Consider the following 72,089-nt stretch of genomic DNA (forward strand, 5'->3'; position numbering starts at 1 on the left):
TTTAATCTACGTCTTATGAGTATGAAAAGATAGGTGCTTGATATGAATGCCCTGGCAATTGTCCAATTTCAAATTAAAAAAAAAAAAAGAGCTGGCTAGGTGGAAAACCCAAAAGGGCCGCTTAGGCAAAAGTTAGAGCAAGCCCGCTGAGATGAAAACCCAAAAGGGCATTTCAGGCAAAAGTTAGGGCATAAAGAATTGAGTTCATGGAAAAGAAAGGAGTCAAGGCAGAACAAGATTTTGAAATGGCGTTAGAATAATGAACCATGGGGGGAGAGAAGAAAAAAGAAAAATCAGAGAGAAATTGTATTGTGACCTTAAGGAAGTCTTTTTTTTGGTGAACAGTTCTTCTAAAAACTTTGAGGCTATAAGAAAGTTTTTACAAAAAGAGGTCCCCTAGAGGACAAAGTTTTTTTAGAATCTCTAGTAAAATCAGCATGCCCATGATAGGAAGTAGCATACAGGAAGTATAAAAATCAGAGAGAATTTTGAGACCCAGTCATCCTAATTTTTTTTTTCAAATCATGAATTAGATATTTTTTGGTAAGTCCTTAGACGTTGTTTAGGGCATATGGCATAGTTGTGTAAGGCGTAGAAGAACATGCATCAACATGTCACCTGTAGGTGTGTAAGGCGTAGGAGAACATGCATCACTACAGTTTCAAGTGTCGAACTACGAGGGGGTCTGATTCTTCCTCAGGATAGCGAGGGGGATACGTAGGTAGTTTAGGATCGCAGTCCTAAATACGAACCCACAACATTTCATAACAGATAGTTTTTGATAAGTCCTTAGACGTTATTTAAGGCATATGGCATTGTTATGTAAGGTGTAGAAGAACATGCATCAACATGTCACCTGTAGGTGTGTAAGGCGTAGAAGAACATGCATGACCATAGTTTCAAGTGTCAAACTACGAGTGGGTCTGATTATTCCTCAGGATAACGAGGGGGATACATAGGTAGTTTAAGACTGCGGTCCTAAATACGAATCCACAACATTTCAAATCACGAAGTTGCCATTGTCATGAGACTGTAGCTAGTCTCATGACACATAGTGTTTCGACAGAGTAAGATGCACTCAATTTTCACATGACACAATTATCACTGTTATGAGACCATAGCTAGTCTCATGACGTAGAGTGTACTGAAAGAGCAAGATGCACTCAATTTTCACATGACATAGTTATCACTGTTATGAGACCATAGCTAGTCTCATGACGCAGAGTGTATTGACAGAGCAAGATGCACTCAATTTTCACATGACACAGTTATCACTGTTGTGAGACCGTAGCTAGTTTCATGACGCAGAGTGTATCGACAGAGCAAGATACACTCATTTTTCACATGACATAGTTAATACTGTTATGAGGCCGTAGCTAGTCTCATAACATAGAGTATATCGACCGAGCAAGATATACTTAATCCTCTTAGCCAATGTTTCATAATTATTAGAAATTTGAGTTTCACTTTGACGAAACTTGAGCAATGCTTTCGCATTGATTTCAACTTTCGCCAAAGTGGAGGGCAAACTGTAGACCCTTATTTTGTGATTAGTATGTGCATTAAGGCTGTGGAAAACCCGATGATGAAAAATTATATGACTGTAAGATGTAATTGGAGGCATGGAGCTGAATTATTAATTCCGTGGCATGATCTTGAAAAATAATAATAATAATAATAATAATAATAATAATAATAATAATAATAATAATAATAATAATAATAATAATAATAATAATAATAATAATAATAAAGTTTTGGAGAAATTAATTTAATTAAATTTAAATAAAATTTTATTTTGTTTAAATTTAATATGGGTAGTTATTAAATGGATCTAATTAAGTTTAATCGGGCCCCATGGGCCTAAGAAAGATTAGTTAGGAATTTTAAATGGGACCCATTTAATTATTTTCTGAAAATTAAAATAACAAAATATTTCTCTCCTCCTTGGCCCCACTCTCTTCCTCATTCTCTATTGGTGTCACCCCTTTTCCCTCTCTTTCTATTGGTTGGAACACTTCACTCATATTCCAGTCTCATCCAAATTCATCAATCCTAGTCATTTAAGTTATTTAATTTTTATCACACCAGGACTCCAAACCCTACCATACCTCTTTCTCACTCCCTATTGGTGCCTTTCATTTTTTCCTTTCTTCCTATTGGTTGAAACACCTCACCCATATCCCAGTCTTATTCGAATTCTGTAATCGTAGTTGTTTAAGTCATCTAAACTTTATCATCCTAAGACTCCAAAACCTATCACACCTCTATCCCAAAACCCTATAAATACCCTACTAGAGAAGGAAAGAAGGGGGGATGGGAGGAAAGAGGAAGAGAAAATTCAAAGCTATAGGAAATTTAGAGATATTCAAGACTCTTTGAGTTCTTCCTTATTTTTTCTTTTCTTCAAGAAGATTTTCATACAAAATTTCTGGAAGGTTAGTTTTTATTGTTTTCTTTTCAAGATCTATGCCACATAATATTTTAATTCTATGCTCTTTGTCTTTAATTTATTTTATATGTTCATATAGATCATGTAATCATGTTTAATTTGAGGGGATACACAACTCTGCACATGTTTAGTTTCTATCTCTCATATTTTTATTATTTTTCTTTATTTTCTGAATCTGGAAAAAATTTGTAAAAATTATATTCATATTTTACACGAAATTCCATTATTTTAAGCTTAAGAATCACTAAAAAAGCTTTAATATTTTGTAAGTTATGGCTGTTTGAAGTTAGGGTTTCTGTAAAATCTGATTTGCAGGATATCTGACTTGTGGAGCCCATATCTCCCTTGTTCCTTAATATTTTTGTGTAAATCTAGTGTCTAAAATTAACTTAAGAATCTTATAAATCTTTTCCAATTGGTTTTGCATTCATATCTGCTGTGATTAATGAGTTATGAATTTTACAAAAAAGTAGTGCGATTTTGTCACTTAGAAAAGTTACGATTTATGTAGACCATTCGGCTAGGGTTTTGTTTGATTTATAAATTTTATGATCTTGTATGATATGTAGGCTATCTTCTGTAATTTTTTTTTTTATGATTTTTAGGCATGTCTAACTATTTTTAAAAAATCAGATTTCTTGCTACTATTAATCTGCCAGAATTTAGAAATTGTATATTTATGCATCTTGTATTTTCTTAGGTTTTAATTGATATTTGATCTATTTTTCTGTGTTCTTTTAATTCAAGAAGTGTTATGAAGTGTTTGGATCATATTAGAAGACTTAGACCATTAGTTAGTTGTAACTAATTAGGAATCTTAACCCTTTAGAAGACTAGAGTTAGAATCCAATGTAAATTGTTATTAATATTTTCTTTATTTCTTTTATTTTCTTTAGTTTCTTTATTTTTTTATTACAAACAAAATAGGTAAGTAGTCGTAAGGTAAGTACCAAAGAGAGCATTTGCGTGGAGCTTATATGGAGCTAAACGGGAGTAAGCCAGGGATATCATTGCCATACTAGAAGAGAAGACCCTTTTTTAAGGGTAGCTTGCCCCAATGGTAAATGTATTTACCAACAGGTAAGTAACTCTAGACTTCTCGAATAAGCATTGGCATGAATTTGTAGTAATAATAGAACTTTTATTTGATAAATTAAAATTAACTTTTTTTTTTAATTTAACTGACTTTTTGCATGTAATTAATTTAAATAAATATTTTGTAAATTAAAATTAATATTGTTTGTAAATTAAACTAACATTGGCATGTAAAATAAATTTAATTTAATACTTGGTAATTGTAAAATAAATTTGCATGTTAGAAATTTTTATTAGGTTGTGATTGTTTGGGCCTTATGTGATATTAGAATAAATTACACATGTACATAATTAACTTAGTTCAATTGTCTTTAGGGTAACTTGGTGAAAATTAATTAATTAGGTTAAATAGAAACGTAGGGTTATTTGAAATTGAATTTGTTTGTAAATTAAATTCTTAATAATAAATTAATTTTAGTCATATGGTAAATATCATTTAAATAATTAGCAACCTCATAGATAGGAATTACTTGTGCATGAAAATTTTGTGTAAACAACAATTCTTTTGTGAATTACTTGCGTGTGTAGGATTAGAATTGTATTTTTTAGGATAAAGTTTAATAAAGGAATAATAAACAAAACTTCTAGAAACATTAGTAGAGGAATGGCACTCGAATCAACGAGGTTAGACCAGGCGTAAGGGGTGCCTAACACCTTCCCCTTACATACCCACTATCCCGAACCTAAACATTGGGCTATGGTAATGACAGTTGTGGAAACTCTGCAAGGAGTAAGTTGCCATCCATGACCCTCGAAAGAAACACTGAATATGTCCCGGTTATTACCCGGGTGGCGACTCCTGTCTATCTATGCCTTCGTAGCATAAATCCTTAGTACCGTGGTAGTGTTATGGGAAGACGGTACTTACCAGTGGTTTGATTCTATTAGGATTGTATGAAGTGCATGTCTAGGAAATGCTGTCTAAGGAGGTGGTACTTAAGTGAGACCATTGTGACTCCACCATCTTTCTGAGCATTACCTGGTGTATTTTATATAATTCTAATGGATGATATTTCGCCTCACACTCCCCTCCCCACAGCAGGATCTCAAGTAGGACCCTAAGCAAATCTTGGCAAGTTTGTCGATGAAAACTTAAATGTGTTGGATGTAAGCTATGCTTGACTTGTGGCTTGCTTCAGGCTTAAAGTTAAGTAATATGACATACCCTGAGCAACATCATAAGCAAAATCTCAAGCAAATTTTTGCCACTTAATCTTTCAAGGCTTGTTTTCTTCAACTTTCCTCCATGCTTAAGGGACTCTAAATTTCTTCAGATTACTTCCTAATGCACTCATTGACCTTCAGTTTGCTATAAAAACCTATTAAAAATGACAAAATTATAAAAAATAAAATATAAAGTAATTAAAATTAACAAATAAGCTAAAATATAGTTAAAAAATATAAAATATACTAAAATATAAGGGCAAAATAGATGCAAAGCTACCCTTAAATGCCTATATGAAATGAGTATAACAAATTCCCCCAAACTCAAACTTTTGCTTGTCTTCAAGCAAATTGAAAACAATTAATGCAATTGGGGTACCTTCCCTTAAATTCATGAAAGCTACTTATCCAAGCTCTCAAGCTTACCTTTAGCCACCAACAAACCATATACCCACTTTTAAGGTACAAAGAATTGAATCATTATGAAAATTATCACCGCTTAGCCTTGGGCCAATTATCCATATCATCAAGCCAAACCAATCAATTACAAAGAATAATCATACCTAAATAGAATCTAGAGCAATCCATAAACTAAAGTGTCTCAAATAATATTGATGGAAATAAACGAATGGATGAATGATATCCCAATCCCATAGGCAATTCTTCTATTCCAATCTCCACTAATGTAGCAAAATACTATCAAAAGATCAAAAGGACTTTCAAGGGTTGTAATGAGGCTAAGGGGGTGATAATGTGGCTCGCAAAGGAAGGATAAAGGTAACAAAGTATGAAAATAATCAAATTATTAAAAGATCAAGACACACAATTTTTTTCTCTCTCTCTTTTTTTTTTTTTTTTTAAAGAATCAAATGGGAGAAGGAACTTTACAACTATTCACCAATGCTAGCATATAACTTTGAAGCTTTTGGAGGGATTACATAAATAACATTGACTTTGAGTTACAATTGTCCCTTTTAATTCACCCCCAAACTCATTTCTTGGTGTACTTGGGTGGTGAATTACTTTACATACGATAATTGAATTAGCTAGCCTTTTTACTTTAGTCACTTCTCCCAATTAATTATTATATATTTTTTTCTTTTTTTTCTATATTTTTTTCTTTTTTTTTCTTTCTTTTTTTATTTTTTTATTTTATTATTTTTTTATACAATGTATCTATCACTTAAAGAATTATTCTCATGAAGAGTAGGTAAGTGTTTGGGTTTATGGCTAAGTAGTAATGTGGGTACCAAAGAAATGAAAGGGATAAATGTAGGCCCAAATTGGTTCCAAAGGAAAATTTTAAAGTGAGGTTAGCTAAGGCTAAAATGTGGGTTTAATATCCAAAGAATGCCTAGATCATTTCTTTCTCAAGTGCATGCTATGATTTCCCCTTGAAAGGTTTAGAAGGATTATTCTAGGATTGGTGAGACATCAATTAGCTACCTCTTGCCACAGAGTTTTCTCTAGGTACTCAAACTCAATGCAATTGATTGGGTAGCTCTTGGCTAAGAAGATATAAACTAAGGCAAGAATCTAATAACCTTGCAGTTATCCAAAACTTTCAATCCATCAAACGTTTCTAAAAGGAAGCTCAATTACTCTTCAAAGAAACTCTCAATCCTCTAAGGACAAAGTAAAAATTTATTTTTATAATATGTATGATCCTTAAATGAATGCATAAATCAAATTAAAACTAAGTGTAATCTATATAAAAACTATATGCAAGTGTATGTGTATGAGTATAGACATATGTGTGGTATAAATATAAGTGTATGGATTAACTATATATGAATGAATGAAATGCAATAAATGAATGAATGAAAATGCTAAAAAAATTTTAAAAATTTTGCAAACTCAAATGAGACATTGTCCTCAATGTCTAAAATGAATGCAAAGATGAGCAAAATTATGTACACTAATCAATTAATGAAATATATACAATTGGGAATTAGATTAATATAAGCTCAAGAATTCCAAAATTAAGTTCAAAATGATAACAATGAAGCTTTAGAGAGAAAAAATGTGAAAAAAGTATCCCAAATGTATGAATTTACACTGCTTAAGAAATTGTTTAAGAAGTTGCTTAACCTGTTACTTAGGGTTAAGTAAGATTTGCATATGGTACAGCTTAGGGTAAGCAATACCTTCAGCAAATTTTGGCTGGTCTATTTAAAAACTGAGATTTTGCTCACTAAAAACATTCCAAATGCTACCAAAGGGCTATCCTAATCTCTAGCATATACCCAATGCACACTTACACTAAAAAACTAATAACTCAACCCAAAAACTTCCAAAAAATAGTAAAACATATTCTGAAAATGCAAATTTAAGAGTTAAGCAGCTTTATTCAAGCACATTCTGCAAGAAAATTATGCAGACATGAAATCCAAAATAAATTAAAACTGAAATTTAACAGTTATATATGCAATATCAATAGCTAAAATTCACATCAAGTACCAAAATTTGCATTAACAACAATATCAGTAATAAGAATTATATTAGTAACAAGGACAACAACTTTTTCAACAAAAACTCTGTATGCACCAAAATATCCAAATTGCAACAGACATAATTTGGCACACTAATAAAGTTAAAATCAATCCAAAATATTAAAATCAATCCTCAATCAAGTTTAATTCAACAAAATACACAATAAAATGCATATGAACATGTTTCATTAATCAAATTTCCAATATCAACAATCTGACACAAATTGGTATAAAATTACTGTTCACAGAGACTGAAAAAATGCAGAATTTCTCCCCTTATCAGCTGCTTTGCAATTCTTTCCCTTTTGTAACAAATTTCAATTTGGCCAATCTTCATAAATAACCTACAATAGATAAACAAATGTCACTTTTGAGTTGAATGGGGTAAAACTCAAAACGCAAAAAGAAAACAAACAAACTACTAAAAATAAACTTGGGTTGCCTCCCAATAAGCGCTTGTTTAAGGTCATTAGCTTAACCCTTTTTTTCAATGCTCATGGTGGTTGGAATTGGAAAATGTTGCCTCCTTTCACAACAAGTGCTGAAATGAATTTATACTTTAAGTTTTTCCCATTGCATGTGAAATACCTATTGTTTTGTTTAGAATCCCAACAATATCTTGAAGAATATTCTTACAAACTTTAGATGAATCTCCTCTTTTGTGTGATTTAGATTGAGGCTTGAGCTTAACTTTTGAGCTTCATTTTTAATCAAATGAGATGGTGAAGCTAACTTTTTCTTTTGCACTTTATGCTGATTACATTACATTGGAATAGCTTGATTTTCCTCTAGTTTAGTAACTTCAGTTTTAGCATCATGCTTTATAACATTTACTCCGTAATAAGAATTCATCACAACTGGTTCCTTGGGATGTTGGAATAAATCAAACTCTATTTCCTCTTCCCCCACCGTCAACTTCAATTTCTCATTCTTTACATCTATATTAGCTCCTGCAGTGGCTAAAAATGGCCTTTCAAGCATGATGGGCATTCTTACATACTCCTCCATCTTTAGTACAACAAAATCCACTGGAATAAAAAACTTTCTAACTTTTAATGGCACATTCTCCAAAATCCCAACTGGATACTTTATAGATTTATTAGTTAACTGCAAAGAAATAGTAGTGGGATTTAGATCTCCAACCTTAACTTCTCACATATGGAAAGTGGCATCAAGCTGACACTAGCCTCCAAATCACATAATGCTCTCTCATTACTTATTTCTCCAATGTGACATGGAATGGAAAAGCTTCCAAGATCTTTTAGCTTAGGTGGGAGCTTGTTTTGCAAAATAACACTGCACTCCTCAGTAAGTGCAATGGTTTCATAATCTTCCAACCTTCTTTTATTTAATAGAATCTCCTTAAAAAACTTAGCATAAGAAGGCATTTGAGAAATGACATCTATGAATGGAATGTTGATATACAACTTCTTTAAAACTTCAAGGAATTTCCCAAACTGCCTATCTAATTTTGCTTTCTGAAACCTCTGAGGAAAGGGCAATGGTGGCTTCTACAGTGCAAGAGGCACATATTTCTCTTCTATTTCCTTTTTAGCCTCTTTCTCTTCATTTACTTCCTTACTAGCTTTAGCTTTAGTTGAAGTGGATTCACTCTCACACTCATCTTTCTTTTCTATTAACTTTACTTTAATTTCCTATTCTTCCCCCATTACCTTTCCACTTCTTAAAGTAACCGCATTGCATTGATCCCTTAGATTCTTAGGTTGGCTAGGAAGCTTCCCAAAAGCTTTACTATTTGAAGAGCTAGCTTGTTGAGCTATTTATTTCTCTAACATCTTGTTATGTGTTGCCATTTGATCCACTTTAAATGTTAATTGAGAAATCATTTCTTATTGACTTTGATGGCTTACTAGTAACTCAATTATGGCTTCCAATCTAGCTGTCTTGTTTGGTTGTGCTTGTTATGGTGGAGTAGGTGCATTTTGAGGTTTAGGAATTCTAGGAGGAGGACCACTATTCTGCTGAAAATTTTGATGTTGTTGATACCCAAATGGCTGCTAAAAATTCTAGTGTTGTCCTTGTCTACCTCCCAAGAGAAATTGGGGTGGTTTCTCCATGCTGGATCATAAGTTGCAAAAAATGGGTTACCACCTGGTCTTTGATTGTAGTTCCCCATATAATTCACTTGTTCATTTGAAAAGTCTTGATCAAATGCAGGAAAATTAGTTGCATAGTTGACATTTGCAGCTCCAACATCTGCTGAATTACTTGAACCTCCAACTGAAGAATCTACTTTCATGTTTAGCTTGTCCATCTTCCTTGTTAAAGCATCAAACTTAGCATTAATCATATTCATGGCATTAAGCTTAAACATACCAGCTGGTTTCTTGATCTCATTCCTCTCACAACTCCACTGATAGTTATTATAAGCAATTTTGTCTAAAGCAGAAAAAGCTTCATCAGATTTCTCTATAAGATCACCTCCAGAAGATGTATCAATTGTACTTCTAATAGCTGGTGAAACTCCATTATAAAAGTGTTGAACAGGCATCCACTTAGGAATCCCATGGTGTGGACATCTCCTTTGCAAATCCTTGTATCTCTCCCATGCTTCATATAAGCTCTCATCATCTCTAGGTTTGAAAGAAGTCAGCTCATTTCTTAGCTTAGCTATCTTACTTGGTGGAAAATATTGAGCTAAAAATGCTTAAGAAAGTTCATCCCATGTTGTGATAGAACTCGGTGGCAAAGAATGTAACCACTTTCTAGCTCGATCCTTCAAAGAGAAAGGGAATAATCTGAGTCGAATTGCGTCATCAGGAGCTCCATTTATCTTCAACATATCACTGATCTCAAGAAAGTGTGCTAGATGCACATGTGGACTTTCACTTGGACTTCCCCCAAATTGTGATTGTTGTACCATCTGACAGAGTGTAGGCTTCAATTCAAAATTATTAGCTTCTACTCTTGATCTTGTGATACTTGGCATGAAATCGCCAATTTTAGGATAGGCATGATCTTTCACAGAACGATTGTTATTATTATTATTAGCCATTTCTTCTTGTGGTTGCTCTTGCTTTTGTGCTCTTTCTTGTTGTTGTTAAGCTCTAAATTCAGCTTTTCTCCTCTTAGCTTCTGCTCTTAAAGCTCTTGCTGTCTTTTCTATTTCTAGATCAAAGAACAAATTGATTTCTTCACTTTTTGTCCTTCTCATAAAATAAAAGTACTCGAAAACCAAAATAAATAAATTCTCAAAGCAAATTGGTAAAATAAATTAAAAATAAAATACCCAAATTAACCAAACAGACAATCGTTCAATATTAAATAAAAATTAAATCATTGGCAAAGGTGCCAAAAACTTGATTTATGAATCCACAAGTATACAGCTTGTATCAATTAATAAAGTGATAAGTCAAGTATCGTTCCCACAAGGATTTGCTGTTTGAGTATCAAATTATGAATGAAGTGATTATTTTGGCTAATGATCAATGAAAGTAAAATGTAAACATAAATGAACTAGGTAAAATTGACAAATCTAAACAAAATAGATAAAGAGCAAGCAAATAAATTCTAAATCTAGATGCAATTGAACTAAATTAATAATGAGCAATTGAAATTAAATGCTAATTAATAGTAAAATGATTCCAGAGTTGGGGGTTCATGCATAAATTAATTGGGATTTGTCTTGGTTATTCTAATTTTGAGGAAAAATAGAGTTTGAAGGTGATTGATCCTTGATTCATTTGATATCTTTTTCAAGTAAATCAAAGTGTATTTTAAGAAAACCAAACCTACTTTCATATGATATTTGATTAACTTAAAACCCATTAAGTTTTGTAACTAATTAATAATTCCTCTTAAAACCCTAGTTTATTTCTAAATCTAGGTGATTTTAAGTTTCAATCCTTGATTATCTATCAATGATCTTCACCTTTTGGTCCTTCAATCAAAGATTAACACAATACCTAATGGGTACCAACATTAGGCAAGTAAATTAAGTACACAAGGAAAGAATCAAAACTTATATTTATATAAAATATGGAAATAACCAGTCCAAATCCATAAATTAATCTAAAACATATTTTTCAACTCTAAAATCTAAAGATTCTGCTCACTCATATTGGTATTTACAAGAGAAATTGATGGAAAAGTAAAGAAAAACATGATAAAGGACTAAAAATAAAAAAATCCAGGTAGAAGAATCCAAAATTCTGAGTCCTGGAGCTTTCAAAAATGGCTGCAGCAGCTCCTTTTTTTTCAGAATCGATGGCATCCACATCCCTTCTATTTTTATGATATTATCTCCTTTTTTTCTTGTTGTTACCTCTTGTGGCAAAGACTAAAAAATGATGCTTTTATATAGTCCCAAAAGTTGCCCTAAAATTGGATAAGAGCCAAGGAGTGGATAGAAAATGAGGTATAAAAATATCCAGGTCAGTAAAGCTGTTCATGTTCTGGGCAGTCTGCTTAGGGTACTGCTTACCCTAAGTAACATCTTCAATAATTTTCAGCCTCTGCATGCATTGTCTGCTTAAGGTTAAGTAAACCCTCAGCAAATCTTGATAGGTTGGGGATAAAATGAGTTTTTCTGCTCATGTTTGACTTCCAGTTTGACCTGAGTTGCACCTTAAACACTGCTGCTTACCCTAAGCAGCATCTCAAGTAGGACCCAAAGCAAATCTCGACAAGTTTGTGGATGAAAACTTGAATGTGTTGGATTTAAGCTGTGCTTGACTTGTGGCTTGCCCTATGCTTAAAGTTAATCAATATGACATACCCTGAGCAATATCATAAGCAAAATCTCAAGCAAATTTCGGCTACTTAATCTTTCAAGGCTTGATTTCTTCAACTTTTCTCCATGCTTAAGGGGCTCCAAATTTCTTCAAATCACTTCCTAATGTACTCATTGACCTTTAATTTGCCACAAAAATTTATTAAAAATAATAAAATTATAAAAATCAAATATAAAGTAACTAAAGTTAACAAATAAGCGAAAATTAAGTGAAAAAACATAAAATATACTAAAATATAAGGGCAAAATAGATGCAAAGCTACCCTAAAATGCCTATATGAAATTAGTGCAATAATAATCAAACATAACATAGAACCTAACATGCACATATCATTCATCACATAACATAGAGGGACTCAACCCTATTGGACATGTATTTTCCTAACTGTGCTGGTTAACATACTTCCTTTCACCTCTATTCTATACTTTTACTAGCATCTAGGTCCACTCATCTAATCTAAAGCCCTAATACCAACTTTGTAATTATGCAAATTGGGAGCCGTTACCAATGCTAGGAATCGAGTCAGCTTAAGGCTGCTAAAACCAGTAATAAGCTTAAAACCTGAAAAAAAAAAACATACATACATTCTTGCATCTCACCATTTAAGCATATTTCAAACTATTACACCTTAGTCTTTTCATCCATACATAAACATACTTAACATAAAAATGGTTCATAATTTAGACCTTAATATACATAAGATTCAAAGTGTAATGGTTCAATATGCATACCCTCAAAAGGGATAACATAATATATACATCATAATACTTAAAAAATTTTTACATATTTTCAACTTCCTTTAATCACCAGCACAGTACTATCTGTTCATAAATTACATGTCCTTCTACCCATATACCATACATAAAGGAAGGGCTAAGGCTATCCTTGATGCTCTCTTTTCAAAGAACTCTTCTAGTTTTGTAACCTTGCACTTGGGGGGTTAAGGGAATGGGGTAAGCTTACGCAAGCTCAATGAGTAAACTAACCATCAATAATTATATCATTCATTCACACATGTGTAATGCATCATTCATGTGGGTTTTCACATCACAAACATTTCATGTAAAATAGATATTATCACTAGTAACTCCCTAAACTTTTCTCTTAAACATGACCTATGTCATGCACCCTGAGGCAACTTATAGACCTCCCTTGAAGGGCAACTTAAAGATCTCCCATTGGGATTTACTTATGGATCCATAACATACGTAACGTTACATAGTCATAACATGGGGGGAGATAGTGGGTCATCCAATATCCATCAATGCACCAATAACAAATTATGCAATATTTTCATGTTTTAGATGCATACATCCTAACTAAATATGACATTGTTAGAAGAAAGAATAAAAGTAATGAGGGAAAGGATTGTGTATTTATCTGTGTCTTATTTACAGAGATATTACATCTATTTATACATGAGAATATGAGCTAATTTAGACAAGAATAATAATTGTTGTAATTATGCTACACAAATCTCCTATAATCATACTAATTGTTGTAATTATGCTACACAAATCTCCTATAATCATGCTAATTGTTGTAATTATGCTAACACTCCCCTCAAACTCAAAGTGGTAGCATAGGTGCCAACTTGAGTTTGCTTAAGAGATCCTGAAAGTGAGTGGGAGGATGCATTTTGGTGAATATATCAGCGGTTTGGCTGACAGAGGAGACAGGAATCAAACATATGGTGCAATGAGCAACATGATGATGTACAAAATGACAATCAATTTCGATGTGTTTGGTACGCTCATGAAATACATCATTATGAGAAATCTGTATGTCACTTCTATTATCATAATGAAGCATTGTGGCAGAAGAATGAGTGACACCCAAATCAGTTAATAACCACCATAACCAAAGTAATTCAGATGTAGCATCAGCAAGAGCATGATATTCAGATTCTGTGCTAGAACGTGCAATAACAGTTTGCTTTTTGCTACGCTAAGAGATAAGAGAATTACCCAAGAAGAAACAATAACCAGTTGTAGAGCGACGATCTGTCAGATCACCAGCCCAATCAGCATCAGAGTAGCCAGATAATACTAGGGAGGAGGTAGCGAAAAAGTGCAAACCATGAAAAAGAGTGCCTTTGATATAACGAAGGATTCGAAGTACTACAGCGAAATGAGTTGAGCGAGGAGCGGACATAAACTAGCTGACCAGATGAACAGTATAGGAAATATCATGTCAAGTAACTGTGAGATAAACAAGACTCCTAACAAGCTGTCGATATAAAGTAGGATCATTAAGAGGAGTGCCATCAAGAGCTGTAAGTTTGCAATTGAGCTCCAATGGGGTTGATACTGTTTTGCTATCAGTGATGCTTGCTCGAGAAAGTAAGTCGGATGCATACTTGGCTTGAGATAGATAATAGCCATCAGAATTTTGAGAAACTTCAAGACCCAAAAAATAGTTGAGAGAACCCAGGTCTTTCATTTCAAAATGCTGAATGAGATAATGTTGTAACTTTAAAATACCAGATGAATCATCTCCTGTTATTATCATATCATCAATATAAAGCAACAGAAGAACAATACCATTGTCAGTTCGGTGAGTGAATAATGCAGAATCATGTGGACTAGAGAAAAAATCAAGTTGAGCAAGAGTGGAACTAAATTTGGCAAACCAGGTACTGGGAGCTTGTTTTAATCCATATAAGGCTCGCCAAAGTTTGCAAACCTTATGAGGAGAATGATAACCAGGAGGAGGATGCATATAAACCTCTTCTGTTAAATCACCATGAAGAAAAGCATTTTTGACATCCATCTGGAAAAGTTTCCATTTACGAACTGCAGCAATAGCTAAGAAACTGCGAATAGATGTTAATCGGGCCATTGGAGCAAAAGTTTCTTCATAGTCGAAACCATACTCTTGAGTGTACAATTTGCCTACTAAGCGAGCTTTGTAGCGTTCAATAGTTCCATCAGAACGGGTCTTGATTTTGTAAATCCATTTGCAACCAATAGGGTTCTTGTTTGGTGGAAGATCAACTAAATCTCAAGTATGAGTTTTCTCTAAAGCCTGAAGTTCATCAGTCATAGCTTGCTGCCAAAGAGGGTCAGTACTTGCCTCACAATAAGAACAAGGCTCATGAAGGGTTGCAATAGTAGAGTAACAGTGAAAATCAGAAAGATAATGAGGAGTTTCTCTTACACGGGTAGAACGACGAAGAGTAGTGCTAGGAGAAGATGCAGGCGCAGGTACTGGATCAACAACTGGTGCAGATTCAAAAGTGGCAGGTGTGGTTGGGCTAATATTGAGCACATCATAATCACTTGGATCAGGACTTGGAAACAGCTCTTTGGAGGAGTCAGTGAAAAATAAAGAGTCAGTATTGATAGAGTGATGAAATTTGGAAAGAGAAGAGAACATAGTATTGTCCTAAAAGGTAACATGACGAGAGATGCGTAACTTATTAGAAACAGGATCCCAACAACGATACCCTTTGTGTTCAATGCCATAACCAAGAAAATAACATAGATGAGCATGGGGTTCTAATTTGGTATGTTCATGAGGTTGTAAAAGAACAAAGAAACACATCCAAAAGGTTTAAGGATGGAATAGTCAGGAGGTTGTCCAAACAACTTTTCAAAAGGAGATAAATTATGAAGAACCAAAGTAGGAAGATGGTTAATAATATAAACAGCATGAAGAGCTGCTTCTCCCCAAAATTTTTCTAGACATGAGGCAGAAAGAAGAAGAGTACGTACAGAATCAAGAATATGGCGATGCTTGCGTTCGGCTCACCCATTATGTTGAGAGGTGTGAGGACAAGAACGTTGAAAAACAATGCCTTGTTGACTAAGAAACTGAAGCAAAGAAGAATCCCGATATTCCATGGCATTGTCTGTTCGGAGAATTTTAATGTCACAAGAGAACTGAGGTTTAATCATTTTTGCAAATGTGATGTAAATTTGTGATAACTCAGATCGATGTTTCAAAAAATATATCCAAGTAAACCGAGAATAATCATCAATAACTATCATAAAATAACGAAAACCATTTATTGAAGAAATAGGAGAAGGACCCCAAATGTCAGAATGAATTAAACCAAAAGGAGTGTCTGAAGTAGTATTATTATGAGAAAAAGATAATACAGGTTATTTTGCAAGCTGACAATTTAAACAATTAAATGACTCAAACTTAGTAGATCCTAATAATCCACGAGAAATTAAAGGTTGAATTTTACTGGCAGAAGCATGACCAAGACGAAGATGCCATTGGTGAATGGAGGAATTAGGGATTGTAGCTGCAGACACAAATCTCTAAGGCAGATGTAAAGATGTAAGCTCAAATAATCGACCCACTCTGCGACCCTCCCCAAGAATCTGTCCCGTTTGTGGATCTTGTACTTGGACACCATGGGGAGAAAAAATAACATTTAGTGCCTTTTCACACAACTGACCAACAGAAATAAGATTGAGTGCCAAATTAGGGATATAATAGGTGTCAGGGAGATGAAGATTTGAGGTAGACACATGACTAGTATGTGTGATATTCATGTTAGTACCATTTGTAGTATGGATTGGTGGTAAGGAAGATACAGGTTTTGCAAAAGACAAGAATTTAAGATTAGTGGTCATATGATTACAACATGGAGAGTCAAAAAGCCAATAAGAATTACCCAGAGTGGCAGACATAGTAATAGGAGAATCAGAAGAGATAACCTATTTGAATAGTGCCTCAAGATCACTCATGGTGATGGCAGTAGAACCCTCAGTAGCAGCAATAGCAGTGACATAGGTTTTGAAATATCAGATTTCTCCATTGATAACAAGATGAGGAGAAAAAAATATGGTATAGTAACAGGAATGAAAGAATGAACCAGAACAGATTGTAGAGAGAGAAGAGAGACCCCAGAAACTAAAAATAAAAGCTTTACGACTCTGATACAATGTTAGAAGAAAGAATACAAGTAATGAAGGAAAGGATTGTGTATTTATCTGTGTCTTATTTACAGAGATATTACATCTATTTATACATGAGAATATGAGCTAATTTAGACAAGAATAATAATTGCTGTAATTATGCTACACAAATCTCCTATAATCATGCTAATTGCTGTAATTATGCTAATAGACATGATGCATGAGGATGCTCATTAATTATCTATAAATAGTTTTCATTTTATTAAGGTTAGAGTTACCTTTTGTAGCCTATCAATTACCTTACTCGAATGGGGGCTATCTTCGGATCCACACCCTTCCGAGTCCTTCAAGCTTAATCCTAGAAAATCGAACCCTAAAGTGTTATATAAGGTTTTAGAAATCTATACATATCATAAACATCCTATTCTAGGCCATTAGGAACCTTGAAACCATGTTTTGGAGCTTTAGAAAAAAAGGGAGAAAAAGTGAGACAGAACCTTCTTCGGCTACCGAAGTCCTGAAGGGCTGCCAAAGTCTTAGGCTTTGGATAATATTTTTATCCAATGCCGACTTCAACTGCCGAACCTGAATTTTTTTTTTTCCAGATTTTTTGAGAAACTGCATGCTTCGGCTACTGAACCTCTGGCTTTTAACAGCCGAACCTGGAAATTTTTAGAATTTCCAAGTTGAAAACCTATAGATTCCTACTTCCATCAACACTTAAACTCATTTCATAGTTCCAAAATACAACCCCATCTCATATACTCATCTTTGGGGCCTAAAACAACTTGAAATCATGCTTAATACCTACATACTTTAATAAAAAACTCAAGTCTTAGGTTTTCCCCAAACCCAACATAGCATATGCATGGATTTCTTTAAATCCATCATGGGAAATTAGCTATTTAAGGCACAGAACACTTAAACATAATTATTCTAACTATAAAACATACAATTTCAACTGAAGATCATAAAACCCTAACCCTAACATGCATAAATTTACCCAAAAACTTAACTTAAAATAAATTTTCATGAAATTAAAGTTATAAAAATATAATCCCTCATCAATTTTCTTAGATATGTCCATTAGATCAAGAAGAAAAGAAGGTTACCTCTTTTCTTGAAACTTGGAGGTGGGAGAACCAAAACTTCAAAACTTAAATATACTCTTTCACACTTTTAAATAGAAGAATTCCTCTCTAGATCCTTAAAAATCTAAGGAAATCTCTTTAAAGAGCTCCTTGCATGCCCCGGTATATGACACCCCTTACCCGTCTACAGTGTAGCCGAGCAAGTTATGCCACTCAGTGTGCCGGAGCACCAATTCTTATTTTAATTACAATTTATCCCTTTTAATTCATTTATTTACAATTTTTGATAAATCTGAATTTTTCTGCAATTTTTATAGAAAATCAGGCAGAGTGCCGGCTATAAATTGGAAAAACAGTTCTTCTGAACCTATTTAAAAACACTTCCAATATAATTTTCAAATCCAAACTCCATTATACACACTTATCTCAACTCAATCTCAAAATCTCAATACTATTTTCAAAAATTTTTCTTTTCTGTTCACATCATCACTGGAAGCACATTCATAAATATTTCTCAACATAATATACAAAAAATTTCAATAACATGAAATTTCATATATTTACATTATCAAATAATTTCAAAAGTTTATGGTTACAATCCAAAACTAATACAAAATTCAAAATACAAAATGCTACCCCAAAGTCCTAATGTCCTACCATGTGCACTGCAGATGTGAGGTGACTCTGGACTCCAGATGCAGATTTGAAGGCTCACCCGATCTGATGTCTGCTGGGCTCCCCAGCTAGGTCTCCAGTACCTGCGCGTGGCAAAAGCGACGCGTTAAATAATTCTGCTTAGTGGTGACAATATAAAATAAAATAAAAATGAGTATGTAGAATGTATGTTTACATTTTTTGTAGACTTAATTTCTGATATTTATTGCAGTATTATTTGATTAAAATTTGATAAAATTTATTATCATTGCTCGAGTAAGCCATACTAGTCAACTGGACTGGATAAACGGGTAAACTGGCATTGGGTACTAAGTACCTCGAACCATCACACCATCGGTCACGTTGTGTCTCCCGGTGTGCAACAGAACAGCTAATAAGCTGTAATAATCATCAGGGATAAAACCCGAGTGTAACAACTCAAATAACATAGCCAAAGGCTATTATGTCACAGAATGGCATGGGAAGCCATGAAACACAGAATGGCATGGGAAGCCATGAAACACAGAATGGCATGAAGCCATATGCAGTACTGCTAACAGAACCCTATTGGCATGCCAACCTATCCAAACCAATCTTGCTAGGTATACTAGGGCATGTTACACTTTTAAGTTTCACAATTCTTGAAAATCAAGTTTTAATGTTACTATTCATTTCATTAGTCAACTAAAATGTTGACTTTTGCATAGACAATAGGTACATTGGTTCTAATACTCCCAACATACCACATTTTGCATCCTAATTTTGTTTGTATTGGTTGCCAATACCATTTCTAAGCTTAATGTTAATTGCACAAAATTTTCAGTTTTCAAGCTTTATGTTTATTATTCCATTAGTCATTGTTGCAGTGGGAATTTAGCAAAATGATCAACATGGAAGTTATTTCTTATTTTGTCTAGTTATATTTCCTTTTTTGAATCACTCCATTTGGAGTTTTGTAGCTCAAGTTATGGTCCAAAAACCACAACTGGCCAGATTGAAATTTTTCCAGAATTTCTGGACTGACTAAATCTACAATACTTGGAGCAGTGGCTGCAACTCACTTTTTGAATATGTTGTGGTTATAATTTGGGTTAGGTTTCTTCATGAAAGTTTTTGGTTTATATCTCAGATTATTGCTGGTAAAATTTCAGGTCAATTGGACCTTTCTACACTGAGTTATGACCAAATAACTAAACACTGTTCATTAAGTCATTTTGCCCAGGCTGAATGCAGGTCACCCAGATTAGGGCAATCTTTTGGTCAACTTAGTTTGGTTTTCTGGGTATAGTTTCTTCACCAAAGTTGTGCCATTATGTGTCTTGTTTCATGTCTAATTGGCCTTGCACCAATTGAACCTCTACAATTTCAGTTATTGCTGCCCAAACCTGCTGGACTCATGCCCAGTCCTGCAGGTCACCAAGGGCAACCACACCAAACTCCAATCCCACTACACAATTCACTTCATTTTTTATTTAAATAGAACCAAATGGTCACTAATTGACCATTAAAACTTACTTTCATCATCACATAATCAAAGTCTCATTTTTCACTCCAAACCCTAACTCAAACATTACAAATCATGCATTATCATTGCATTTCATCAATCCACTTAAGAGATACATATTGAGGGCAGCCATACTACCATTTTAACTCCATAAAACTCATCACAATCATATCCCAACCAAGGCTGCTGAAATTTAGGGATGGCATACAAATTGTATTTCATCAATTTCTTTGTCATTTGCACTCATTTATAGTCCTTAAACATGAATTTGAAGTGAAAACCAAGGTTAGGTCACAAACCTCTAATGGAGTGAGATTACCCACTTACTAGGGTTCCTCTTTTCCTTTTCTTTTTGCTCCCAAAAGACTCTCCAAGGTGTAAGAATACTTTTTTGTGTTGGGAGTATAGGGTTTAGTGGGACAAAAGCTAGGAAAATCAAGCTTTGAAAAGCTTGTTTATGGTTAGCTATGGAGGAGGGGTGACGGCAAGAAGAAGATAGGTAGAAGGAGTTCTGATTTTTTTCATTTTTCAGCCATTTAGTCTCTTTTAAATAAACTTATGCCATGTGTCAACATTGGATTGGTTGGGGGAATTTTAATGACATCATTATGATGTCATAATGCCATTTTTTTTCATTTTCTATCCTTTTCTTGTCTATTTAATTTCAATTAAATTTTTAGCAACATTTATTCACATTTTATGTCATATAAATTATTTATTTAATTGGAAAAGTTGGCAAAAAATCATCTCTGAAGACAAAATGATCAAAATGCCCTCCGTTTGGGTTAACGAGCCAAAATTGTGTGTACCGATAGAAAAATTTTTCTAAGTATTTTCTTGGCATTCTAATGCCATAAGAACCTCAATGACCCTTCTCTGGAGTCCTAAAAATTATTTTATAATTTTTTCCTCCGGTCTAGGGTTGCTAACGGCCTTCACCGTCACTTCCCCTACGGGTTACTCATCCCTGGGGTTTCGGCTCGTTTAACCTTAGTGTATTTGGTTTCTAAAATTTTTTCTTGATTGTTATGAGCTTTATTTAATTTTTTTATAACTCCTCACTCTAGTTTATTTATAATTTCAAACATTCTAGCTGTCCGGACCGACATTGGTCACTGGAAGAGTAGACTGTACGGACTAGCTAAAGTGTGGATGTTACACGGTAGTTAAGAGAGAGAGAAAAGAAGGAAAACCCTATTGTTTTGGGCAAAAAACGAGTTGTGATCTCTTTTATACCCTTGATAGTCAGGGGACTTTCGACCGTCGAAATCCATACTTTTTGCTGCTAGAGTCTGTTCTGCCCAAATGGGCATCTGAATCATAACAAGGACTTTGGCTACCGAAGTTCCTTATGCTAAAAATAACTACTTTTAGGAAATAAAACTTTTAGAATATATTTTTTTTTATTTTTAAATATATTTGAACACATCATGCATATATAAGCATATTTTCACATCTTACTGCCACTCCTTTATTAGTGAAGTTTTACTTTTCACCCAAATATCTCGTCAAGGACATCATTTGTCTGTGAAACCTTAAGTTTTACGAGAATTTCTCATCTACAACAGGAATTTCGACGTTGAAAAGTAGTAGATGTTACACTACTAAAACTAAGCGAGCATTAAATCACAAGAAATTGAATGAAACATAAAACTTATAATATTGAATAAACAACAATGCAAATCCATTGATTAAATCATAGCATTACAAGGGCTAACAAAAAAATAGAGTTCTACAAACCTAACTTTGAAATCAAAGCATTTACTAACTCATGTTCATGAATACGAAGAAAACTAAGAAATAAAATGAAATAAACATCAAAAGGAGAAGGAATATAAGAACCCAGTAAGATTTATAGTCTTGAAGGTGTAGAAATCTCACGTTGAACCTCCTTGGTGCGTAGAAAATAAAGCAATACCCTGCTGTCTCTTCTCTCCTTCTCTACAATCTAAAAAATAATAATAATAAATAAAAATACTAGTTACTATTTATTTCTACTTCTATTTTTACTTGTGGCTAAACCTAAGAATATGATGTATGTATATAGTACCAAAAAGAAAACCTTAATAGGCTAAAAAAATACAAAAGTTTTGAGAGAAGAATCCAAAACATGTAGGTTGAGTCAAATGGAGAAAGAAAAATACATGACCCTATGTAATTTTAAAGGAGAATTACATAAGCTCATGTAATTTGTTTGGATTAGCACAACTTCAAATCTGGAGAATTCAAAAGGTATATTAAAATAGCACAAGGCTGTGTAATTTTCATATGATGGAAGAGCACGAACAGAAACAATAGTCATGTTTTTTTTAGTGTAACTTTTTGTTTCTTTTTCAATTATGCACTTGAAAATTGCATTGGCTTATGTAACGATAAACTTCACTTGCGAACTTCTTAAAATGACGTTACACAGCCAGAAACACAAAGCGTACTCTAGTTAGTGCAAATTTTTGTTTCTCTTAAAATTTGTTCTTTTTCCACTTTTCTTCTATAGCTACTTAGGCTTCCAAATCAACACAATTATCATTCCAAAGACCCATAATGCTTGAAATTAACCTATAAAAGAAAGAAAATAACCATTAATTGTAAAATTATTAAAATTATGCAAATGTAAGAAAAACATAAATAAAAGCATATAAAAATAGCTATTAAAGGGCAAAATGGATGCAAAACAAGTCCTATATACCTATATAAAATGAATGCATCAAATACCCCTAAAAAGAGAAAATGACTTAAACACCCTTAAATAATCATCCCTCTTCCTTACCCCTCTTCTCTCTCTCTCTCTCTCTCTCTCTCTCTCTCTCTCTCTCTCTCTCTATATATATATATATATATATATATATATTTCATCTTAACACATAAACACACACACTCACTCTCTCTCTCTCTCGGTAGTTTTCTTGGCCTCTCTCCCTCTCACTCTCTCTATAGTTTTGTTTCAATCTCTCTCTAGCAAGAATATATTATAGGTAAAAAAATCTAAATTCAATAAAAAAAATACAGATAATTAATAAGAAAAATATAAAATCATACAACATCTAATTAAATCCAATTCTACAATCTCTAAACTCATATATAATTTCATAACCAAATCCAAGTACAAATAAAAAAAAAATCAATTTACACAAATTTCACCTATAATCAAATTTAACAAATAAAAAAAAATAAAACTGAAATTGATTCAACAAACCCATAATCAAAATTAAAATTGATTCAACAAAGCCAAAATCAAAACTAAAATTGATTTAACAAACCCAAAATAAAAATTGAAAGTGATTCAACAAAACAGAATCAAAATGGAAATTGATTCAACAAAACCCAGAATCAAATTTAAAAATTCAATAAATAGAGAATCAAAACTCTCTAATGCAAGTAAAATTGACAGCAAAAGTTATTTATCTTTAAAACCCATGATCTAAAATTTGCCTCTAGGTAAAGCAACAAAATTGATCACTGGTCCATCCATATTACGGTGCATTATGGATTATAAACTTCAGTTAGCAGAGATTATAAAATAGAAAACTTGATAAAATCTCAATTTACCCTATTTCTATACACACAAAGGTGACTCATTTGCTATTGGCTAAGATCTCATCCCAATAATGGAGGAGGACCACAGTCCGTACCAATAAGAGCTAGCCATTGGATATTGGCTTATTGCATGCATTTACATTGGTATTGCCCTTTCTTGCTTTCAGTAACTAGGAACTATTTAAATTATTTTAGTTCTTGTAAAATTATTATAAAATAGAGGAAAATAAATAAAAGGAACTAAAATATTTTTAAAACACAATCAAACGAAATCAACAAAGATATTATAATGCACTTCATTATTAAAGTGAAATGTCACTCGTCATAAAATGTGAAAGAGAATGTATATTAGTTTTACCCAGTCTTTAACTTAAGCCCCTCGAGGTTCATAGCCAATCATTTGAGAGTATGGACCATTGTAATGAAAGATACATGAATTAAAAAGATTACTCAGGGTTTGTTTATTTTATAAAAAATAATTTATGTTCATGAATATTTAATATTTTCTATGAAAATATTTTTCATTATTTAGGTGTAATATTTAATAAATGATATATGTTTATCTCATGCATATAAAAAGGTTTCAAATTTTAATAAAATTATCAAAATTTAAAAGATGACTTTTTTTTAGAAAGTTATTTTTCTTAAAAATAGCTTAATTTTTCTTCTAATTATGGTTGATCTATTTTTCTAAGTGTTCCAAATACTAAAAAATAAAGAAGATATTTTTCACAAAATAAACGTAGCCTTAATTTTGATTATATAACCCACATAAAACATAAATATATTATGAGTCATTCTTTGAATAATAATAATAATAATAATAATAATAATAATAATAATAATAATAATAATAATAATAATAATAATAATAATAATAATAATAATAATAATAATAATAATAATAATCATAATAATATTGTGATCCATGAAAATTACTTGTGGGTATGAATTTGCAAAATATAAAATAAGTAGGTCAGTAGTCCATCAAATATGGACCCGGTGAGAACCCTTCGACGCTCAAGTTAGAGCTAGTATGAGAGAATAGTATATTTGATTGATTAAGGAGAAAGAACATACCTTTACAGGTGATCTGATTTATTTATATAGGATATAGACAAAGGTTGGTTATGGTAAGTCAACTATGTAATTATATAAATATTATTAGCTTGTATAATTATAGGATTACATTTCTATTTATAGTGCATAATTATAGGCATTGCTATATTTGACAATCCTATCAAGATTGCATATCTTTAATCAAGATTCTTTTCTTTTATTGAGCGTGGTCTTAGAGTAGTCGAGCCAATTGAATGAACTTCGTGGTTGAATTATTAAATATTATTAGGTTCATAGGCTATCCAAAAACCCAAGTTACTAGATTAATTATATATATTTTGAGGAGCTATATCATTAGTCCTCCCCCCCCCCCTCCCCCTCGAGTACGAATCTTTAGGTTCGTTTACATGCTAAAACTTTGATCATCGCCCTAATTTTTTTTATTATTTTTTTTAGTGCGGACTATCATCTTGATAAACATGATAATGGTAGAATTTTCGCCTTAGGTGGATTTACACCTTCGATTTGCTTAGTTTGGTGAACTATTCCTTAGGTGAACTTGCACCTTTAATTTGCTTACTTGGTGGGCTATCATTTTAGATGGGGTAAGCACATTTGTTTTAACCTGGCAGACTATTGTCATGAATAGGTTAAGCACCTTTATTTTAGCCTGGTTAACTATTGCCATGGATGGGTTAAACACCCTTAGATTTTTCAGCCTGGTGGATTCTTACCATGGATGGGCTAAGCACTCTTTATTTTAGACTGGTGGACTATTACCATAGATGGCTAAGCACCCTTAGATTTTCTAGACTGGTGGACTATCACCATGGATGGGCTAAGCACTTTTAATTTATTTAGCCTGATAAACCATTACCATGGATGGGCTAAGCACTTTTAATTTATTTAGCCTGATAAACCATTACCATCGATGGGCTAAGCATCCTCAGTTTATTTAGCTTGGCAGACTATCACCGTGGATGGGCTAAGTACCCTCAGTTTATTTAACTTGGTAGACTATCGCTGTGGATGGGCTAAGCACCCCTTAAAATTTATTTACAAAAATAATGCTTGTACAAGTATTTTTGTAAAGATAATCCATATATTACATGTTGTAAACTTATTCATGATTTCTCAATAAACAATATTATAAATGGACTGTATAATGTACATTTCCAAGGGATTTACCAACTAATTTTGATAAAAAATAAAAGCTTTTAGGTTTAAAGAATATTTGAGAGTGATATGTTATTTATAAACATATATTCATATATACATGGGTAAGTAGAAGCTAAATAGAAATCAAAAGCAATGCTAGATCATGGAAATTAGAGCAATAAATTTTAAAATAATTTCAGGTCTCCCTAATCACCATTAATCTTGAAGACATACCTGGACTATAATTTAATCTTGAAAACAAACTTGAACTATAATTTAATCTAATGCAGCTTTTGCTATTACCCCCAAATAATTATAAAAATTAATTTTTAAAATCATATAACCTTTTCAAGTCTCATTAAACTAAAATACAATCATAATTTCTATTCATTTAAAGTCAAGCAATGAATTTAATTTTGATAATAATACAATTCTGTGTCAAGAAAATTCACTAAAATTTTTAGAAAGTTGATTGGAAGCATTTTCAATAAAACATAGCAATGACCCAAAATACAAAACTGAAGGTGTGGTGATGGACTTATTAAATGTGCTCTTTTATAGCTATTAGCATAATTCTTACCATAGAAACATTGACGATTTTGTAAAATAAACAAAAATTATTAAATAAGAATTTTTATAAGTTCAAATAATTTGAAAGTTTCGAAAATTCACAATGATCTCCCATTAATTGTTAAACTATTAGAAATACTCCATAGCAATTGAAAATGTGATGGTTTTTTTCATTAATGTTAAGTCTTTGTAAAATATAATATGAAAATATCGTTGAAGCACATTGTTTATATATAGGCATGTAATAGCAAAAAAGAAAGAGTAATGCAATGATAAAATATTTATACTTACTACAAGAAGAATGTCATTAATTGATTGTCTAAAGGATATATAGCCTTTTGGTAAATTTAAAACAAAACTCATGTAACAGTAAATAAATTTTTTAAATCATATTTGAATAAATTTAGAAATTTCTTAAACATGATAAAAAATTTTTGGCTGAGTTGTTGTAAGCCACAAGCCATCCTCTCACTTGGTTCATTCTCCCATTTTGAGTTCAGAATATAAAGAATATAAAAGAGAGACACGGCTTCTTGTGTTTTTTTCCCATAGACGGCACCACTATTGCACTCCATAAAAATTCCTTGTGGGATGGACCTGTAAAACAGAAAATAAATGGGTCAGAAGTCCACCGGATATGGACCTAGTGAGAACCCTTCGATGCTCAAGTTATAGCTAGTATGAAAGAATAATGTATTTGATTGATTAGGGAGAAAAAACATAGCTTTATAGTTGATCCGATCTCTTTATATAGGATATAGACAATGGTTGGTTATAGTAAGTCAACTATGTAATTCTATAGATATTATTAGCTAGCATAATTATAGGATTATATTTCTATTTATAGTGCATAATTATAAGCGTTGCTATAATTGGCAATCCTATCGAGATTGCTTATCTTTAATCAAGATTTTTTTCTTTTATTGAGTGTGGTCTTAAAGTGATCGAACTAATTGAATGAATCTTGTAGTTGAACTATTAAATATCATTAGGCTCATGGGCTATCCAAAAACCAGAATTACTGTGTTATTTTTGTGGCTTGAATTTTTGGATATGTTTTTTATGGACCCGAATTGTGACTCAACTCGAAAGTTTCACACTGTAACCCAATTGGGATAAAAAGTGAAATCAGTGGTGGTAGCGGAGGACACGGGCCGATAGGCTAGGGCCCAAAGCCCACCACTGATCTCCTTGGGGGTGCAGGGGCAACACCCCCACGGTATGGACTAGTATAAATATTATAATATTCTACCCTTTGCAGTAGAGTTGTGAGATATTCGAGAAACACACTGGGGTTAGGATTTGAGAGTTTTGATTGATTGTATCTTACTCTTTTCATCATAGTGGAACTTTTTTCTCTTATCTTGCCCATGGATGTAGACCTTACGATTGAACCACATTAAATCTTGTGTTATTCTTCTTCTCTTTTCAATACTGTGTGATTGTGCTATTTGTGTGTATGCCTTAGATTTGCGTGCTTGATATAACAAACTGGTATCAGAGTTTTGTGCCCAAAACCTAGGTTTACAGATGGCGTCATCTTCAATAAAGTATGAGATGGAAAAGTTTGATGGTGGATCGAGTTTCAGTCTGTGGAAGATTAAAATTAAATCTTCCTTGATCCTACAGGTCTATGGAAGGCAATCAAGGATAACTTTCTAGAAGGTATGAAAGACTCAGAGAAGGCTGATCTAAAGGAGAGAGCCTTGAGTGCGATTTTCATGAGCGTAACTGATAATGTCCTACACGAGATTGCCGGTAAAAGCTCAGCATTTGCGACATGGAAGAAATTAGAGGAGTTGTACTCTGCCAAATCACTGACCAACTACCTATATCTGAAGAAAAGACTTTATAATCTGAGAATGAGCAAAGGTATGCCCATTAAAGAACATCTGGATGAATTCAATTCAATCATTATGGACCTGAAGAATATTAATATTGAGATTGATAGTGAGGATCAGGCCCTTATTGTGTTATGTTCTTTGCCACCCTCCTATGAAACTTTTGTTGATGTTCTGTTGTATGGGAAAGGCAGTATTCACTAGACGATGTTAGTAATTCTCTAAAATCAGAGGAGTTGAAAAAGAAATTTCCAGATAATAGAGAAAGATTTGAGGGGGAAGGTTTGGTGAGCAAGGGAAGAACACATTCAAGGGAGAGTTCTTCCAGCAGGAAGAAATCTAAGGCCAGATCTAAGTCAAGAATGAAAAAGGCCAACTATTTTGAGTGCAGGGAGCAAGGTCACCATAGGAGAGACTGTCCCAAGTTAAAAAATAAAAAGGGAAAGCAACTAGAAAGTTCTGTGAATATGGTTGATAGTTTTATTGATTCTGATGGTGATGACAGTGCTGGAGAAATTTTTTCCACGAGTTCAGATCATGGACAAAATTCCTAGTTTCTTGATACCAGTGCTACTTATAACATGTGTCAACATAAAAACTGGTTTATCACTTACAAATAGATGAGTGGCAAGGTGTTTCTGGGCAATGATCATGCATTATCTGTTGAAGGAATTGGTAACATCAGATTAAGGATGTTTGATGGCATTGTCAGAACTATAGAGTGTTGGCATATTCCAGAACTAAAGAGGAACCTGATTTCTCTTGGGACACTTGACTCTCATGAATTTAGATTCCATGCAGAGAATGGAGTTCTCAAAGTTTGCAAGGGCTCTATGGTACTCATGAAGAGCAGTTTGGTTTCAAGATTATATTTTCTTCAGGTCAGTACAGCTTTAAGGGAAGCTGCAGTAGCATCCGGAAGCAATAATCAGAATAAGACTCAACTGTGGCATATGCGTCTTGGTCATATGAGTGAAAGAGGATTATCTGTATTAAGCAAGCGGGATTTATTGAACAGGCAGAAAACAGAATCTATGGCCTTTTGTGAACACTGTGTGTTTAGCAAATAGATCATGGTGAAGTTCGACAAAAAGGCAATGTGCAAGACCAGAGGAACGGTGGGTTATATCCACTCAGATCTATGGTGTCCTAACAGAATCTCTTCCAAGAGCGATGCCAGGTACTTCATGACTTTGATTGATGATTACTCTTAGATGGTGCGGGTGTATTTTCTAAAAACAAATGATGAGGCATTTTCAACCTTTGTAAAGTGGAAGATGATGATTTAGAAGTAGACAGAAAAGAAGGTTAAGCATCATAGAACTGATAACGGGTTATAATTTTGCAATTGTGAGTTCGATGCATTCTGCAGCAATGAAGGTATAGTGAGACATCACACTTGTACAAGGATACCACAATAGAATGGTATTGCATAACGCATGAACATAAAGCTTTGTGACAAAGCACAAAGCATGCTCTCACATTCAAGATTAGAAAAGGATTTCTGGGCTGAAGCAATTAATACAGCCTGTTTCTTGGTTAATAGATCTCCATCTACAGCTATTGAGTGTAAAACTCCTTTTGAGATCTGGTCTGATTCATCTGCTGATTATTCTCAGCTAAGAGTATTTGGTTGCCCTGGTTATGCTCATGTGAGAGATGGTAATCTTGAGCCAAGGGCAAGAAAATGCATATTTCTAAGGTATGCATCTAGAGTGAAAGGCTACAGGTTGTGGTGCAATGATCGAAAGTCTCTCGGATTAATTATCAGCAGGGATGTAACATTTAATGAGTCTGCTTCATTGGATAGTCAGAGGGAAAAGTCAATAGCAGAATCAGATCACGGTGTCAGAGAACAGGTGGAGCTTAATATTGATACTTCAGCAGTTCAGTCCAGTGATTCAGAGAATGAGGTGCAAGATCCTGATCAACAAGAGGATGCACCTGAGCAACAGCAACAGGAACCATATAGCATTACAACTGGTAGAGAGAGAAGATAAATTAGACCACCGCAAAGATATGCATATGCAGATTTAGTTGCGTTTGCCTTGTCAGTTGCTGAAATAGTTGATGTGCATGAACCCAACAATTATAGAGAAGCTATTTCTTGTTCAGATGCATATCAGTGGGTCAGTGCTATGAGTGAAGAAATAGAATCTCTTCACAAGAATCAAACTTGGGAGCTTGTAACATTGCCTAAGGGACAAAAAGTGGTAGGTTGCAAATGGGTGTTCAAGAAAAAGGAAGGCACTCCAGGGGTTGAAGCACCTCGATAAAAGACACAGTTGGTAGCAAAAGGCTTTACTCAGAGAGAGGGGATTGACTTTAATGAAGTATTTTCTCCAGTTGTGAAGCACAGTTATATCAGAGTCTTACTTGCTATGGTTGCTCTTCATAATCTAGAGCTTGAGCAACTAGATGTGAAGATAACATTTTTGCATAGTGAGTTGGAGGAGCAAATTTATATGAGTCAACCTGAGGGATTTATTATTCTAGGTATGGAAAACCGTGTTTGCTTGCTTAAAAAATCTTTACATGGTCTGAAATAGTCTCTTAGGTAGTGTTGCAAAAGATTTGATACATTCATAGTTCATAATGGCTTTAATCATAGTTCATATGATAGCTGGGTATATCATAAGAAGCTTTCAGATGATTCCTTTGTTTATTTGCTATTGTATGTGGATGACATGCTTATTACTGCTAAAAACATTTCACAAATTAACATTCTGAAAAAGCAGTTGAGTGATGAGTTTGAAATAAAGGATTTGGGTGCTGCAAAGAAGATATTGAGAATGGAAATTACCAAGGATAGAAGTGTTGGGAAGCTTTTCTTGTCTCAACAGGCCTATGTTGAGAAAGTGTTTAAGTGTTTTAACATGAATAATGCTAAGCCTGTGACTTTTCCGTTTGCTGCCCATTTCAAGTTATTTACAGACATGTCACTAAAAACAGATAAGGAGATTGAGCACATGTCTAGTATTTCCTATTTGAGTGCTGCTGATAGCATCATGTATGCTATGGTATGCACCCGACCTGACATTTCACATGCAGTTAATATTGTAAGTAGATACATGGCATGTCCTGGGAAAGAGCATTGGCAAGCAGTGAAATTGATTTTGAGGTATTTGAAGGGTACTATAGATGTTGGTCTGACATTTGATAGGGCCAAGATGAGTAATTCAGTTGTTGGCTATGTGGATTCAGATTTTGCAGGGGACTTAGATAAGAGGAGATCTTTGACAGGATATTTGTTTACACTTTCTGGAAATGCTATCAGTTGGAAGGTAACATTGCAAGCTACAGTTGCTTTGTCTACCACAGAGGCTGAATATATGGCCTTAGCAAAGGCAGTAAACGAAGTTTTATGGTTTCAAGGTTTGGTGGGTGATCTTGGGTTGATATAGAATAAGGCAACAGTGTTTTTGTGACAGTCAGAGTGCAATACATCTCACAAAGAATCAGATGTACCATGAGCAAACTAAGCACATTGATGTTAGATATCACTTCATTCGGGACATTGTATCTCAAGGGACTGTAGTTGTGCAAAAAATCTCTACACATAATAATCCAGCAGATATGATAACTAAGGGAGTCCTAGTCAGCAAGTTTAGGCATTGTCTAGACTTGGTTGGTATTTATAGTACTCAGTAGTGCCCTTGCAAAGGCATATCGCAAGACATAGTGTTTTGTGGTTATTTTGTTGATGATTGAGAGAATTCAATCCAAGGGGAAGAATTGTTATTTTTTGTGGCTTGAATTTTTGGATATGTTTTTCATGGGCCCGAATTGTGACCCAACCCGAAAGTTTTCGCTCTGCGACCCGATTAGGATAAAAAATGAATTCTATGGTGGTAGCGGAAGGCACGGGCTGATAGGCCTGGGCTCGAAGCCTACCACTGATCTCCTTGGGGTGTAGGGGCAATGCACCCTAGGTATGGACCAGTATAAATATTGTAATATTTTACCCTTTGCGGTAGAGTTGTGAGATATTCAGAAAATACACTGGGGTTAGGGTTTGAGAGTTCTGATTGATTATATCTTGCTCTTTTCATCATAGTGGAACTTTTTTCTCTTGTCTTGCCTATGGACATAAACCTTACGGTTGAACCACGTTAAATCCTATGTTATTCTTTTTCTCTTTTCAATACTGTGTGATTGTGTGATTTGTGTGTGTACCTTATATTTGCGTGCTTATTATAACATACTGGATTAACTGTATATATTTTGAGGAGTTATCTCAAATAATAATAATAATAATAATAATAATAATAATAATAATGAGAGCTATTAATCCACCTTCAACAATACACCAAAGGACCACAACATGCAATAATCATCATGTAGGACCACAACATGCAATAATCATCATGTGGTCCTTGAAATTTTGATGATGATTTTGTATATATGCATCATTCAACATAAAATGACTTTTATATTAAAATTTTAAGCGCTATAAATAAACTAACCTCATTCTACGTTTGTATATAGGATTTTCATAATCAAAGAAACCAATAATTAATAGCGACCTCATTTTCAAAAAAAATATTATATGAAAGCTTTTTTTTTTTAAGCATATTATACGAAAGCTTGTGTTTGTCATTTTTATGGAGCCTAAGTGATTCCGGCAATAACCCATCTTCTACGACAGTGACGACATAAATCCTTTTCCAGCCATAATCTATTCAAGAAACATTGAGGTTATGCATGGTTTACTTTGGAGGGGAATATATATTTTTTTTGATATAATGATTTATTAATTTTTTTAATAATATTAAAAGCATATTTTCTTACGTTATATATTTAGAATTATTTATTTTTTTACGACTTCAATTCAAATTCAATAACTAATAATTTTGAAAAAAACTTCAATATTATTAAATTAAACCTTATTAATTATTTATTTATTCTTTACTCGTTAGATGATAAGGATATATATATCTATGAATTGAACTAATACTATTATTTTATATAGTATGTAAAAATGAAAAAAAAAATTTTTTCTAATATTTTAGAAAAAAAGATTGAAAAGATTTCTAATATGTGAGTACAAAAACACCAAATATGCCTGAATGGCACTTTCCCATGCAAATTCAGTATATAAGCAAGCAACCTATATCTTCCATCTCTAACAACCCAAAACCCAATAGAAAACTCATCTTCACCATTTGCCCTTGCCGACATGTTCTATTACCTTCTCTTCTTTGTGTGGTTCTTCACTGCCTTTCTAGTCCACTACTTCATCAAAACATTCTTGAAACCTGCTTGCCAAGTCCACCTGCCGCCCAGCCCTCCATCTCTACCTCTTATCGGCCACCTCCATCTCATCGGCTCCGTCCTACCCAAGTCTTTCCAAGACCTAGCTCGCCACTATGGTCCACTGATGCAGATCCGTCTAGGCGCAGCAACATGTGTTATTGCCTCCAATGCTGCTGTGGCCAAAGAAATCTTCAAGACCCAAGAACTCAATTTCTCTTCTCGACCTGAATTTGGCTCCTCTGAATATTTCATCTACAGGGGATCAAGATTTGTCACTGCTCAATATGGTGACTACTGGAGGTTCATGAAGAAGCTTTGCATGACAAGGCTTCTAGCTGTTCCTCAACTCGATAAGTTCACTGATATACGTGACCAAGAAAAGGTGAAGCTCGTGGAATCGGTGATGAGTTGTGCTAAAGAAGGAAAACTCTGCGATTTGAGTAGTGAATTCACTATTTACACAAATAATACTATTTGTAGGATGGCTATGAGCACGAGGTGCTCAGGAAGCGATAATGATGCGGAGGAGATTAAGCAGTTGATCAAGACTTGTTTAGCGCTTGCAGGGAAGCTTAGTGTCGGAGATATTTTAGGTCCTCTCAAGATTTTTGATTTCTCTTCGACTGGGAAGAAGCTGGTTGGGGCTTTGAAGAAGTATGATCGATTGGTGGAGAGGATAATTACGGAACATGAAGAGAAGGCCGTCAAAGGTGCTGTTGTGGAAAGGAAAGATTTGATGGACATTTTGTTGGAGATATATAATGATCCTGCTGCTGAAATTAGATTATCCAAAAATGACATCAAGTCTTTCTTGCTTGTGAGTTCATCTTCTTCACTTTTACCTACATATTGTATATGGTTTAAACATAAATATATATCACTAGTTTACTTAATTGCTAGTACATATCTGACAAATGGATATAATTTATTTATTTTTTTTTAATTTTTAAATTATAATCAAAATATTATCTCTCTTATTTATATATTCGGTGGCATAATATTTATAGTAGTGTTTAAAAGTTGATAGAGTAGTTTTATGAAAAGGCTTTTAAAGGTTGAGTGAGCGTTTTGATTAGGGTCACTATTTTTAATTATATTTAACAACTAATCTAACAGTTATTTTCATTAAATACTTCTGCTTTAAACCACTGTATAAAGAGCTAACCACTAATAGCTAACAGTTAGTAAAATAACTGACAACTATTAAAACATCTAACAACTACTAAAACAGATAATATTACCGAACAGAGCCTATATATATTTAAAATTTTTCATTCATTAATATTGATAAGAATTATAGTACACTACATTCATAATCCATTTTGCTCTTAGTGAATATAACATTTAGTATATATGTAACATCCCACCACTTGGGAAGTGTCCCACACTGGTGGCATAGAAATAATAAAAAGAATTTAACCCTTATCTCTACTATCATAATAATTTGGGTTAATTATCTAAAATTAAATTATAATCAAAATATTATCTCTCTTATTTATATATTCGGTGGCATAATATTTATAGTAGTGTTTAAAAGTTGATAGAGTAGTTTTATGAAAAGGCTTTTAAAGGTTGAGTGAGCGTTTTGATTAGGGTCACTATTTTTAATTATATTTAACAACTAATCTAACAGTTATTTTCATTAAATACTTCTGCTTTAAACCACTGTATAAAGAGCTAACCACTAATAGCTAACAGTTAGTAAAATAACTGACAACTATTAAAACATCTAACAACTACTAAAACAGATAATATTACCGAACAGAGCCTATATATATTTAAATTTTTTCATTCATTAATATTGATAAGAATTATAGTACACTACATTCATAATCCATTTTGCTCTTAGTGAATATAACATTTAGTATATATGTAACATCCCACCACTTGGGAAGTGTCCCACACTGGTGGCATAGAAATAATAAAAAGAATTTAACCCTTATCTCTACTATCATAATAATTTGGGTTAATTATCTAAAACTAATAATTTAGGTCTGAAATTTATTTACATTAATTGAAATAGAAGTGTTATATCATGATTTAATTAGGAAGTTGAGGCCCTTTCATGGACTTTTTTTTGTCTTCATTAGTGGAGTTTGGATCATTATTAAAGTTATATTATGAGGTGTACGCGTCATATGGATCTATATCTTTCTTATTAACCACTAATCGATAACATTGAATAAATAAATAAATAAATATATATATAACACAATTTTTTTTTTTAAGGGTAATTGACAAAAGAAACAGCAATGATTACTCTATAAATTAATGATAAAATTTGTCTTCATAAACTGATTTATTAGTTAACATACATGATTAATCAATAATGGATGGATTGTGTGATCAGGATATATTCTTTGCCGGCACAGACACAACATCAGCAGCCATGCAATGGGCCATGGGAGAGCTCATCAACTGTCCAAGAGCATTCAACAAGCTTAGAGATGAAATCAATACAGTTGTAGGGAACAACAGGCTAATCAAAGAATCCGACGTCCAAAATCTCCCCTACCTTCGGGCAGTCATCAGGGAAACCCTAAGACTTCACCCATCAGCACCCTTAATCATCAGAGAATGTGCAGAAGACTGCAAGGTAAATGGTTCCATAGTCAAGGCCAAAACTAGAGTTCTTGTAAATGTATATGCAGTCATGAGGGATCCAGAGTCGTGGACAAACCCAGATGAGTTCATGCCCGAAAGATTCATGGAAAGCTCTAAGGAGAAGATTGGAGAGCATCAAATGGAATTTAAGGGACAGAACTTTCGTTACCTTCCATTTGGGAGTGGAAGAAGAGGATGCCCTGGAGCTTCAATCGCTATGTTGGTGATGCATGCAGCAGTAGGAGCATTGGTTCAGTGCTTTGATTGGAAAGTTGAGGATGGTGACAAGGTTGATTTGAGCCCAGGATCTGGATTTGCGGCTGAAATGGCTCATCCACTTGTGTGTTACCCTGTTAAACATATGAATTTGTTTAATTAGTTAAAAGAAGTTGTGCAATTTCCAGTAATAAGCAGGGGCTACTTAACTGGCTAGTGGTTGTTTAAAGTGTTGTCATTTAGATGCTTTAGTGTTTATGGCAGCTGTTAATGCAAGAATATGCATTAAGAGATCAATGTAATAATATATCTATGGATCTTGCTTGTTTAATTTTGTCTTATTAAAAAATATTATATTAGAATAATTAAGAACTTTCTTCACTCCTCATAGCAAGAACAGAATTTTGAGAATTCAGGCAAAAACCTCATATTATTATATTATTATATATTATTTTGAGGATTTTTCTTACTTAAACCTAATTCATCATGGACCCATCAATTATATAAGTATATTTAGAAGTGATTGAAGTCTCTAGTAGCTTTCTTTAAAGTTAAGTTTTTAATTTTCATGTGTAAAGATGTTGGCTTTCTTTGAAATGAATTATTCGTAAGAAAATAATTTAATTAAATTTTCAATTTCTCACATAATTATATTTAAATTTTATATTTTTTAAATAGTTTTTTGAAGTTCAAAAAAAATTGAATTATCTCATCTGAGAATAAGTAAATATTTTTCAAAAAACCTGTAATATTTATTTCCTGCCTTCTCTCGCATTTGAAAATAAGGTAATGTTTTTAAGACATCAAAATCAATTTTTAATAAGTATTTGAGAAACTGAAATTTTAATAAAAAGTAATTCGTTAATTTCAAAACTAGATTTTTTTTTTCAGGAAATACTAAGATGTTTGAGGTAAAAGTAACGTATTATTTTTTAAAGTAATCAATTGCTTTTGAGACCTGACAATTTTTTAATTTACTTCACAAAAATAAAAAAATAATTTTTTTATTTTAAATTAAGGTTCACACAATTTCTATTTTGTGTTTGACAATGTAGAGAAAATGGACCGAGACTAACTTCATCTCAAAAATCTCAAAAGGGCATGAATATTTGGAGCTTAAAGTTTGCAAGCAAATACATCTGTGGTGTCTCAACATTAAAGCAGAGTAAACTCTAATACCATATAGAGAAAATAGACCAAACTTAGCTCTATCTCAAAAGCTTGTTGGATAACAAACAGTCATATTTTAAATTGTCATATGTAAACTCCTCAAAATACATATACATATATATATATATATATATATATATATATATATATATATATATATAGAGAGAGAGAGAGAGAGAGAGAGAGAGAGAGAGAGAGAGAGAGAGAGAGTAAATAAACCTATTGACCTATTTTTAATGAAAAGTAAGATTATTTTGAGTTATTTTGAGTAATTTTCAAAGAGCGAAAATAGACCAAACTTAACTCTATCTCAAAAGCTTGTGAGATAACAAACAGTCATATTTTAAATTGTCATATGTAAACTCCTCAATATATATATATATATATATATATATATATATATATATATATAGAGAGAGAGAGAGAGAGAGAGAGAGAGAGAGAGAGAGAGTAAATAGACCTATTGACCTATTTTTAATGAAAAGTAAGATTATTTTGAGTTATTTTGATTAATTTTCAAAGAGCAAAAGCTTTCATCCTGAGAAATCCTATTTATACATTCATGGCAAATCTTCTCTCTAATTTTTATTAAAAACTTCTGTTGTAATTAAAAACTTGGAAAGATTCTCAAACAAAAAGAAAAATTTTCCAATTTTACTTGTAAAGGTGTTCAAGCACCAAGGTTGAAGCTTTAAGGTGATTAAGAGTTGAATAATTCTTGTATTTTGTGAGCAAGTACCAAGGAAAGCTTGTTGGAAGCTTAAAAGATCTAAGACTTGCCCATCAAAATAGTTGCGTAGTAGATTTAGACTACAAAAGCTCTCTTGGGGCCAAGCTTGCACCCATTGCTTGTCTCTACGACTATAATTCAGGGACTCTGTATTATTGACATGGAAAATTCTTGTATGTAGCTAGTTATATATATATATTCAATCAATAGAAATTTAATAAATTATAATTTTAAATAGAATCTATTATAATATATAAAATATAAAATTTTTAATTAATTGAATATACACACTAGATTATGCCTCGATTGTCAAATAGCTGCATGAGATCTCCTATGTATGTTCTAATATGATTTGCTAGTTGGACTCCTATACAAGTATACATTTTCTTCTTCTTCTTCTTCTTCTTCTTTTTTTTTTTTTTTTTTTTTAATCAATAGATAGATTTCATTGATATAAGAGGGTTATACAGCCTTAAGCTAAAAGAAGCTCAGTCTATGACATAAAGAGCAAAAACTAATAAAAACCAGGTCTAAATGCAAGAGTACCCTACTCTAATTGGGCAAACCAAAAGAAACCAGTGTAGATCTGGATCTTTTTGTTGCAATGCTGCAGCGGAGGAAATGAAAACCAAAAGAAGCTCAGGGGCAAAGCTCTTCAACCCAAAGGACAAGAAACGGCACTGAGGCCTGAAGGAGTCCCACGAAAGCCATAATCCAATTATATTGCCCACAAACAACAGATCAAGACAAGGAAACTCCTGAGTAGCAGACCATATAACACAGAAAACACATCGCAGGCTAAGCATGTAGCTCACAGAGGATGATGAAGCAGAGCTCTAAACGGCAGCATGTCTTGGAGATCGGTCATGAAGGCAAAGCCAGCTAAAGACCCTTGAGATGCCATCATCCCTTAAAACGACTACCCCTCCCAGAGCTAGAATAGAGCGCAAATAGAAACCATCCCCGAATGCAAAACCCACAAAAGAAGCAGTTCAACAAAGCCTTCACAAATAACCACAGATCTATTGCCTAAAAAACCAAATTTTATTTATCTACAAAACCTATTCGGAGATGGTAAGGGGAAGACCCATATTTGGGCAAGGGAGAGGAGGCCATCTCCTACCCGGAAGAAAATAGCCAATGGGAGCTTGGCCAGAGGAGAGACCTGCAGTCTCAAAAGAACCACCTAGAACGAGAGAAAAAAGATGAGACTACAAGTTTCCTTTAAAAAAATAATAATAAATAAATATCCTATACAAGTATACATTGAACTATAGCTGCATTCAGGAAAATAGAGAAGCTTAGCTCTTCTACTCAACATTTAACAGGCGAAATGTCTCCCAACTCCCCTACACTTTACAATGTAAACGGATCTAAATTCCTCACTCTTTTAACAACCTATTAGTTTAATTAATTAAGTTCATTGACTTCTAAATAATTTTTCTAAAAATATTAAAATATATCTACCATAGAAAAGAATAAGAAAAAAGAATTATATATAATTTGCATGATAAATATTCATGGTAGATGTATTTACACAAAATTAATAAGGATTAAGTTTTTGTAACATATTTCGATTGTTTTTTTATTTAAATTTTCCTACCTTAATTATTTTTTTCATTATATTATTTCTATGAACATGAGTCGACTAATTCCTTAAACCATGCATCCCATTGTTTTATATATATATATATATATATATATATATATATATATATATATATATATATATATATATATATATATATATATATATATACATGCATGTGCGTCCAGCAAGTCTTAAATTAACCTTTTAATTTCTCAATTCCCTTTCATCAATCTCTTATTATTAATTCCAGACTTTTTTTTCCCTCCCTTAAAAAGAAAACAAAATATAATGGTAAATAAGTGAAAAATAAAATCAACAAAATTAACTCTTAAATACTCATTTCGGCTATTTTTATCTATCATTTTATAAAAATTATTTTATCTAAAATTATCTATCATTTTAAAAAATTAGGGAGTATTAATTAATTCTTTTCAATTTTACCTTTATTTCTACTAAGCACTAACTATATCTTTAATTTCCTAAAACTAACCTCATCACCTCCTCTTAATTAAGTGAGATAAAAAATAATTTATCAGATTAAGGAGTAATTTTTACTATTACCTTTGTCTATTTTTATGTGTTGCATTTAAATTTTGCATATGATAATTAAAAAAATAATTAGATAATTTCATTTTTAGAAAATATACTAGTAATTTATTAAATTACCATCTTTCTCACATAATTACTTCTTATATGAATATTTATTTATTGTATTTAGTAGAGATAAAGGATAATCGACTAAATTACCATCTATATCATATAATTACTTTTGTATTAATATTTATTTATTGTATTTAATAAAGATAAATGATAAAATTAAAAAAAAATAATTAATACTTATTAATTTTTAAATATGATAAATAATTTTAAATAAAAAAAAATTTTAAATACAATAAATAAGAATAAAACGGAGGTAGTATAATTTAAATAATTTAATTATTTTTAAGACAAATAATGGTGATTTGATCTGTGAGTAGACAGAAATAGATGGCATCATGATCATGCATTAATATCTAAATTAATTTCTACAGCATTATTAAGGAGGAGGAATAACTCTGTACTTAAACTTAGAAGAAGAAAGACACCACCTGTCTGCATGTCAAAATACCCAATTATCGTTTACCCGCAACTTCAGGTCCTAGGGATTCTTGCAAGTCAATTGCTTCATCTTCTATTAAATGGATATCACCTATGCAAAGTCTCCAATACTCGAACCTCCATGCCATCGGGTATCTGGAAAACACATTATTTCTAACAAAGTATTTATGTAAGAGCGAATCTTCCTTCCGAGTTAGCTAAGCTATGGCTTCTTCCATTGCTATGGTCAATAATGATAATGCCATTTGCTACTGCCTCCTCTTCGTATCACTAATTTCCACATTTGTAGTGCGTTTGCTCATCAAAACCTACACAAATCTCGGCAACTCAATCCGGCACCCACCAAGTCCGCCGGCTCTTCCCATCATCGGGCACCTTCATCTAGTTGGCGCTGCATTTCCAAAATCCTTCCAAACCCTAGCTCGCTGCTACGGACCCCTTATGCAGCTACGCACAGGTTCCTCAACCTTTGTTGTTGCTTCAAGTGCCTCCATTGCTAAAGAAATCTTCAAAACCCATGATCACAAATTCCACTCTAAGTTTGAAATGGGTCCTACGGATTACAATATTTATAAAGGAACAGGATTTATAACAGGTCCATATGGTGATTACTGGAAGTTCATGAACAAGCTATGCATCACCGAGCTCTTTGCAGGCTCACAGTTCGATCGGTTTAACCGTATCCGGGAGCAAGAGATCACAAATCTACTAAAATCGCTGATGGAGTGTGCCAGGAAAGGAGAAATATGCGATTTGAAAGTGGAGTTAGAAACCTTGACGAACAATTTGATATGCAAAATGGCAATGAGCAAGAGATTCTCCAACAAGGATGATGAAGCTAAGAAGATGAGGAAGATGGTGTCTGAAATTATGAAGGCTGGAGCTAAGCTTGGTGTTAATGAGGTGCTTGGAGTTCTGAAGAAATTTGATCTATTTGGACATGGGAAAAAGCTTCAAGAGGCACTTTGGGAGTATGATGGAGTAATGGAGCAGATCATGAAGGATTATGAAGAAAGCATGGTGGATGGTGGAGAAAATGAGGAGAAGGATGTGATGTATATTTTGTTGCAGACTTATAGAAACACAGATGCTGAAGTGAAGCTAACAAGAACTCAAATCAAGCATTTCATTCTAGTAAGATTAACTTTCACCTAATATCTAAATGAGTGCTTAAATTTTAATTCGTTTACAATTATATAATTAAGTACTTTATGGCAAACTTATGATTTCTAATCAAATATGCATTTGGTTGGAATTTTCATCAAAATATTTATGGTATAGAATCTTTTTTTTTTAATTAGATTTTTAAATATGTTGTAAAGTATTTGACCTCTCTTAAATTTCAATCTTGGGTCTGCTCCTGACTGCAGCTGGTTTATTAGCTTCTAATTGTTTATATATAGAGCCTATTTTATTATATATAGGAGCTGTTTATGGCAAGCATTGACACAGAATCGGCAGCAATACAATTTGCCATGGCAGAGTTAATAAACCATCCCAATGTTTTCAAGAAGCTAAGAGATGAGATTCAATCAATTGTGGGTTCCAGCAGGAGACTAATTAAGGAATCAGACGTCCCAAATCTTCCTTACCTGCAAGCCATCGTTAAAGAATCTCTCAGACTCCACGCTCCATCACCTATCATCAACAGAGAATGCACCAAAGATTGCAAGATCAACGGCTTTGATATTAAAGCCAAGACTAAAGTTCTCATCAATACCTATGCTATAATGAGGGATCCAGACAAGTGGCATGATCCTGATGTATACATTCCTGATAGGTTTTTTGTGGACTCCACTGGACAGTTTGATCAAAGTGAGATGGAAATGAAAAGGCATGATTTTAGCTACCTTCCATTTGGAGGTGGGAGGAGAGTTTGCCCCGGCTCAGCACATGCTTACGTCTTGATGCATACTACAATCGGAGCTTTGGTTCAATGCTTTGACTGGAAAGTGAAGGATGGAGGAAAAATTGACATAAATATTGCCAATGGGTTCTCGGGAGCTATGGCTCCTCCTCTACTGTGTTATCCCATCACACGTATTAATCCATTTTAGATACGGCAAATTATTCGATGCATATGTATACTTTCACTCATAAAGTTACATATTCTACACCCTTAAATTTAAGAAACAATTGTTCTTCATAAGTTTTGGGTTGGTTGCACTATATAATTTACCGATAGATGCATATTTTCTCTAATATATGTATCTATACTTTGTGTATTACTTTTCAATTCGAATTAACTTCCTTGTGTTTCTATTAACATGAGTAGAAGTGGCAAATAATTAGTCGAAGTTGATGGAATTATATTTTGATCATTCAAATTTAGTTATTCAGAGTTATAAATCATCTCAAATCTCTCATATTTTTTAAATGGTTAATTTATGAATTGTGAAATGTTATATTTGGATTCAGATATTTAACTCTTTGAATTTGATATGGACTTAAATTTAGTCAAAATCCCATGTGATACTATCGTGAGCTTTAAGGGTCCATTCTTGTTGTCACGTAGACCTATGGAACAAAGAAAAAGTGAGGCAGTAGCCTTTTGACCAACCACCCTAACGTTCAAGTCAAAAAAATAATAGTAAGAGAATAATTTAGTATTAATTTGGGATGGTATGTATACGTACCTATATTTTGGTTCTTCTTTGATATTTATAGGCATTGGGAAAATAGGGATAGTATTGATTTGGAACTAAAATATCTTTTGCTCGGTTTGTCCCAGCTCAGTTTAAGTGGTTGAGTGACCTCTGACTCGGCCTAGACTCTTCTAGTGATGCTAACTTTTTTACTGCCATATTGGATATTTTGTTTTAAGCATTCACATTTTGACTGCCACTATTTATTATTTTGGGCGAGTAGTATTATTACTATGTATTCATGAAAACTTAAAAATTAAAGATTTTAAATAATTACTTTCACCTTATTATTTCAAATCTATTCCACCATAACCAAATGTAACGATATTATAACTTATAGGCACATCCATGGCTCCATACGTTAAATTATATAGGTTTTCAATATATACATTTGACTAGAGAATTATCTATGCTAATGCACGCGATTACTAATAATTTTAATTTATATATATATTTTTAATTTTAATATATAAAATAATATAATATTTTAAATTTTTTGTTAATTATTTCAAATTTTATTTTTAGTACTTTTATCTCTCAAACTTTTTAAAAAAGATTTCATAACATAAATAATTAATATATATATATATATATATATATATATATATATATTTTTTTTTTTTTTTGTCACGACCCGATCTGATCCCACGGGCCAAATTGGCACTAGGACTTAGGCCGGTCTAAAGTTTCCGAGGCTCATAGTAAGCTTCACTGTTCTTAAACTCTTAACCAAAACCAAAATTAAGGCCTAACATGTAAACAAAATAAAATAAAGTAAAATAATATAAATTTATTTGGGCAAACTCAACCCTGAAACCCATTATATACAAACTATTTAATATCATAAATTTTTTATTAATTTATATATATATATATATATCAATGTCATAGTGAAGTTCTAGTTATTAAACAAATAAATAAATAAATAGATATAATAAACTATTAAACTAAGAAGCACAAATACACGTTAGACTCGAAAAATATACTCGCTCCTCCTTTAACCTAGGGAAAATAGTTGAACAGGAATTAGTGTTGGACTCAGAGAGTTTAAATATTAATTATGGATGCAATTTCTATAACTATCTAAAATTAGTATAATCCTACCATAAAATGCACATCCATCACATATAACAATAATTCATTCAATGTTCGCACAAGTAGATAATTTGGAGCTACTCACACACCCAGTGTATCATATCAATATATATATATATATATATATATATATATATATATATATATATATATATATATATATATATATATATATATATATGAGAGCTTATCTCCTATACAGCTCTCTTAATCTAATACTTGTCAGCGATGTCAACTCAAGCTGGACTTTGGCTTAACAATCCAAGTGCAGGGGCCAGCGAGATCAACTCAAAGCCGTGCTCACCCCGACTTATCCATATATAAGGATTGGGTCCCAACGAGTCAAGCTCCAGCCACGACTACCCCTCTTACCCATATCCGTATTCATACCATACGCACGCCAACACACACACAGAGCTCCAAATTATTCTCAGGGCAGTAATCACAAATAAAAAACAATGATTAAATATGCAGCAATCAAAATACCCCTAATATATAATTAATTATTTATAGATTGCATGAGCATGCCAGATATATAATTAATATTGAAATTATAAAGATAATCAATATCCAATTCACAGACTGGTCCACCTGATTGCAGCTGGTCTGACTAAAGGGAGAAGAAAGGCTAGCCAACACTGATTACCTAGACAGACACATTGACCTCTATTAAATTTACTAACAGAATTAATTAATTAATTTAATTAAAGAAGCAAGAATAGTTTTTTAAGGTCGTGCTGAAATTTTGACAGAGTCTCCTTTATAACTGAATCTAATCCCCTATAAGAAAACTCAGAAACAGTAACACACAGGGCCTCAGGCCCACCTCAACAATTATAATGCCCATTCGAGGCCTACAAGGAACCTATTCTAGGTCCAATTAGCCAAACTTCAACTCAGGTCTCTAACTCTTTTATAATACAAATATTTATTTTCAGCACTTTATAAATTATGAAAATATTCTTGGAGGCCCTTCACATTGTCCTTGTATTAATTAAAGTCATTTTGCAAAATTTTTTTCTGCTAGGAATATTTTACAGATTTTAACTAGCTAACTTAATCGAACACAAACTGCACAACTTGAGTTAGGGACTACCTTTGTAAATTTTGCTATCTGGAACACATTTGGAACATCTAAAAATGTTAAGAACGACTATAAACATTGACCCCCTTTTCAAGACAGCCTGCCAGATACCCAGACCGAGCTGAAAACTCAATTCCAAGTATCGATGAGCTATCGCCAATCCGATCGCACTTAAACGAAGGCCATAAATTATTAATAATTATCATATAATTATATTTAATTTACGGGCATAAAAAAGGATTAAAAATCTCATCAAGCAATCTGAATCATCCGATGATTGCCTTTTTTAAACGATGTCCAATCGAAGCCGAGTTGGTCCCATCTAGAAGGTCTCTATGCCCTGAGTCCATTGGTGGTCTCAGATCATCGATCAGACAGTCGGATAGCCAGAAATCTGGCCGAAAAGATTGAAAATACCTATTTTCTCTCTTCTTGATTCTCACAATTTCTGCCACCAAACCCGTTGCCACTGGTCAAAAAATAAAGTTAGGGTTGAGGGGAGTCTAATGCCACCGAAATTGCAGCCGTTGGCCGCCAAAAACACAAGATTTTGGCTGGAGAAGTTTGGCTCTCTCTCTCTCTCTCTCCTCTCTCTCTCTTCTCTCTCTCTGCCGCCTGTCGCCGTGAACCACTGCTGTCTGGTGGTCAACCGAGTGTGGAGGAATCCGTCAGTGCCGCACTGGCACTATTGTTGGTTGGTCGGAAGGGATAGAGCAAAGAGGAGAGGAGAGAGATAATCGGGCGGGGGGGGAGGGGGGGGGGGGGCAGGGTGTTATGGCTACTGCCGATTTTTAAAGTTTCAATTTTTTTTTAACTTTTAATTACCCTTGTAGTCCTTGAACTTTTGGGAATAAATGGGTCCAAAATTCTTTTCAATTGGGTCCCAAAACACAAATATATGTATAATTAAATAATAAAAAATACAATAAATAATAATAATAATAATAATAATAATAATAATAATAATAATAATAATAATAATAATAATAATAATAATAATAATAATAATAAAGTTAAATGTTTGAACCAAGGTTAACAATAATGAAATAAAAATATATTTTGTTAATTGATTTAATATTAATATTAAAACTAATAATTTCAATTAAAATTGGACTATTAAATAATTTCTAAAATATGCTTAGAAATAACATTAAAAATATATAAATGAAAGTTTTACAAAAATTATAAATTAGTTAGATAATATTAAAATAATATTTAAATACTATATAAAAATATAAAATTTATATTTTAAAAATTCAGGTTATTACAATCTTACCTCCTTAAGAAAATTCGTATCCAAATTTTAAACAAAAAGGGCCAAGGAAAAGAAGGTGGTTTGTCATTGTTCCTCGAACTTAACATATGCTGTCAAACCTGTTCTACTATTCTCTAACTTTGCTGCAACGTCTTAGCCATTATCATCCTTTCATAACGAAACTCCTACGTCAAACCACTCTTTAATCTTTTTCTAACATCTTTGGTACTCTTTTTTCTCCCACTGCACTCTAATGTAATAGCTTGAAAATCTAATCTCTACTATCTTCTATTACCAATCTTTGTAGTGCACAAAAGTGACTCGCTCTGCTTGTTTTATAATGTCTCATGAAGTGCTTTTCTGAAATAACTACTTTTGCGTGCACCTTACCGGAAATCATTGTTGAACCTATTTGGCCAATGGAGCTTTACCATGGCTTTTCTCCACACTAAAAGCACCTGTACTTCTTAATTCCATGGTATTGTGAACTTCTCACTTACTTCGTGCCACTAACAAGGTCCTTGTACCAACTCCTACCTATCTCATAGGTAATCAACTATGCAGAGTTCCATCCAAATGCCAAACATTCCTTACACTATCTATTAACATCGAAAGGTGAACTAGGTCTCTCCTCTGATATGACAAAAGTTTATATATTCTCGAGCCACCTAGTCAACACAACTTATCATATCCTACTCCTTTTCTGAAAGGGGAGTTTCTTAACTTTTGCTTGAAACTTCTTACTATCTGATGTACTTTCTGATACATTGGCACTTGGATCAAGGCTCTACCACTCCTTTAACCTGCTATTTTATCATAACTTGTCCTAAACATCCCTTAGTGTCCCCCTCATATCATTCCTTTTAGTCTTTTCTCATTGTGTGCTTTTTTCTTTAAAGATATTCATCCCATCAACATTAACTGTAACCTTTTTACTTCTTAAGCCTAACTTGATTGCTAACTCCATTACTTCTAGGATTTTAACTCTACGATTGGTTCCCACTAGCACATCCACCATATAGTATCATACTACAGTTCTAATCTACTATTCATATCATGGAACATAGGCCATTCACCATAGATGTTTCTTCCTATACATCCTTCCTAATATGACCATCAAAACATTATCGCTCCCTACTATCCTTTGTAAGGAATTACTCTTTATGGTTAGATAGATATCCTTGAACCTATAAGTTCCACCCGAACCATCATGGCAGTGAGAAATGTGTATTGTACCATAATCCTAGGCAAGATACTTCATGCACTCATTCTTCTTAATATAGCCACATCTATTGCTTACAGCTTTCTAAACTTCAGCCTCAAATTTACCCATATCCCTTAATCCTTGTCTTTAAATTTCATCATCTCTTCTCAATTATTGTGCTCTATTATAAGATATTAGCTGTACCTACCCTTTATTGTACTGTTGTCCCACCTGACATATCATCTTAGAATTTACAATCTCTTTTTATTCTTCATTTGTCCTACATACTTATAATTACTTGTCTAGTGCCTCTTATACTCTGCTATATTCTAGAAGATAAAGCATTGATAGATTTTTTCAGAACTAACTCCAATCTTGTCAACAATCACTCCTCTGATCCTTGTACTTTCTAATAACTTGTGAGTAACATCTATACCTATCTTGTCCTATCCTAACTTCTACTACTATTATATTACATATTATCATACTATCACTTATGTTTTCTTATAAAATTGTCCTATTGGTCACATTGAAAATGCCTGCTTAACCCTCTTGTCTATGCTAACTTCTGTCCTTATCCATTCTTTTACTTAGGGTATACTCTTGTCTTGAGTAATAAAAAGCTAAGGAAGAACTCAGAGAATAGTAGTTATACATTCACTGTTTAATCTCTATTTCTGCCCATTAGACTACAGACTACCCTTTACTACCTCGAGGTGGAGATTTATAGGAATTCTATTTTCTCATTTTAACTTAAGTAGCCAAACTTAAGGTAATAGGTACCCAAACCCATCATTAACTCAAAAGCTTTACATACATCATGGTCTTATCACTTATGATTCCCATAGTGGGATTTGTGTCCTTTTTAGGGTACTTGAACCAATAACTCTCTATCACAACTTACAGTCCTAACTGGGATACCATTCAGTAAGTCACCAACACCAATAGCAATCTACTGTCTCTCTTGAAGGACATTATCATACTATGCAGTACATCTAACAGTAAGAGAGGTACTACATCAACTACACTGCCATAATTATGTAAGGCTATCTACTCTCTTATCATACTCTAAACTTCCCTAAACATCATCTCATAGGCTATGAACTTTATTCCTAGCCTCTGGTCTCCTTTAGGTAGTAAGGTTGTACTTTGCACCTCGCTGACATACAAAGGATATACTATTCTTACTAAACTTTAGGCAAAACAACCATCGTAATGCAAAAACTATCCAAGAACCCATACCAAAGACTAATTGATCTCATTTAGTAGGTGTCATCCTTACACTACTACTATACCAAACCTTTAATCCAAGACAATTTATGATTTAACTCTAGCTCATGTTAGGGTAACTAAGTCTCTAACTTTAGTTATCACCCAACTATGATCTTTGATACTTTAGCTCAAGGGTTTAAAGCCCTAACTAGGAGTTTCAAACTCCTCTATAGAGATAAAACTCTGTCCTAGCATAATTGTACCAAAACAGAGGTTGTCTATAAACACCCTCATCATAGAATTCCCCTGGGGATGCACGCAGCTCAACACAATGATCCCATGTCAATACTATAATATGTAGCTTACAGAATAGGCAAGGAGAGTATTACGTAGGTTACTGTGGTATGTTCCAACAGACTATCATTATGTGGGAAAACCGTATCTTAATAGAACACTCCACTAGTACCAGAAGCTTGACCTGACTAGTTTGTTCATTGACAACTACCAGTAGTGGTACCCTTACCCCCATCTAGAGCAGATATATTGCTATAATTCACCTTTAAGTACTCGTGCCTTGCACTAGATAGGCATGCCAATTAGCCCTACACTGACAAAAACACAAAACTTCTTAGAGTACGTATTCCCATGGTAGGCCTCAATATGTCTTCTAAGTCTAGTTCACATCATGATGTACTCCACGAAAATCGAGACACTAAACTGAAGCACTCTTAAACTACCTAAGAAAAAACACAAAATCTAGAAACAAGGAATTACAAAAAAAGACAAAACATGAACCTATACTTCGACTATGACAACTCTGGGTATGCACTTTTTCATGAATTTAAAGCTTAAGCTCTGATACCAATTTTGTCATGACCCGATCCCAAGGGCTGGATCAGCACTAAGACCTGGGCTGATATAAAGCCCCCAAGGCCTGTAGTAAGCTTTACTGTTTCCAAACCCTTAACCAGGACCAAAATCAAGGCCCAACATGTAAACAAAATAAAATAAAGTAAAATAATATAAATTTATTTGGGCTAACTTAACCCAATAATTATTAGAAAACTAAAACTAGAAAAGCCCAGCTCAACCTTGATACCCATCATGTACAAACTATTTAATATAATAAATTTTTCATTAATTAATGCAATATATATATATATATATATATATATATATATATATATATATTCATAAACTAATGTCACAGCGGAGTTCTAGTTATTAACCAAATAAATAAGTAGACATAATAAACTATTAAACTAAGAAGCACAACTTACGGAGGAAAATACAGGTTAGATTCAAAAAATAAACTCGCTCCTCCTGCAACCTAAGAAAAATAGTTGAACAGAAATTAACGTTCGACTCAGAGAGTTTAGATATTGATTATGGATGCAATTTCTATAACTATCTAAAATTAGTGCAATCCTACCATGAAATGCACGTCCATCACATAGAACAATAATTCATTCAATATTCATACGAGAAGAAAATTTGGAGCTACTCACACCCTCAATGTATCACATATATATGTGTGTGTGTGTGTGTGCGTGTGTGTGTGTGTGTGAGCTGATCCCTTATGCAGCTCTCTTAATCCAATACTTGCCAGCAAGGTTAACTCAAGTCGGACTTTTGCTTAACAATCCCAATGCGGCTGCCAGCGAGATCAACTCCAAGTTGTGCTCTCCCCGACTTATCATATATAAGGATCGGGTCCCAGCAAGTCAAGCTCTAACCGCGACTACTCGTCTTACCCATATCCACATCCATACCATACTTACGCCAACACACACACACACAGCTCCAAATTATCCTCAGGGTGGCAATCACAAATAAATAATAATGATTAAATATGCAGCAACAAAAATGCCTCTAATATATAATTAATTATTTATAGATTGCATGAGCATGCCAAATATATATAATTAATATTAAAATTACAAAGATAATCAATATCTAACTCATAGACTGGTCGACCTGATTGTAGCTGCTCTGACTGAAAGGAGAAGAAAGGCTGGCCAACATCGATTACCTAGACAGACACATTGACTTGCATTAAATTTATTGATAGAATTAATTAATTAATTTAATCAAAGAAGCAAGAATAATTTTCTAAGGTCGTGTTGAAATTTTGGCTAAGTCTCCCCTATAACTGGACCTAACCCCCTATAACAAAACTCAGCAACAGCAATACATAAGGCCTCAAGCCCACCACAAAATTATAATGTCCATCCGGAGCCTACAAGGAACTTAATTTAGGTCCAATCAGTCAAACATTAGCTTGAGTTCCTACCTCCTTTACAGTCTAAATATTTATTATTAGCACTTCATAAATTATATAAATATTCTTGGAGGTCCTCTGCATTATCATTATATTAATTAAAGTCATTTTACAAAATTTTTCTAAGCCAAGAATATTTTACAGATTTTAACCAGCTAACTTAATTAAACATAAACTACACAACTTGAGTTAAGGACTACCTTTATAAATTCTGCTATCTGGAACGTGTCTGGAATGTCTAAAAATGCTAGGAACGACAGTAAACATGACCCTTTTCCAAGACAGCCCGCTGGACACCCAGATTGTCGATGAGCTATCTCCAATCCGATCACACCTAAACGAAGCCCATAAATTATTAATAATTATCATATAATTATACTTAATTTACAGGTATTGAAAAGGGTCGAAAATCTCATCAAGCGATCTGAACCATCTGATGATCGCCTTTTTCAAACGGTATTTGATCAGAGCTGGGTTGGTCCCATCTCGAAGGTCCTTGTCGACACCATATTTTGTCCGATCCCCAGAATCAATAAACTTCAAAACCAATCCCCAGCACTAAATCTCCCTTTGCCAGCCAATTACATTTCCGATCTCTCTATGCCAGATAACCACATTTCCGATCTCTCCTCACAAGAAATTGATTCAATGCTAAGTCCTCATATCAGTTAAAGCCTTACCGGTCTCTCAAATCACTCACCGACCTCTCAAACCAATTTTCAAATCTCCTGACCAGTCAATTACATTCCCGATCTCTCTTGTCAAACAAAATTGAACCAACACTAGATCTTTATGTCACCGGTCTTATTGCCGATCTCTCATTTTAGAAGTTTAGGAATAATCAAGTTAAGATTCTAATCCGGTTTAATGATGATCTCGATCTTAAGTGTTTAAGCCAAATTTCCAATTTTAATCAAGTCCCGCTTAGCGTTGGTTCCCTACCGATCTCATGCTCATTGTGTTTTCCGATCTCTCACACTTAGGTTAATAATCACTTTTAGTTGTTTCGATATACTCAGACAATCAAGTGCTTAAGTAATTTAGAGATTTTCCGATCACAACCATTCACTGAACAAAAAGGGGGATTTCATTTCATATTAAATTTGTACAAGTCATTTGGCTGGAGGATCACCCCCAGCCTGATCTACATTTGGTTCGTTCCCTCTCTCACCTTCGGCCTCCTCCTCGCTTTCCTCTTCGTCTTGGGGAGCCAGGTCGACCATCCAGGAGAAGTCCTCCTCGGGATAACGCTTCTTGAGCTCAGCCAAGAGATCCCTGTGAGCACTCACATAAGCACCGGCCTCCCGTGTCATCGCCTCTTCTTCTTTTGCTCTGAGCTCCTCGGTAAGGTGAGCAACTTCATCGGCTCGGAGAGCCTGAACTTCTTCAAGAGCATGATCTTGCTCGGCCAGAACATGAGCTTGCTCGGCCAGCTTATCCTCATAGAACTTCATTCGCCCCTCAATTTGTGATATGTAGTTCTGAGCGGATAATAGTTGGGATCAGAGGGAAGCCGCTTCATGACCCATCCTCTCGACCTCTTTACCCAGGCGATGAGCCTTCTCCCGGACGATGTGCTGGTTCACCAAACACTTCACATTCAGGCTCATAGATTGGGTCAGGATGTCGTCAAGGTTGTCCGGGGATAGCTTGTCCCGATCCTCCCGAAGGCAGATGGAGGACCCCAATACCTTAGCAAAACCTGGGTTCTCCCGAACAATCCGATTCTTCTCCAGCGAGTGGATCAGAACTTGAGTGTCTCGAGAAAGGGGCCTTACAGGAGGTTGAGAAGGACCCCCTTCTGCACTCGGAACAACTGGGGGAGGTAGAGGAGGCTCTTCTTGGCGGGGAGGAGATCGGATCACTTCCACCTCGGGGATCGGCTGCCCCAAAGGTTGGGATGAGCCCCCTTGCACTTCCTCGGGCTCATGCCTGGGTGTCTGCATTTCCTCAGCACGCTTCATCTCCCGTACCTTCCGGGAGATCTCCCGCTTCCACTTTCGGCTTTCTTTGGAAGCTTCGCCGCTTGGAATACCTGCACAAAGAATAGGTCAGTGAGATCGCTAAGGTCCAAAGATCTGAGATATAGAAAATACCGATGCTGAGGTCAGAGAGCTGAAACTTGCGATCTTTGCCGGTGATCAACTCCATTGTCCAGTGATGCAGTTCAGCAGTCACTGCATCCAAACAAGAGAACCTCTCTTTGCCCGCCTGATCTTTTAACTCCATCACCATCAGGCCTTCCTCCCTATTCAAGGTAAGACGTTTTGGAATTAATGGGCCTTGGTGTAGCCAGCTACGAGGAAAACCCTCGAAGCCGTTCGGAATTTTACTCCTTAGAATGAAGAAGCGGTTCTTCCAATTCTTCAGGGAGGAGGGCAGGTCGGTGAAAAGCCTGCAATGTGGCTTCGCCTGGAAGAACCAGTACTCGTCGTCCTTTCGACGAGTTAATCTATGCAGTTCGACGAATACCTTAGCCGTAGGACGGAATCCTTTAGCTCGGCAGAGGCCTCGGAAGGCTACTAAGATCCGCCACGAGTTCGGGTGGACTTGGGCTATGCACACTTGGTGAAATTTTAAGACTTCCTTGAAGAAGTCGTCAAGAGGGAACCTTAGACCAGCCTTTAACTGTTCTTCATATACTATAATCATGTCGTTTTCCTCGAAGAAGTGATCGGCTCGGAGATAGCCGTGACACCGGATAAGTTCGTATGAATCAGGCTCAATGTTGTACTCCTGACTGAACGACTGAAGGTTGGTTTCTTGCAAGATTGATGGCAGCTCGTCCATGGGAAGATTTTCTCTCCCTGAAGAATGTGTTTGTCTTGAGGGTCCCGCTTGGCCATGGGCGGGAGCGGAGGATGTAGGAGGTTCAGGTAGCCCGACCGGCCCTACCACCTCAACTTCGTCTGACGACCATGAAACGTGAACGGAAAGGGGACTCGTCGCTCTCTGACCCTCGGCACCGCTCATTTTCAAAGGAAATAAAGAATTTAAACTAAAAGAAAGATCAAAGCCCTTACCAGAGTCTGATCGGTGTCGGAAGAACTTGAGAAAATGAGAGAATTTTGAAGTTGTTCGCGAGAGACTGAAAATGACATAAGGGAGCAACTAGCTAGCCCCACCCCTATTTATACTCGTCCGAGCATTTAATGCTCACAATATTCCAGGCGGTACATCGGTTAGCAAGACTCGCCAGCTGTTCTGACACGTCTCATGAATATTCCAAAAATTCCATAAGGAGAGACCGGCTAGTTAGGGATCGGCTAATCAAGGCGAATGTTTGGAAGTACGGATCGGTTAAGGGTTGTTCAGTTAGGAACCAGATCGGATAAACACACTAGAGATCGGAAAATAACCAATGCAAAAATAATAAAAATGATAATTGACAAAATAAAATTTTTATTTCCAAAAGATCGGATTACATCATTTGGGCGATCTCTAGGGATCGGATTACATCAAAAGTCGGACTACATCATTTCGGCGATCTCTAGAGATCAGATTACATTGAAAGTAAAATTACATCATTTGGGCGATCTCTAGAGATCGGTGGAACATCCCATCTAAAAGGCCTATGTCAAAGCCTAGTCTCGTGGCTGAGTCAAAAGATGTGTTTGACCAGGAGACCAGCTGTTGACATCTGATAGATGTACAGCTTAGATGGGGGGACTATGACTCTCATGAGAATGAGAGAGGTCGTCATCAAAGTTACCGCTTGAAACTGAGCCGCTGTCGGAACACCCAGTGTGGTGAGGAGCCAGATGAACGCTAAGGAGCAGTCACCGGTGTTAAGGGGAATATTAGCAGTCTTCTCACCCGAAATCAGTTCACCATTGGTATTGGTCGAACGATTCGAGATCAATGAGATCGAGGTCCTCGATCCAGGTCGGTTAATTAGTCCAATTCTCTCACGGTCATCAAATAAGGTCATCATGATTCTTCGATCACCTGGATCATAAATTTTCAGTCGGGGAATAAAGAGGTCCATCGAAAAAGGATCAAAAGCCACAATCATGGCCGAAACTACTGCCGGAACAGCTAGAATAGGAAAGTAAGGAGAAAAAGAGGAAAATCGAATGAGAAAAGTTTTTTTTTCTGTCAGGGGTATATATAGAGGAAGATCAAGCATTTATTGCTAAGCAGAAAACGAAGCGGACGCTTCGAGAATCGAGGAAAATTAATGCTTTGACCAGACCGGACCTGATTAAGGGGAGGACTGGAATGATAGAGATCGGAAGAGGGGAAGCCGGTATAAAAGATCAGAAAAGGAGCACGTTAAGAAGATCGGAAAAGAGGAGAGATCGGCAGGCAAAGAGAATAAGACAAATCCCAATAACTGTCACCAGAATCAGAGCCGAGGTAGTTAAAGCATTGCAGACGAGATCTCCACCGCACGCCTGAGAATCGCCCACAATGCTGACAGGTGCCAGAGTATGTCATGACAGTCCTGTACATCCCAATCTCCACCGTTGATCTCACTTGCAAGGATGAGCCCAGAGCCTTTGGATCAAAGAAGAAGACGACAAGACCGGCGCCTTTTATTCCCAGCCCTTGGATCGCCCAGGTCAACAAAGTTTGGGACTGTCAGATTAGAAGGAGAAAAGGACAAGTATTCTGAGAATGATCTCAGCCGTTCAATTTGATCCTCTTTAATTCTCAAGCATCCGATCATGTCCTTCAAAATCCAGACCCTCCATCTCCCTCAAGGAGAATCCTGACCCTTCATGGGAAGCCCCGGTTCCTATAAATACCTGCATGAAAAACTGTTGAAGGGATGGGCAAAAAAAAAAAAGGAGGTAGTTACTATAGCGGAAGAACTCTGAAATTTAATTCAGTTCGTTACTCTGCTATTTTTAAACTTGGATAAGGAAAAACTTTTGAAACCAGTTTTCTGAAGTGTTTTCTTGCAAAGGGATTTCTGAATACTGGAACTCTCAATTTTTAGTTCGTTCATTATCCTGTAACGCTCTTACTTACAGTTCTTTATTATCTTTATTTCTACTCTCATTGTCCAAGCTCAACTCCATTCAACCCGGTTATTAGTTTAACCTGACCACGTTTTAGCTAAGCATTCAAGGCGAACCTCAGCCCTCAGGCTAATCAGTCCGCAGTCCTATTAAGTTTGGTGATCCTGTATTTAGTTCAATAGATTTAGCACCTTATAGGTAAGTGCTCATATTGCCGTTTTATTAAGTGCTTGTTCTTATTTTACGCACTTCCTTTGTTCTTTTTATGTATGTAATTTTCTCCAAGTTCATATTGCGCTATGTCGACACCATATTTTGGCCGATCCCCCGAATCGATAAACTTTGAAACCGATCCCCAGTACTAAGTCTCCCTTTGACAGTCAAGTATATTTCCGATCTCTCTTTGCTAAGATAACCACATTTCCGATCTCTCCTCATAAGGAATTGAATCAATGCTAAGTCCTCACGTCAGTCAAAGCCTTACTGGTCTCTCAAATCACTCACCGACCTCTCAAACCAATTGTCAAATCTTCTGACCAGTCAATTACACTCCTGATCTCTCTTGTCAAACGAAGTTGAACCAACATTAGATCTTTCTCACCAGTTTTATTCGCCGATCTCCAAAATTCCATAAGGAGAGACCGGCTAGTTAGAGATCGGCTAATTAAGGCGATGTTTGGAAGTATGGATCAGATAAAGGCTGTTTAGTTGGGAACCAGATCGGACAAACACTTCAGAGATCAGAAGCAATAACATTAGAATGATACTTATCAAAATAAAATTTTACTTCCAAAAGTCAGATTACATCATTTGGGCGATCTCAAGAGATCGGATTACATTTCCAAAAGTCAGATTACATCATTTGGGCGATCTCAAGAGATCGGATTACATTTCCAAAAGTCAGATTACATCATTTGGGCGATCTCAAGAGATCGGATTACATTTAAGGACCTGACTACATCAAAAAGCCGATCTCTAGCGATCAGCGGAACATCCCATCTAAAGGGCCTATGTCAAAGCCCAGGCTGTGACTGATCCAAAGGATGTGTTCGACCCGAAGACCGGCCGACGACATCGGATAGATGTACAGCCTAGATGGCGGTGACAACGACTCTCATGAGAATGAGAGAGATCGTCATTGGTATTATCGCTCGGAACTGAGCCGCTATCGGAACACCCAATGTGGTGAGAAGCCGAATAAACTTGGAAGAGCAACTGCCAAGGGTCGGCGGAACATTAGCAGTTTTCTCGGCCGAAATCGGTTCGCCGATTATAACGGTCGAACGACTCGAGATCAGCACGATCGAGGTCTGCGATCCAGATCGGTTAATTGGTCCAGTTCTCTCACCATCATCGGATCAGGTTATCACGATTATTCGATCATCGGGATCGTAAATTTTCAGTTGGGGAATAAAGAGGTCCATCGGAAAAGGATCAACAGCCACAATCATGGCCGGAACAACCGCCGGAACAACTAGAGCAGGAAAGAAAGGAAGAGAAGAGAAAATCGAATGGAGAAAAGTTTTTGGGTCAGGGGTATATATAGGGGGAGATCAAGCATTTATTGATAAGAAGAAAACGAAGCGGACGTTTTGGGAATCGAAGCGGACGTTTTGGGAATCGAGGGAAATTAATGCTTTGACCAGACCTGACATGATTAAAGGGAATACTGGAACGATGCAGATCGGTAAAAGAGAGACCGGTATAAAAGATCGGAGGTCGGAAGAAGCGAGCCCGACATGGGAGATCGGAATAAGGTCAGGAATAGGAAGATCGGAATACAAAGAGAATAAGACAACTTCTAATAACCGTCGTCAGAATCAGAGCCTAGGTAGTTAAAGCGTTGCAGACGAAATCTCCACTGCACGCCTGAGAATCGCCCGCAATGCTGACTGATGCCAGGGTATGTCATGACAGTCCTGTACATCCCAATCTCCACCATTGATTTCACTTGTAAGGACGAACCCGGAGCCCTTGGATCAAGGGAGAAGACGACAAGACCAGCACCTTTCGCTCTTAGCCCTCAGATCGCTCCGGACAAGAGGATTCGAGACCGTCAGATTGAAGGAAGAAAAGGACAAATATTCCGAAGAATAATCTCAGCCGTTCATTTTGGTCCTCTTTAATTCTCAAGCATCCGATCATGTCCTTCAAAATCCAGACCCTCCATCTCCCTCAAAATAAATCCTGACCCTTCATGGGGAACACCCGATTCCTATAAATACCTGCATGAAAACTGTTCAGGAGGACGGAGGAAAAAGAGAGGTAGTTACTATAGTGGAAGAACTCTGAAATTTAATTCAGATCGATACACTGCTATTTTGAAGCTTTTCATAAGAAGAACTTTTGAAACCAGTTTTCTGAAGTGTTTTCTTAAAAGATTTTGAACACTAAAACTCTCCATTTTCAGCTCGTTCATTATCTCGTAGCGTTCACATTTTTCAGTTCCTTGTTATCTTTATTTTTACTTCCATCGTCCATGCTCAATCTCATTCAAACTCGGGCATAATTTTGACTCGATCGCATTTAGTGAAGCACTCTTTGTTCTAAGGAGGACCTTAGTCTCCCGGCTATCAACTTGCAATCTTATTGCGTTTTGTGATTCTCGGTTAGTTCACTAGAATCGACTCCTTACAGGTCAGTATTCATGTTGCCATTTTATTAAGTTTAGTTCTTGTTTTACGCATTTCCATTCTTCTTTCTTTATGCATGTTATTTTCTTTAAGTTCATATCAAGCTAGAAAGATACAGAGAAAGGTTGTGCTCTAGTTTATTTCCGTGTCAATACCTTTGTTAATCTTTATTATTTCTGAGCGTAAGTCATCTAGTTCCGAGCGATACATAAGTGGTTGGATGAGATGTAGGTAACGGCAACTTAAGAGTCCCTTTGAAATAATGAAAGGTCTGAATAATAAGCCAGAAAATGGTAAAGCCGAGTCCCTAGAATAACTCAATAGGTCATAGGGCAAGACATCATAAGACAGAGTAAAACCAAACCCTGGATAACTAAATGGAATAGATCGGCTACCAAAAAATGCTGTTGAGGCGACCATATAGGAAGGTCGGAGGATTCGGTTTGGCATCCCCTACCCAGTCCTAAGGTACCAATAAGCTAAAGAAGTCTTGCGCAGATCCCCTGACACCTTTAGACGTCAGAACCCTTAGCCTTAGGTCCTCTCGATAGGTAAAATTTAGAGAGATCGAAAAAAAATCCTTATCCGACTACCATTTAATTAAAGGAGATCGGAGGAGAGTTCTTATCCGATTCTCAAGCTTAAAAATTTTGATAAATATTAAAGGAGATCGGAGGAGAGTTCTTATCCGATTCTCAAGCTTAAAAATTTTAATAAATATTAAAGGAGATCGGAGGAGAGTTCTTATCCTATTTCCTGAGGAGAGTTCTTATCCGATTCTCAAGCTTAAAATTTTTTAATAAATATTAAAGGAGATTGGAGGAGAGTTCTTATCCGGTTCTCAAGATTAAAAATTTTAATAAATATTAAAGGAGACCAGAGGAGAGTTCTTATCCGGTTCTCAAGCTTAAAAATTTAAATAAATATTAAAAGAGATCGGAGGAGAGTTCTTATCCGGTTCTCAATCTAAGATTTAAATAAATATTCAAAATAGGAAGAGGGCTCTCATCCAATTTCAAAAATTGAATCCTAATAAAATAGCCCTTCAGACAAAACTAACATACAACAGTAACTCACTAAGGTTATCTCATTTACTTATGTATCTGGGTAATCCCTATTTAGTGAAAAATTAAATATTCCTTTTTGTTAAAAGGATTAACATTTCCATTCAAGCCCTCCTAACTAATTTATAAAAAAAAGCGAAGTTAAATCTACCTACCCTTATTAAGGGACGAGGTGGGGTGCCTAACACCTTCCCCACCCGTTTACGGACCCCGAACCTAGAATCTCTGTCTTGAAGTGGTTTCATTTCAATTTATCTTCACAAATGGTTTTCTTTAGTTTCCCTCAAAACTAAAGTGGCGACTCCTCATTCCTTTCCACTTCAGTGAGGGTTCGTCCAGGCGACTGCAAAACCCCTTGCGACACGCTAAAGAACCCAAAGAATGTTATTCTCAAATTTACTTCTTTACTGATCAGTCCATTCTTTTTGTTAATCTTCGTTATCTCTGAATGCAAGCCTTTTAGTCCCGAGTAGTGTATAAGCGGCTGGATAGAATGTAGGCAACTATATCTTGAGAGTCTCTTTAAAAAGAGAAGGTCTGAATAATACGTCAGGAAAATAGCAAAGTTAAATCACTAGGCTGACGTAGAAGGCAATTCGGCATGATACCATAAAGCGGAATAAAATCAAAATAAACCGAACAGATCGGGTATCAAAAGGTACTGGTAAGATGGCCACATAAGAGATCGGTAAAAATTTAGCCAAGTATCCCCTGCCTGGTCATAAAGTACCAATAGGTTAAAAGAGGCCTTATTCCGACCCTTGGTATCTTTGAATGCCGGAACTCTTAGTCTTAGGTTCTTATGGAGTGTAACTGTAATTGAATCTTGAGGGGTCGGAAAAGTCCTTATCCGACCCCCATTGAAAATAATAGAGGTCGGAGGAGAGTTCTTATCCGATCCTCACCTAAAAATTTTAGTAGACATTTAACAGAGGTCGGAGGAAAGTTCTTATCCGATTCTCACCTAAAATTTTAACTAACATATAAAAGGAGATCGGAGGAGAGTTCTTATCCGATTCTCAATCTAAAATTTTGATAAATATTTAAAGGAAATTGGAAGAGAGGTCTTATCCGGTTCTCAATCTAAAATTCTAGAAAATATATATTTTAAATAGATCGGAGGAGGGTTCTTATCCGGTCCTCAAGCTAAAAAATCTAATAAATGTTTAAAAAGGGATTGGAGGAGAGTTCTTATCCGATTCTCAAACCAAAATTTCCATAAATATTTAAAGGAGATCGGAGGAGAGTTCTTATCCGATTCTCAAATCAAATTTTAACAAATATGCAAAATAATTCCTAAAATAAAACCAATACGTAACAGCAATTCACTAAGGACACCCTCATTTACTTGTGTATCTGGGTAATCCAATGTAGTAAAAAATCAAAATACTCCTTTGTCAAAAGGATTAACATTTCCATTCAAGCCCTCCTAACTATAAAGAATACGAAGTTAAATCTACTTACCCTCATTGAGGGACGAGGTGGGGTGCCTAACACCTTCCCCACCCGTTTATGGACCCCGAACCTAGAATCTCTGTCTTTTTTGAAGTGGTTTCATTTTAATTTATTTTCACAAATGGTTTTCTTTAATTTCCCTCAAAATTAAAGTGGCGACTCCTCACTCTTTCCCACTTCGGTGAGTGTTCGTTCAGGGGACCGCAAAACACCTTGATAAATATTGATAAATATTAAAGGAGATCGGAGGAGAGTTCTTATCCGATTCTCAAGCTTAAAAATTTTAATAAATATTAAAGGAGATCGGAGGAGAGTTCTTATCTAGTTCTCAAGCTTAAAAATTTTGATAAATATTAAAGGAGATCGGAGGAGAGTTCTTATACGATTCTCAAGCTTAAAAATTTTTAATAAATATTAAAGGAGATCGGAGGAGAGTTCTTATCCGGTTCTCAAGATTAAAAATTTTAATAAATATTAAAGGAGACCGGAGGAGAGTTCTTATCCGGTTCTCAAGCTTAAAAATTTAAATAAATATTAAAAGAGATCGGAGGAGAGTTCTTATCCGGTTCTCAATCTAAGATTTAAATAAATATTCAAAATAGGAGGAGGGCTCTCATCCAATTTCAAAAATTGAATCCTAATAAAATAGCCCTTCAGACAAAACTAACATACAACAGTAACTCACTAAGGTTATCCCATTTACTTATGTATCTGGGTAATCCCTATTTAGTGAAAAATTAAATATTCCTTTTTGTTAAAAGGATTAACATTTTCATTCAAGCCCTCCTAACTAATTTATAAAAAAAAACGAAATTAAATCTACCTACCCTTATTAAGGGACGAGGTGGGGTGCCTAACATCTTCCCCACCCGTTTACGGACCCCGAACCTAGAATCTCTGTCTTGAAGTGGTTTCATTTCAATTTATCTTCACAAATGGTTTTCTTTAGTTTCCCTCAAAACTAAAGTGGCGACTCCTCATTCCTTTCCACTTCGGTGAGGGTTCGTCCAGGCGACCGCAAAACCCCTTGCGACAGCTTGGCGACTCCGCTGGGGAACTGTTTCAACTCAACCCCGGTCTAGAGGTCCAAAAGTAGATTTAATTTTTCAATCAAATTATAGTTAGGTGGGCTCACCCGGAAATATTTTATGTGTTAATTTTTGTTTATTCCTACTAGCTGTTCTGCTTATTTTGTTTGTTTTACTCCTTACAGTGCTCTTCGTTTGAAAAAAAAAAGAAGAAAAATGGAAAAATAAAATCCCCCTGAATTGGGAAGAGGTAAAGGTGCCCCTTCACACACTAAACACTCACACGATGTCCTCACACACTTCAGCCCTATACCCGGGCTTTCTTACCCTTTTAGGAAAGTAGGAGGGAGTCATGTAGCGGTACCCGTGGGTTTTACCCCGTTAGTATCCGTGAAGGCTTCTGCTCAAATTGAAACTCGTTCTATTCACTGTGATACCCGTGGAATTTTCCCGACAGTATCATGGGGATGGAATGGGGCTCTACTGTTTACAGTAGGGGCGATTTGGGAACCTGTGGCTTTTAGAAAATTAGACCTTGAGCTAAGCTATCACGATAATTGAAAGCCGTAGCAAACTACCCTATAAGATAGAACTATCCAATTAGGTAGCGCCCAGCCGGTACTAGGGCTCTCCTTATTTTAAGACAAAAGGGGCATACTTACTCTTACCCTATTCTGTTCTTATTTTATTTAGTCTTTATTTTTAAGGGTAATCTTGAATCATACTGTTGAACAAAACCCACACATTTTCCTACTTTGATAAATGTGTAGGTATCACTTTGTCAACAGTATAATTCGAGATTACCTTAATTTACCCTGCTAATAAATTTTTCCTGCAGGCATTATAAAAAGGGTCTGTGAAAGGATAAGCATCATCTTAACATGGCATCATCGGGTCAGTCGGCAAAAGAAGTTTTTAAATCAGAACAAAATGCTAAGCCGTGGCCCGAAAATAATTCAGTGCCCCTACAGAGTGATAATGGCTCATTACCTCCAATGGACTTGAGCAAGGTTGAGGTCAGAATGAATAGTCTCGAGGGTCTGGCTGATGGTTGGAAGTCGTTTCCTGATCAGGTCAAAGCTCGATTTGAGGAGAAGTATGGGAAGATTGCAACCTTAATGCAGGTCAAGGTTCAGATCTCGGCACTAAGGGCCATGCTGTCAGTTTGGAGTCCCAAGTATGGGGTGTTCTCTTTCAATGATATTGATACGGTTCCCACTATGGAAGAATATCAGGCCTTACTAGAGATTCCTTACCCGACACAGAATCGGATCTACCTACACCTCGAACATAGGCAGACCTGGAAACGATTATCACATATGTTGGGTATTTCCTTAGAAGAAGCAAAGTCAAAAGAAACTGTCAAGGGAAACACGCATGGATGGTATTGGACATATCTCAAGAAATGGTTAGACCAATACATCCAAGAGGAACGATGGAGTCTAGCTTCAGTGGCACTCGCCTTGGGAATCTATAGCCTGATTTTGTTCCTTGGACCATTGGGAATTATAACCTGCAGCACGGTGGAAGTATTCTGGGCAGTAGAAAAGCAGAAGGTTAATCCGATACCGGTAATTCTTGCAGAAACCTTATTAACCCTTAACTACTGCAGACAACAAGGTAAGGGATCCGTTAGGTGCTGTTCTCAATTATTGTACCTTTGGATCATCAGTCATATGTGTCATGTGGAGACGAAGGGGTTAACATGGTATCTCGACCAGCCCCTCATCGAGAAGATGACCAGATTGATAATCAGTCCAAAGGATGAGTCCCAGCGGTGAAAGAATTTCGAGCTTCAATGCCACGACTATTGTTGGAGGAAATTGTGGACTTCGGTCACCCATTTTGGTCAACACGGAGGCAATCGGTCAGTCCCTAATCGGAGTAACCGGGTACACAAGTTACACCCCGGCATTGGTAATGAGGCAGTTTGGCTCAACACAGTCCAGAATCAACATCGAAAAATACCACCGAGGTCATTTCTACCATGAGCTTAAGGAAGAGGAAGAGTTGAAAATGGCTCGTAGATCTTGGGAAAACGTCTTTCTGATGGAAAGGTCGCCTAAAGGTCCAAGCGCCACACGTGAATATCTTGAATGGAGGGCTAACAGGGACCGAGAACAATCAACTGCAGAATTCGAAGACAGCGACCCTCGCCGAAACATCCTATTAGAAGAAGCTGATAATCGTCTGGCTGACTCACTACAAAAGGCAAATACCGAGAACTCACAACTGCAAGAACAAGTAAAGCAGTTGGAGAACCAACAGCAGAATCTTAAGAGAAAAGTGAGAAGACTCCGAGAAGTGGCAAAGGCCGAAAAAATAAGGTTCGAAGAGCAAGAAGTACGGTGGGAAAAGGAAAGAGACTCTCTCCAAGCTGAGGTCAAAGAAGTGAAAGTGCAGAATAGTAAGCTTCAGGAAAAGATGAAATACCAAGAGATACTCGTTGAAGAGTATAAAAAAGAAAACAAAAAGAAGAAACTCGAATTGAAAGAACAAGCACTACTCATCAACGATATCTTGAAAGAATGTGCTAAGGAAATGAAAGAGAAAGAAAGACAAGTTGCTCTCTATCAAGAGCTGAAAGAGAATGTTGATCAGCTGGAGAGAACGATAGCACAGGGAAAACAAGAACTCCTACCTGAATCTGAATATGCTCTAAAAGTGTTCGACCCCGCCCGACAAGAAGAGAGGTTATATGAGTATCTCAAAAAATGTCATCTCATTATAAAGAACCTCCCAGAGCCAAGGCCGATGTAAAGAATACTGTGTACAAATTATTCAGTTAATGAAATGATTTTTGGGCCATTGCTTAGCAAAATTGTGAATGAATAGTATGACTCCCGTAGGAATTCCCTCGCTAGGGTTATGTGAAAAATTGAATGCGCCATATGGACAGGTATCATAAATGCGCATTCAATCCAGTCATTCACAGTCAGACTATCGAACGACGCCATGATAAAATTGATGCAATTATCCTTTCGCAAATTTCATTCTGGCTCCCAAATGCCACTGTATCCTTCGTCCAGACCAGGACCTTTAGTTTTTTTACAAGATTCGAAATTCACTAAAAACCTTTTTACTCCTTACAGGAAATCAACATTGCATCAAACAAGGCAAGTCTGACCAAACACACGGTTCAACCCAAGCGAGTGTACTTAACAAGATCTCGAACAAAGAAGATAATGGAAGATCGGGAACAAGTACAGAACCTACAAGGGCAGGTTTCCGAATTGAAGGACCAGGTCTCAGAACTTATGAGACTAATGAGGGAAATGTCCCAGAATAAACCTGCTTCAGAACCTAACTTACCACTACCTCCTCCACCTCCTACAACAATGGATCCTCACCAAGCTTCAACTTCTTTTACCGTTCAGACAACAAAACCTGACCCGACAATCACTGTCAATCCGGCTGCCATGAATAATGACCTACCTTACTCTCATTACCCAACCGTTTCAAACACCGACCCATACCCTTCCATTCTAATCCCTCCAGTTCACTCCACCCCTCTTCTCCCAGTTGGGGTAGCATTTCATGCAGTGGGAGGAGAAAATAAGACGAGAGAAAACGAGAAACTCTCTGCTCTGGAAGAAAGACTGATAGCGATCGAAGGACTGAATATGTATGGCTCAGTTGATGTGGCATCGCTTAGATTAGTTCCTGATGTGGTGGTGCCGCCCAAGTTCAAAGTCCTTGATTTCGACAAGTACACTCGGAATTCAGACCCTCGCATTCACTTGGCCACCTATATCGCCAAGATGTCCGCTCTGGCAGATGATGACAGACTGCTAGTCCACTTCTTTTATGAAAGCCTCTCCGGGGCAGCCCTGAGGTGGTGCATTCAGTTGGACATGAGCAAACTATGCTCCTGGAAAGATTTGGCAGATGCTTTCTTGAAGCAGTATAAGTTTAATTGTGATGTGGCCCCCACAAGGAGGGACCTCCAGAACCTGGTGCAGAAAGACCGGGAAAGCTTCAAGGAATATGCCCAGAGATGGAGAGAAAAGGCGGCAGAAGTACACCCCCCAGTAACCGACAATGAGCTATGCTCTCTGTTCATTGAGACTTTGAAAGCTCCTTACTTCAACTTGATGATTGGAAATACTTCCAACAGCTTCTCAGACATCATCCAGGCTGGCGAAAGAATTGAAGCTAATCTAAGAATGGGACGACTGTAGGAATTGGCTGAGAACCCTGCGAAGAAGACTGCCAGCTTCGGTAAAAAGAAGGAGGGTGATGTGCATTCCGTCACCCGTCAAAACAATTATTCCCCACTCCCTCAAAATAATTATCGGCCATATCCTCCCCCTCATGGCCAAACAGTCACAAACATTCCACCTCCTTTCCCAAATTATCCACATCCGCGCTCGCAATACCCACCGTCTACAAATTATCAGCCCAGACCTCCTCCTCCTCCTGCTCAACCAAGACCACCACAAAACAATCCAAGACCCCCAAGAAACCCTGATCCACCTCTTCCCCTCCCGCTCAGTGAAATATACCGATACCTTGTCGGTATAAACCAGATTGTACCAGTTCCCCTAGACCCAATTCAGCCTCCATATCCTAGGTGGTATGATGCCACTGCCCGTTGTGAATATCATGGAGGGGCACAAGGGCATTCAACTGACAACTGCGGGGCACTCAGAGGGAGAGTACACGTTTTAATCCGAAATGGATGCTTGAAGATTGAGGGAAATGGTTCCCTCCCCAATGTTACCTCAAACCCATTGCCCAATCATAATGCGGGCAATGGAGTAAATATGATAGAGCCAGATGGAGAGAGGTTGGCACCAGAGGTGGATGAGTTAGTTCCTCACTTTGAGGAAATTTTTGCCATGGCAATGAGGGAAGGCTACCTTTGCCCTCAGGTATCCGAATCAGAAAAAGGTACGGGATGTCCTTACCATGGAGGGGCAGGTGATCATGAGTTGCAAGACTGTGCAGGATTTCGTCAAGAGGTACGGAATTTGCTGTCCCTCAAAATTTTAAGATGCCAAAGGAGGTCAAAAGTGGAGGGCGAAGTAAATACCGCCAGGTTTGGCCAAAATACCTCTACCCCCAATCCTAGATTAACCTTCTCTTTCCCCAATGCCCCAATACCCTTGCCACTAATAACGGTTATCCGAACTCCGCCTCAGCTCCCTGTCACCAATACTCACGCTGTCCCTTGGAACTATAATTTCCAAGTTTTCACCCAAGGAGCGTCAAACAGTGCATCAGCTCCTAATCTTGCCTCACCTCCAGTACCACCAAAACCATGTTTTACTCCTCATGAGTATTTTAAAATGACTTATGCCGGACCTATCACCAGTACTACTCCCCAAGTTAATCTTCAGCCCATCGCTGCCACAAAATCCTCCTCGCTTGAGCAATAAGTTGAGTTCATAACTCGAAGTGGGAGGTGTTACGGGAACGAAGAGAAAGAAAAGAGGAAAGGGAAAATAAAAATGGGAGAGTCACTAAAGAATACAGAAGAGGAGGTTGAGAAGACAGAGGAAGTAGAACCCGTCGGACATAAAGAAGAGGAAGAGCTGGTGCTCCAAATAATGAAACAGAGTGAATACGATGTGGTGGAGCAGTTGAGAAAGACACCTGCCCGAATTTCACTATTATCACTGATCCTGAGCTCAGAAGTCCACCGACAAGCCTTGCAGAGAATCCTGGATTAGGCCTTTGTAAATCCCGATATCACACCGGGGCAGTTTGAGAAGATAGTGGGACAAATCCAGGCATCCAGCTTTGTCACCTTATCGGAAGTCGAGATAGACCCTGCGGGTTTAAGGCACAATAAGGCTCTGCACGTGACAGTGAAATGTAAGGGTTGTATAGTAGCCAAGGTACTTATTGATAACGGATCAGCTCTCAATGTGCTGCCTAGTGCTACCTTGGCTAGGTTGCCAGTTGACCAATCAGGTATACGTCAAAGTGCTATGGTGGTAAGAGCCTTTGACGGTACAAGAAGAGAAGTCTTGGGGGACATTGACTTACCACTTCAAATTGGCGCATGTACCTTCAACGTCACATTCCAGGTGATGAATATTGAGCCGGCCTACACTATGTTGTTGGGGAGGCCGTGGATCCATTTCGCAAATGCTGTTCCTTCAACTTTGCATCAGAAAATAAAGTACATCATGGACGGCAAAATCATCACGGTAAAAGGGGAAGAAGCCATATTAGTCACCAAGCCACAATCACTTCCTTACGTGGAAGCGGCGGAGGAGTCGTTGGAAAGCTCCTTCCAGGCCCTTGAGTTACAAGAAACCAGAAATGAAGGGGCTATGGCTATGGTAGCCAAGATAATGTCGAGGAGTGGGTACGAAGAAGGCAAAGGCCTAGGCGCCGCATTACAGGGAATCGTTAAACCCATACCGGCTATCCAGAAGATAGGCCGCTGCGGTTTGGGTTACGAGGAAGATGCCCTCACGGATGGGCGATTCTGGATGAGGAATAGACTTCGGGATCAGAGATTTGACCAAAAAATTGGGAAGATGAGACCAGTCCCGAGAATTACAGACGTCTTCACTAAACCGGTCATCAAAAATCCGACAGAGGTTGGAGAATCACCTGATGAACCATCCATTGATGTCATCCACCTGGATTCCTTGTATGAGGCTCTGGTCTCGCCAATAGCTGAGGGGCAAGAGCTAGACAACTGGACAGCAGAGGACATCCCTGTACTCAATTTCGAGTAAAGTACCTTTGGTTATCTACACTTGATCATTTTGTCCATGGTGGCAAGTGTAATACTGTAAATGGACCTTTTCCTTACGGCATAAATATTAATGAATTAACAACGCATTTTAAATCCAATTCTCTCTTTCTTTCCTTTTGAATTCCATCCTTATAATATGTTCTATTTTCATTCAGGACCCTTCGTCAATTAACACCTAATAATTCAATAGACTCAGAAATCCCTCTGGTTAATTTTGAAATCCCCATAACTGCCATTACTTCAAGTGGTTCTGAGGAAGATCTTACAGAGGAAAGAGGTGAAAAGTATGAACCATCCCTAGTGCCTTGCGGAGACCAAACGCGCACCATAAACTTAGGCACTGAAGAAGTAAGAAGGGAGCTTAAGGTAGTGGAGAGTGAAGAATCTGGAGACATGATCAGTTTGCTTAGAGAATTCCTGGACGTATTTTCCTGGAGCTATGATGATATGGTTGGTTTGGATCCCCAGATAGTGGCGCACAAAATTCCTCTCATTCCAGGGACAATCCCTGTGAAGCAGAAACTAAGAAGAATGAATCCTGACACACTGCTCAAAGTTTGGGATGAAGTCAAGAAACAGTATGATGCTGGGTTCCTGGAAGTAGTCAAGTATCCACAATGGATAGCCAACGTTGTCCCGGTAATGAAGAAGGACGGGAGAGTTAGGGTGTGCGTTGATTACAGGGATCTCAATAAAGCAAGCTTAAAGGATGATTTCCCTCTCCCCCACATTGATGTGTTAGTAGACAATGCTGCGGGATTGGGCAGGTGTTCATGCATTGATGGGGCATCAGGGTACAATCAAATCCCAATGGATGAGGAAGACAAAGAGAAAACCGCTTTTATCACTCAATGGGGAGTATTTTGCTATCGGGTTATGCCCTTCGGGTTGAAGAATGCTCGTGCTACCTATCAGCACGCTATGGTCACATTATTCCACGATATGATGCATAAAGAAATGGAAGTATACGTGGATGATATGATCATCAAATCTAGGGGAAAAGAGAGCCACGTGCAGGTGATGAGGAAAGTATTTGAGAGACTCAGGAAATATCAGTTGAAACTGAACCCTGCCAAATGCATATTCGGAGCTAGGTCAGGGAAATTGTTGGGATTCATAGTAAGCGAGAAGGGAATAGAGGTAGATCCCGATAAAGTTCTAGCTATTCAAGAAATTCCATCCCCAAGAACAGAAAGGGAGGTGCGCAGTTTCCTGGGAAAATTGAACTATATATCAAGGTTTATTTCCAATCTCACCGCTAAGGCCGAGCCTATTTTTAGACTGCTCCGGAAGAACAACTCCACCCAGTGGGATTCAGTTTGCCAAGAGGCTTTCGAGAAAATCAAGCAAGATTTGTCCAAATTTCACCAAGATTGGTTCCACCAAAGGTCGAAGGCCTCTGATCCTGTATATGGCAGTCCAACAGAACTCGATGGGATGTGTTTTGGGACAACACGATGATACTGGCCGAAAAGAGAGGGCTATTTATTACCTGAGCAAAAAGTTCAATGACTGCGAGTCGAGATACTCTTTCCTAGAGAAAACTTGCTGCGCGTTAGCCTGGACGGCAAATCGCCTCAAACACTACATGTTGAATCACAAGACATGGCTTATTTCCAGAATGGATCCTATCAAATATGAATTCGAAAGCCCATTTATGCCAGGTAGGATAGCCAAATGGCAGGTCATACTCTCCCAATATGACATAGTCTATATGACCCGGAAGGCGGTGAAAGGTAGCGTGATCGCCAATCTCCTAGTAGAAAATCCTATTCAGGATTACGAAGCTCTGGATTTTGAGTTCCCTGATGAGCATATTAATGAAGTAGACTGCGAAGAAGAAGAGCCAGCCGATGTATGGGAAATGTATTTCGACGGAGTTGTCAATTTGTCCGGTAATGGAGTTGGAGCCGTATTGATACCCCCGGATGGGAAACACTTTCCGATAGCTATCAAGTTGAGATTTGACTGCACCAACAACGTCGCAGAATACGAAGCTTGTGTGATGGGTCTACAGGCTGCCATCGAAATGAAAATCAAGAAGTTGGAGGTATATGGAGACTCAGCCCTGATTATTTATCAAGTCAAAGGAGAATGGCAAACTAAGGATCCTAAGCTGATCCCATATCAGAAGTACTTACTGAAGCTGATTAAGAAATTCGAAGAAATCTCTTTCACTCATCTTAGTAGAGACAAGAATCAATTTGCTGATGCCTTAGCTACTCTAGCAGTTATGGCTCAAATGGAAGAAGGGTAGATGACTCAGATATTGAAGATTAGAGCAAGGAGCGAGCCAGCATACTGCTTCATGATTGAGGAAGAACCTGATGGTAAACCTTGGTACTATGACATCCTGGCCTACTGCAAAACCAGAGAATTCCCTTTGGGGGCAAGCAAAAATGAAAAGAGGATGATTCGAAGGTTAGCACTGGGATACTTCCCCAGTGGAGAGGCCTTATACAAGAGAAGCTCCCATGGGGAATTGTTGAGATGTGTGGATGCAAAAGAGGCGAAGAGAATCCTTTTTGAAACTCATGAGGG

The 72,089-nt window shown here is 35.9% G+C and overlaps 2 protein-coding genes and 1 non-coding gene across 3 annotated transcripts; all 3 read left to right on the forward strand.

Moving 5' to 3' along the window:
- The first annotated feature begins 9,725 nt into the window (after positions 1–9,725).
- On the forward strand, positions 9,726–9,832 carry LOC131180531 (small nucleolar RNA R71). The gene has a single exon (XR_009149298.1). It is a non-coding gene; the product is annotated as a small nucleolar RNA R71 (small nucleolar RNA).
- A 23,479-nt stretch (positions 9,833–33,311) lies between these two features.
- LOC110636284 (cytochrome P450 93A2) lies at positions 33,312–36,688 on the forward strand. Its single transcript, XM_021785932.2, is given in 4 exon segments — positions 33,312–33,350; positions 33,352–33,389; positions 33,391–34,315; positions 35,849–36,688. Coding segments are annotated over 4 exon segments (1,635 nt in total). The 3' UTR covers positions 36,482–36,688.
- A 4,351-nt stretch (positions 36,689–41,039) lies between these two features.
- Positions 41,040–43,080, forward strand: LOC110636285 (3,9-dihydroxypterocarpan 6A-monooxygenase-like). The gene is made up of 2 exons (XM_021785933.2): positions 41,040–42,041; positions 42,332–43,080. The coding sequence occupies exons 1-2, from the start codon at positions 41,112–41,114 to the stop codon at positions 42,962–42,964; spliced, it is 1,563 nt and encodes a 520-aa protein (XP_021641625.2). The 5' UTR covers positions 41,040–41,111; the 3' UTR covers positions 42,965–43,080.
- Positions 43,081–72,089: the final 29,009 nt, after the last annotated feature.

The sequence above is a fragment of the Hevea brasiliensis genome, chromosome 5 (genome assembly GCF_030052815.1).
Source record: "Hevea brasiliensis isolate MT/VB/25A 57/8 chromosome 5, ASM3005281v1, whole genome shotgun sequence".
Classification (NCBI taxonomy): Eukaryota; Viridiplantae; Streptophyta; class Magnoliopsida; order Malpighiales; family Euphorbiaceae; genus Hevea; species Hevea brasiliensis.

Excerpts from the sequence above, each read along its gene's own strand:
- LOC110636285 (XM_021785933.2), top strand. The coding sequence starts at position 41,112 with ATGGCTTCTTCCATTGCTATGGTCAATAATGATAATGCCATTTGCTAC. Across the intron at positions 42,042-42,331 it reads AAATCAAGCATTTCATTCTA|GAGCTGTTTATGGCAAGCAT; the intron begins GTAAGATTAACT and ends TATTATATATAG.